We start from the raw sequence: 72,089 nt of genomic DNA, 5'->3' as shown, positions 1-72,089 counted from the left end.
TAACTGCTGTGTCTCTGTGTGTGTGTGTGTGTGTGTGTGTGTGTGTGTGTGCTGTGTATCTCTGTATCGGTGTGTCTGTGTGTCTGCTATGTAACTGTGTGTGTGACTCTGTGACTGTGTGTGTGTCTGTGTGTGACTCTGTGTGTCTGTGTGTGTCTGTGTGTCTGTGACTCTGTGACTGTGTGTCTGTGTGTCTGTGTGCACATGCTCACAGTTGCAGTCCTCTGTGTAGGACAGTGAGCGTTCAGACCTTCATGGCAGTAAGACAGTGACTCTGATCGTCCTTCCCTGTGTCCTCTCCTCCAGGGCAGACCCAGCCAGTCACGCTGCAGTTCATTTCTGTTCAACTGGTCATGGGGGGCGTCTCAATAATGGAGAACACACAGCAGTTTTTAATATTCTGTGAAAGCAATTTACCATGAGAGGAAGGGGGTTGTGGACTCATTTACCACTGGTATAGGGTTGTGAAAACTGGGTCTGAACTGAAGTGAACTGAAGGTTGTTCGGATATTTACCACTGTTGCTAGCCAATCAGAATCCAGTATCCAAGTATTGCCAGTTGATTTTCAGTTCAGCCGATTCAGGAGGTAAATTGCAATTTACAATCCAATGATTGCAAATAGGTGACAGTGTTCCATTTGTTTCATTCTTAAATTCAGTTCTCATCCTGAATTGTCTTTATTGAAATCAAAAGAGTGGAGTTTAACACTTAATCAGCCATGAGGTAAAGAAAAATGTTCTATCTTTGCACTCAATCAAATTTCAGGACGCTCCTTTCATGATTTTTCCTAGATATGTGCGTTCTACCACCCAGTATCCTTACATTTTCAGGATAAGCTAATATAAAGTTATTTTGCCGTTTTCTGTGTAGGAAGCAGGCTAATTTACAAGCGGCCAACTAGTGGTCGTTGTGTGTAAATAGCAGCATAGCATTGTATAGAGGCGGCTCTTTTAGTAGGTAAAAAAGACACGGCTGTTCTAGTGTTAAAGTAGATGTAGATTGGACCTGTGCCTCATGCTAACATCCTGTAATCCTGCGGGACCCACAGACCCTCTGAGGGGTTCAGCTTTGGAAAGTCATCACTTCTTCCAGAACACTTGGGATGTGTGTAACACCTGGCCAGCAGGTCTTTTCTTTGGTTTTATGTTTTCTGCTTCACTTGCAGTTTTTAAAAACGTTTTCAAAAACGCAAATACGGTCGGTATCTCTGCCCAACATGGCGTCTGTGTGAAGCTGAAGTTTGCATCCATGTGTTCATCTTCCTCATCGTGAACCATAGATTATGTTCTATCACCATTGTAAACAATAGATGATGTTCTATCACCATCGTGAACAATAGATGATGTTCTATCACCATCGTGAACAATAGATGATGTTCTATCACCATTGTGAACAATAGATGATGTTCTATTACCATTGTGAACAATAGATGATGTTCTATTACCATTGTAAACAATAGATGGTGTTCTATTACCACCGTGAACAATAGATGATGTTCTATTACCATCGTGAACAATAGATGATGTTCTATTACCATTGTAAACAATAGATGATGTTCTATTACCATTGTAAACAATAGATGATGTTCTATCACCATTGTGAACAATAGATGATGTTCTATCACCATTGTAAACAATAGATGATGTTCTATTACCATTGTATACAATAGATGATGTTCTATCACCATTGTAAACAATAGATGATGTTCTATCACCATTGTAAACAATAGATCAGGGGTCGGCAATAGGCGGCCCGTGGGCCATTGCTGGCCCGTCACCAATAATATTTGGCCCAGCAGATTATTTTGAGAATCCACTTTTTTTTTTTTTTTTTTTTTTACAATATCGGACCAACAGTCCCACACCGCGCCTATAATGTCCGAATAGAGAATCTACCACCACCTGAATAATGCTTATTGTACTTTTATTCATGTTGAGAGTGAATGACACAGGGACAGACAATCAGGCAGCGAGGTGCACCGAAGCGCACTGACGCTGAACCCCTCAGAGTGAATCATAAGTAGGTGGACAAGGCGTGGTGCTGAAATAGCCGACATGCGGTGTGGTTTGAAAAAAATAACATCAGCTCATTAAATCATTCAAACGTAATGTTTACGTATGTGACTGCAACACACATATGAACAGTAACAAAGCAAATTCTGTTTAATTTTCTGAAAAACATTGACAACAAAATCGGCGCAGAAGTGGTGGTAGGCCTATGCTCCTGAAACGAAAGAGCAAACGCGCTATTAGGGATAATAAGTACAATGAGCCATAAGCCATTCATTCAAAATATACAAAATACAATTAGGTTATTAAATACAATAACGACAGGCTTGGTACTCATTTAATGTGAAAAGTGGCATCTCCCATCGGTCACTATTTGCTTGATATCTGGTGATATTGACGTCACTTTAATCCGCAGGCAGTTTATTTTTATTTTTATGCATCTATCGATTCCTCTCGTGCGTCTTTATCACATTCATTGAGGGAAAGGACGACTCGCATGTATAGAAAGGGAACATTGTGAGCAGGGAAGATGTGAGTCTCACACAACGGCTTTGCATTGATGAAACCAGGTAGGATGAACGTATAGTTCGCTGTCCATTCCTCTTTAAATGCCCTGTTTTCACCGTCAACTTTCCTCTTTAGACCTTTGGAGAGTGACATTATGTATCTCTTGCTAGTTAGCAGGTTAAATGTTTAGTTTAACTTCACCCGACACGCAAACAACCAATCCAATAATAAATAATGTGACCTTGTCTGGAGGAGGGGGGAATCATTCAGAATAAAAGTATGTTAAATAATTATTAGAATAAGTTAGGCTGCGATACATCGTCAGTCCACACATTTATTATTCAAAACTATGGAAAAGGGTGAAACTACGTTTCAACGTTGTTGAGAATCACAACACAAACTCACTAGTCAAGCCTAATACTGCAACGAAATGGATTGGACTGCTACCTAGTTAACTATAAGACTACTTTACATTGTTAGCAGGCTCACAAAACAAGCTGTGTTAGTTGACTAGCGATGTGTACATTTCTCGAAAGAAAAGTCAAAGCATTAGAACGTGTCACATTTTTTAACAATCAATTACTTAAATTATCCTTTGATTATGTTCGGGCCCGCCATCTAGTGGCTAATTTTTTTTGGGCCCGAGGCCAAACCTAATTGCCGACCCCTGCAATAGATGATGTTCTATCACCATTGTAAACAATAGATGATGTTCTATTACCATCGTGAACAATAGATGATGTTCTATCACCATTGTGAACAATAGATGATGTTCTATTACGATTGTGAACAATAGATGATGTTCTATTACCATTGTGAACACGGATACATTTTCTCGATAACACTTCACATCAAGTTTGATTTATACCTGAGGTAACACTCTGATTACTAATAACAAAACGGTCGTACCATAGCATTTGTTTTGCTTTGTTATCAGATGCAGTACGTTGACAGGTTTGTTTGTCATTTCACAAGCTGAATAGAGAACGGTTATACATTTACATTTTTGGCATTTAGCAGACGCCTTATTCCAAAGCGACTTACAATCAATACATTTGAATAAGCAAGTGAATCATCAATCAACCAGTCGTAGCAGGAAGAATAATCCAGCTCAGGCCCGGGGCCATTGGCAGTGTCTGTGATAGAAGGAAAAACCTTCTTCTATCACCTTCTTCTAAACTTTTTTTTTATATATATACAGATAGACACTGGAGAAACAGAGAAACAGTACAAGGGGGGCAATAGAAGTCATAGGGGACACAGTAGAGGGGAAAAGCGGGTGTCTTCAGGAGACGCAGTGCTGGGGGGCAGTAGATGTCTCAAGAGGAGCAGAGCAAAACGCAGTATTTTATTTCTATAGAATTCCAAAGCAACATCGTTCAAAGCTGTTAAGAGGAACTCACTGAGTCATACTCTTTATTTTGGTAACCAAGCTCTCGCCTTTAAGTCGTATACATACACACCTCCTGAGTTTACAGAGACCACTTACTTACTGTCGTTGTGGGAGGCTTTACTAAAGTGCATCACAGGGTAGAGATGGACAGATGACTCCAGATCACTCCGACAGATGCAGAGAGCAGAGGAACATCTGCCTGCTCTGAGGGCTTTCCTCTCGCTCTCTTTTTCATTACTCGGAAGAACAACATCTCCACAATAGCAGCACTTAGCACTTAGACACTTAGCACTTAGCTGCTATTGTGTGGTAAAATGTTAGACACGGGCTGTCGGTGTTGACGACACGACGACACAAGCTGTTTCTATTCTGTCACCGTTGCAACATAATAGGTTGTTAGTGTTGTCGGTGTCATTTGAACACGTGGGGGATTCAAATCAAATGCATGGCAGAGGTGGGAGGATGTGATTTCATCTCTATGTCGTTAGCAAAAAGAGAGTGTGATGTCATAATTACAATGTTTGCAATTAGTGAGTTTACGATTATAAGGTTCTATCTCCGTTTAGGGTAATTCAGAGATATTGAGCGTCAACGTTTTTACATTCCCTTATGTTTTGTGAGATGGAACCTTTGTATTTTATTAATTACTAACTAAAACATTTCAACATTTTAAAAATAACACCACACAGGCATTAATAAACACAATGGATCAGATTATTCAATTTTGACCAAAAATGGAGATAGAACCTTGTCATTCTAACGTCACGAATTGTCTAATTGCAATGACCCCACACCTCCCCCTGACATGAAATTATTTGCACGTCCCTGCACCTTTACCATGCCCACTTTACCCTCCCTTACGTCAATGGTTTCCACTCGGCTTGGACTCAGAGGGAACTCTGTGTTGACATAAGACACCCGCGGGCAGTTTTCTCCTCTGGACCGTTATATAAGAGCAGGATGCAACTGCTCAATCATCTGATTAAGCCACGTTCACCCCTCCCCCCACTCCAAACACACACACACACACACACATACACACACACACACATACACACACATACACACACACACATACACACACATACACACATACACACGCACATACACGCACGCACACATACATACACTCACACACACACTCACACACACACTCACACACACACACACACACACACATACACACACATACATGCATGCACACATACACGTACACACATACACACACACACACACATACACACACATACACACACACACACACACACACATACACACACATACACACATACACACGCACATACACGCACGCACACATACATACACTCACACACACACTCACACACACATACACACACATACATGCATGCACACATACACGTACACACATACACACACACACACACACACACACACACACACACACACACACACACATACACACACACACACACACACACACGCACACACACACACAATGAGCCCCTGGGATTTGAGGATTTCAACTTTCATGTCCCTGAAAGAAAAATCAGGGACACAATCCCAGAGCATTAATATGTTCCGTTCGGGAGAGACTATCGTGTCAACTGCCTTTATAGCGGCTTACTGTATTAGTATTAGTAATATTGCGTAGCCATACACATGCCAGATTGAGGATATAGGGACACGGACCAGGTGGAATATGATTGTTTGTTTGGCTTGGAGTGACCTCGGCATTGGCGGTTGACCTTAATCTGCATGTTCAATAAAAATCCCACAGCTGAAATACAGTACACGCAGGATAACACACTCTCATTTCCTAGCTCCTGCCATCCCTCCCTCCCTCCCTCCCTCTCTCACTCACACACACACGCACACCATACACCACACACACACACACACTCTCGCACACACACACACTCACACACACTCTCGCACACACACACACACACACACAAACTCTCGCACACACACACACACACACACACACACACACACACATACACACACTCATGCCTTATTCCTATCTCCCTGGTCCAATCGTTGCACAGCACACTGTCTGTGTAAAACTCCAGTGTCTCCGGTGAATCGGCACACATAGCTCACAGTCCTGGGGTGATACAGCCAGCCAGCCGGCGGAGAGGAGACCTCTACTGAAACAACCTACAGTAGGTACTCCTGCCCTCTCTCTCTCTCTCTCTCCCAACCCCAAACCTCTCTCCCTCTCCTCTCCTCTCCTCGTTTCATGTCCCTGGTTCCTCTTCACTCCGTTCAGATTTATGGTTTGACTGTGCTGGTTGAGGTGACGGTGTACTTGTGGTGTCTAGGATCGTGTTGTGCTGTTAGTTGGAGTCTTTCACAGCTCTTTGGTCCTGATAAAATGAGAGACAGGAGTACACTTTACTGGTACACAATATTGGTTCTGTCTTAGTAATAGCCCAAACAGGTCTACTGCGTCCTTGGGTCTAGAAAGGCGCTATATAAATCCATGATATTATTATTATTATTATTATTACTGTATTTGCTTGTGTTTTTGTCACAACGTTGGAATGCTGCGATTCCAAGCTGTCTTGTGGACAAAGCCGACTGAGGATAGAGTTTGCAGTGCTATTAGAGTGGAGTTTTTTCTTCTTGTTGTTCATTCTACTTTTCTTGTATACTTGCATGCTACAGGAAAGTAGGTTGAGTAATCAAGCTGTCTCAATCAACCTGGGGGGTGTTCCATCGACGTCGCTAAAGGAAAATCCAGGTTTATTTTTGATAAATCTTGTGAGACTAATCAAATATAAACCCAGATTTTTTCAGAAGTCTTGCGAAACTTAAGCCTGGATGTTCCTTTAGCGACGTTGATGGAACACCCCCCAGGTTAGTTGTAATTCACATGGACACTGAAGAAAGTTTTTTGACACTGTTAACAGAGTGAGGTTGGTGCATTTATTTCACAGGCAGGGAAAGGCAAGCCAAATGTATTTGTATAGCCCATATTCATACAAATGAATGTAAACTCATAGGGCCGGTTTCACAGACAAGGCTTGAACCTAATCCTAGACTAAAAAGTGTCTTCAATGGAGATTGTACATTGCTAGTGTGATTTAGTCTAAGACTAGGCTTAAGCCTTGTCTGTGGAACCGGCCCATAGTGTTTTACATAAAACAACAATTGTTAAAATAACAATTCTAAAGTGAAAAATGTAAATGGGTCATCATATAACATTCTATCAATTCAAAGCTGAAACAAAAGTAGTGAGATACAATAACAATAACAACCCTTAAAATCAATGAATACAAACAAATCAATCAGTTAAAAAAACTAGCCTAACTCTAACTTACAATACACTAAATTAACAGCCGAAATGAACATAAATGTCTTCAGCCTATTTTTAAAAACTGATACAGATTGGGGCTGACCTAATATTTTGTTACAGCTTGCTCCAGTGTTTTGCTGCATAGTGAGCGAATGCTGCCTCTCCACTTTTGGTGCTTACTCTAGGAAGTGTTAAAAGGCCAGCCTCATATGATCTTATGGATCTAGTACGTTCATAAGGCACTAAAATGTTCGAGATGTATCTTGACCCTACACCATTCAGGGATTTGCACGATTTTAAAATCTATTCCGTGAGATACCGGTGTAACCAGTGTAATGATCTAAGAATGGGAGAAAAACGTGATCAAACTTACTAGTTCTAGTCAGGAAGTCTCTTGCATACATAGGGGACCAATGACTAGACTAGGCTTTGAGCGTTTCTTCAAAGTCATCACTTTTTTCCGGAAGGTTAGCTTCGCACAATGAACAATGTGCCGTCTCAGGCTACTGTACTGTACAGCAGCATTACAGCCTATATATAGCTCCCATGATAGCTTCAATGAATCAACCGTACAGTAGACAACAGAAGAGAAGAATAGAAGCACTGCTGTGTTCATCGTGTCCTGATCTACCATGAAGACTTAATAATGGTTATGTGATATCACACACAGTCACAGAAGCACCCCCCTGTTTCAACAGGTTAGGTAACACTTACCAATAACAACATAATGGGATGACGACATGATACATTATTCACCAGAGCAAGGGGTTGCGTTTTACGGTTGACCTTTAAATGTTCTGTTCCAAATGGATATGACACATACATGTATCTAGGGCTCAGGGTGCTCACCATTATAAATAAGGACAAAAAAGGTAAACTAGGACAATTATTCGCGCTTAGGGGGAGCAGAACACACTTGTTTTCTCGTTTTGCATTCTCTAAGGTGATGCAATTCAGGGTGAGGGGGGTAAATATGCTGGATGAACTCCACATTCAGAGATTTTGTACACAAATGATATCATTATTGTTCGTCGAGCACAACAGATAGGTAATACACACGTGGAGCTACAATGTTTAAATGTGTTTTCCTCATTGCTTACCATTGTTAACCTCAGAGTTCTTTCTGTTATTTTGGCCTCTGCCTACAGTTTACCAAAAAAAAAGATGAAGAAAAACTGAAAAAGAAAGTAGGGCGCTACCGGGCACTCTAAGTCTTCTTAAAAACGGTCTATTCTCTGAAAAATCTTGGCACTTTAATTAAATATACATATTAAGAGGTTTATGGAGATGTTCTTTATAAGGTTGCTTATAAATTATTCTCCCCAAGTCATAGTTGCAGCCTGGGTTAGCTGTTTCTTCCTGCCATCCCTGTTGGCATCAAGTGTGGTTGCTGCACAACACTTACATCTGATCGTTGATGAGCCTCTGAGTTAAGAAATCAGATACATTCATACATTTATAAACATGATGTTGATGTATTATAGATACGTTATGTTTCCATAAGAGGGTTAATGGGCCTCTTGTATACTGTATGAACTGGATGAACTGTACGAGTGTTTTCATTTCTTTGTGTAGTTACCCGGGGGCGTCACATCTCATCTCCTAGCGTTTCTTTTTTTGTCCAGAGAGATTATTTATTCATTCATTCATTCATTCATCCGGGTTAGTGAAGCCTGGGACACACATGAAGATTTTCTAAATCTTTCTAAAACAGATTTTTTTATCTGAGAGAGTCCCCACACATGAAGATAGAAAAATCACGGATTGAACAGTTTTGATCGTATTGTGTGTGGTGTGCTCCGATATTCCCAATACAGCACACCACACACATAAAGATCTGTCCTACGACAGTCTAGACTCTAGAGTCTCGTCCCCCAAGCCAGAAATCTTGCGGGATCAGGGTAGTAGTACCCTGACTGACCTGTACGTGGCAGCCATGTGCGACAGAGGAAATAAAGTGCCGAAGAACGAAAAGAAGAAGACGCGTCAGTCAGCTCGCTTCTTGATTGGCTACATTCCAAACCATGTCACATTCAGACTCGGGAGTCGCCCTCACACGAGAGGACTTTTGATTGTAAATATTGAACACATTTAATATTTACGATCGTCGGCCCCGACCATTTTCCGAGCAGATTGTTGGGAGAAATGTACTCTTAACACACCTCACACCACAGGATAATCTTGTAGGATAATTTTCAGAGCCGTCCGAGATAATCAGGCGTTTGCTGTCCTTGGTCGGAAGGTGGAAAATCGGGCCAAAATCGGCCAGATTATCTTTATGTGTGTACTTGGCTTTAGATGTTATCACAGACCATACCAGGGGCCGGTTCCTCGAAGCACGATTAGAGCTAAGCTAGACTAATTTTGATAATTTGCGATCATTTCAGCTCCGTTCCATGAATGTGGCTCAAATGATTCGCTGCTTGGTTGCTGTGCAACCAATCCTTCAGAACATGGTAGCGACCAGGTTTACGGTCTGGTTTAAGTAAGATGTGTGTCAAAAATGTCTCACAGGCGGAAACTAAATCCCGAACGACAGTTCCGTCAAGTGTATTTTTGGAAATATGAGTTCCCACCTTTTACGAGATACTGTAGAGAGATAATTTGATATTTTGATAGACAGTTTGATAGTGTGCTAGATAGATAGATAGATAGATAGATAGATAGATAGGGTAGGTATGTGCATCAGTGCGGTCTGTTTGGCACAGGGGTTAAGGCAGCCAGCTTGCAATCAGAAGGTTGCTGGTTCGATCCTTGCCTCAGGTGAGAGGGGTTGATTTTAATTTAATGTTTATTTTCTTGACATTTAACAGACGCCTTCATGCAAATTGATTTACAATAAATACATCTGTCTCAGTAAGTTAATCATCTATCCATCAGTAATCATGAGAAATAATAATCTAGGCCAAATCCAAACGAAAAGGCTATGATCAATACGAGTATCGACAGCTCCTACACAAATGATCCACACTTGACTTACCAGAAACACCGAGGGGGACTATGTATAAAAAGTGTAGTCATTTCTAAATGTATAATCTCAAATAAAAGCTGAGAATCTCTACTTTAAGTAATTGTTTGATTTAAAATCCAAACTTTTGGAGTATAGAGTGTGTGTGTGTGTGTGTGTGCGCATGCGTGTGTGCGTGTGTGCGAGTGTGTATGCATGACTGCATGCATGCACATGTGTGTGTTATGTCCTCACCATGCAAAACAAAACAACAAACAGTATCCTGGGGGGCGTGATGTAATATTTACATAAACATTTACAGTAGGGGCCGTGTCGTGACATCACAGCTCTCTGGTGGTTGGCTGTGGCCAACCCTTATGAACTGAACGTTCCTTCCACGTACTGTGACTCTTTGAACTAAAGCCTCCTATGGTCCAGCCATGCCCATCTGCTGAATGCACCCAGAACTAGGCTCCACACGATGGGGGGCCGTGCCTTTATGCCCACACACCACAACTTCAGAACTCTCTTCCTGACAGTCTAAGGGCTGATAAGACTGTTCTTCTTCTTCTTCTTCTTCTTCTTCTCCTTCTCCTTCTTCTTCTTCTTCTCCTTCTTCTTCTTCTTCTTCTTCGTCTTCTTCTTCTTCTTCTCCTTCTTCTTCTTCTTCTTCTCCTTCTCCTTCTCCTTCTCCTTCTCCTTCTTCTTCTTCTCCTTCTTCTTCTTCTTCTCCTTCTTCTTCGTCTTCTTCTTCTTCTCCTTCTCCTTCTCCTTCTTCTTCTTCTTCTTCTCCTTCTTCTTCGTCTTCTTCTTCTTCTTCTCCTTCTTCTTCTCCTTCTCCTTCTCCTTCTTCTTCTTCTTCTTCTCCTTCTCCTTCTCCTTCTCCTTCTTCTTCTTCTCCTTCTTCTTCGTCTTCTTCTTCTTCTTCTTTTTCTTCTTCTTCTTCTTCAAACATGCAATAAAATAACAATTAAAAAAGTTTAAATAAAAATAGCTGGTCATATAAAATGCAATAAATTAAAAGCAAAAGAAGTGAGGTACAATAACATTTTAAAAGGTTCATGTTTAAAAATAAATAAATAAATAAAAATCTGTCAGTTAAAAACCTAGCCTAAACTGTCAGTATTTCAAATACATTCAGTTAAAAGCCAAGCAGAACATAAAAGCATTCAGCTTATTTTTAAAAATTGATACAGATGGGGCTGATCTAATATTTTGAGACAGCTTGTTCCAATGTTTTGCTGTGTAGTGAGCGAATGCTGCCTCTCCACTTTTGGTGCTCACTCTTTCAACAGTTAAAAGGCCTCAAATGATCTCAAATGAGGTTCATAAGGCACTAATACAGTATGTTTTTGAGATGTACTTAGGCCCTACACCATTCAGAGATTTGTAGACCAGGAGCATGATTTTAAAATTCTATTCTGTGAGACACCGGTGTAACCAGTGTAATGATCTAAGAATGGGAGAAAATGTGATCAAACTTCCTAGTTTTAGTCAGGACGTGAGCTTAGAATGATAAGGTTATATCTCCGTTTAGAATGATAAGGTTCTATCTCCGTTTAGGGCAGTTCAGAGATATTGAGCGCTTTTACATTCCAATATGTTTTGTGAGATGGAACCTTTGTATTTTATGAATTACTAACAAAAACAAATCCACATTTTAAAAATAACACCACACAGGCATTAATAAAACACCTAATGGATCAGATTATGTAAAAAAAACTCAATTTTGACAAAAATGGAGATAGAACCTTATAATTCTAACGTCACGAGGACTCTTACAGCGGTATTCATGACATAATCACAGACACGGTCGGCTTTGCCATGGATCTCCTCTTGCGTTGTGACGCGCGACAGAAGCTTGTCAGTTGCGATCTCCGCTCTGCCCGTGATCGTTTTGCTTTCTTCACTCTCCTTGTTAGAGAGTATAAATGACCGCGGATGACAGCTATCGGTATTGATGAACCTCAAGTTCTTAATCCACCACATCCCTCTGTCTCAATGAGTGGGTTTTTACCCCTCCCCCACCCCCCCTCCAGCGACAAGGCAGTACCCAATGTGCACAAATTACAGTGATCTTCTGCCTCGTTTGCCTCTTTCACTTACCGGGTTTATGTCTGGAAGGACTCCTTTTATAACTTAGAGGCACATCCTAAGCATGTCCCCAATGGGACACAGTAGTTCAGGTTTTAGCAATAGGCTATTGGATTTGTTCATTCCTTATGAGGTGGTCCTAAAGTTGTAATGTACTCAGGAGACGAAGATGGAAATGTGTTTAGTTGTACACCACACATATCAGTGTTGTAAAGGCCTCGGGTCCCCAAAGTGCTATAGTTACACCTCACAGTCCTAATCGGGTGTGGATGACAATGAAATGGTTTTCGAAGTGATTAGGCGTGTGAGTTTCAAACATTTTCTTGTAACGGTGTACTTTCAACTCTGAATTGTCGATAATGTTTTGGACATTTGACATTTTAGCATTCTCCAATCACTTCCTGAGTTAGCTACCAAGTGCAAACAAGAAATAACTGTAGCAAGGACAAGGCTAAGATGAGACTCAACCTTCTTGCCATTGCACAGAGACAGTACAACGAGGAAGCAATTTACCATGAGAAAAAACCCTGAAAACCCTGTACAGTGGTAAATGAGTCCACAACCCTCGCCCTCGAATGGTAAATTGCTTTTCTACAACAGCCACCACATAATATACAAAATAAATACACAGTTTTAACATTAAATTCATGTATTTACAATCATTAATCGTTTCAGAATACATATACCCTCCCGCCACAGAATATAGTCATATAGGCAGCGCCCCTGGAGCAATTAGGGGTTAAATGCCTTGCTCAAGCTCCCTCCTGAGGCGGGGATCGAACAAGCGACCTTCTGATTGATAGCCTGCCTCTCTAACCTCTAGGCTACCTGCCCCCCCCCCCTAAGAAGTCACTGGTCCCTCCTCATGTCAGTTCTTCTCACTGGTAGATGGGAGGGAGTGATTGATGAACACTGACGAATGGACCTATCGCTAAGCCACGCCCCAAAATAGAAATTGTCCAATCATATCACAGTAAAAGTCACTACAGGCAGAAAACTCGGACAAACAACTCGCTAATACCTGATGGTGAAAAGCTTCTAGACGAAATATTCTAGGTCATCTTCAAAAAACATCTAACATCTATCAAGTCTATTACTTGCTGTGGTAAATTAGAACTCTGAAATTTGCCAACTTTGTAAGTCATTGAATGTCATTCAGTCACGGTCGGTCAGTCAGTCAGTCACTGTCAGTGAAGCGTTGTTTGTTTGTCTGAGTTTTCAAAGGGGGCGTGGCTTAGCGATAGGTCCATTGTACCTGTCATCCATTGCACCTGTCATCCATTGCACCTGTCATCCATTGCACCTGTCATCGTGGAGGCTAGAAGGCAATGCGGCATGACAGAGACATGGAACAGCAACATGATTGGTGATCCCAGAATGCTGTTGTGGCGCCTGGCTGGCCAAGCCTAATGCCAGTGTCAGAGTGGTCTGAGACAGCGCTCCCCTCATAATGATGAGCTGTTTTTGTTTCTGCAAGGTGAGGGAAAGGGAGACAAGATGTACTATATGATATATTCATATATATTGAATATATCATATATATTCATATATATGATATATTCATATAGTATTTTGGGGTTGGTTTTAGTAAATACCAAGGGTGCAAACCTCCTTTTAGCTGTTTTAGCCATTTTTACCTCAACATAGGTCAACAATTTTCATAAATGTTCTTTGTTTTCAGGCAAAAGAAAAAGTCACCATGTTGCAGATGTCTCAAAGTTGCGAAGGCATTGAACACACAGATAGAACACCATTGTGTGATAACACTTATTAAAATCAACATTTTACTCAGATTGTGTCCCCCACACACCCCCCAAGCCTTAACTCTTAACTGACCTGCTTATCTCACCTCTCTCTCTCTCTCTCTCTCTCTCTCTCTCTCTCTCTCTCTCTCTCTCTCTCTCTCTCTCTCTCTCTCTCTCTCTCTCTCTCTCTCTCTCTCTCTCTCGCCTCCTTTCCAGCATTTTCCGGCTGTGAGCGGGGCCTTCATGGATTCCCCATACAATGGCAACGCGTCCCTCCAGACCTCCACCTCCAACCTCAATGCCAACTTCTCCCGGCCCAGCGAGGCGGAGGAGGAGGGCAAGTTCTCCAGTGACGCCATCTGGCTGTGGATAGCCGTCATCGCCACCATCGGCAACATAGTGGTGGTAGCGGTGGTATGCGCCTGTGCCTTTTAAAGACCTCTCAGTCCGCAAGCACACAGCCGTTACCCCCCACTTATCCTTCATCCCTTCCCCTCTAGTCAGTCCTACTCCTACGATGATTGTCCTCTTTCTCAGAAAGCCCCCGTTTATGAATAAGTATCTAATGTAATGTTGACCGCCCCCCCCCGCCCTGAGGGTCGATGCAATATGATAGCGAGACGTTTTGCATCGACCCGCATGGCCCTGGGACTAGGAAGTGAAATAGGGATATAGTAATCATCTTTCTCCGTCTAGGAAAACAATGCACTGTAGCTACCTATACTGTACTGTACACCAGAGGTTGTTGAATTGAGAAACATAGAGTATCGTGTGTATAACGAACTCTTAAGTGATCAGTGAGTTACGTTACGCAAGCTAACGTTATGTAAACCCGACAGAGTGTCTCCCCTTCTGCTTTTCAATCTGAAGGAACATTATGTGGTAAAGCCTAAAGGATTAGGAACGATTTCAGCATTATGCTCCTCTGGTTATGACCTCAACTGAACCGAACTGACACCATTCAATCTTATCACCGCGGCTAGCCAGCAGCCAGCTGTGGGCTAACGCTAACCTTTCCGGAGCCAGTGTTGTCAGGCGGCAGGATTAGAGACAGATGGGGGCAGTGGTAGAGGGGACCCAGGGCGGGCTTGGCATTGGCAGGGATGTTCAATACCAACTGGTTGAGTTACAGAAGTGGCTGCACAGCACCTGCACGTACCAAGGCTAACCAAGGCTAACTATGCAACGACTAAGATAGCTACAGCACATGTTTCTGTGTTAGATTAGACACGATTCCTGTTTTATACCAAAAGAGTTCAGAATTGTATAGCTTAATACTATTTTTTTAAAAGACAGATCATTTAGGTTCTCGATGCAGATCATCACACTACACACACATTTTTTCACAGAAACACAAAAGTGTTTGAAAATAATAATAGGAATTTCTTGAAAATGTGTAGTAGGAACCCTGGATAGAATCGGAACCTTCCTCAAGCCTGTCATAGTAAGTTTGCGATCCGTTAATTTCGTCGACTACTCCAAATAAATTCTTTACTCTCCATTGTATTATTTAGTTAGTATAGTTGTATTATTGAGTGCCAGGCTAGAATCTCCCTCTAGAATAGCCCTCTATCTCTCTCTCTCGCAGCAGTGTGTGGGTGGTCGCTAGTAGCTTAGTCACCCACTGTAGGCTACTCAGTGAAGTGGGCTGCAGCAACATAGACATGTGAAACAACACAACTAGAACGAGAGATGTAGCTTAATGCCTTTCTCTCCTACACTAACCCCATTTGTGCTGAAATGATCAGAGCAAATATCGGAAATCAGCACTTTCCTCCAAACACACAGGGGGTTCCTGCGCTGGTCTTAAAAAGCCTTAAAGTCTAAAATCCAGCAATTCGATTTATAAGGCTATAAGGTCCCAAATTTCTGTTATTCTGTCTAAAAATGAGATGCTAGGTCTTAAATGAGATCCTGCAAGGAAATGACTCTGACCACATCTATTTACGTGGAAATTGTGAAAAATTGTGAAATCCCTAATTTCATCACCTCGAGGATGACAAAAAGCTATCGTATGTCGCGAATAGGTCTACAATTCTATTCAAAGAGGTCTAAAAAAGACCCAAAAAGGTCTTGAATTTGACTTGTTGAAACTTGTAGGAACCCTGCAAACATTACAGAGCAGGACTCTCATATAATCTGCCCTCAGAGAGAGAGGAGAGGAGACGGGATGAGAGAAGACAAGGCAGGAGCAGATTTGAGGTGATCTAAAGGGAGGAGAGGAGAAAAGGGAGGAGAGTGGGGAGCCGAGTTGATGTGAGGAGAGGAGGGGAGAACAAGAACAGTAGAGGTGAGGAGGGAGGAGGAGAGGAAAGATTGGAGAATAGATTCATTCATAACAACTTCCGTGCGATCTCTTCAAATCACCATCACCTTAAATTGTAAGGAAACCTCGTTTTATAATTCTTCTAACCACTGAACCGGAATAAAATGTTTTAAGAATGAAAGAAATTAGGATCAAAGGTCTCTCCGCTGACATAATTGCCGTTCATGAAAACGAGAGAGAAACAGATTCATGGTGGCAGCCCTGAATGCTCCTTTTTCACGGTCCCTGAAGAGGTTAGAGAATGCCTCTGGTCTTCATGATGAATTCCCTAAAGAGAGCATTTCATTGCGCAGTATGGGTTCTACAGTACATTGGATTCTGCAGGTCATAAAATAAAGATAACAAATTAGGCTGACTTTCCCTCCACCACCCCAGAATGACTTCAAATCTATTTTAAAATCAAATCCATTGCGAGCTAACGAAATAATCCCAGTTATTCTCCTATGATCTCTACTGTTTCTGTTTTTTTGTTTTTAATTTCATCTTTATTTAGTTTACCTTTTTTGAGATGAGAATACATGTTCTAGTGCTAGTTCTACTACTAGAATATTATTCCTATGAATAAATTATCCCTATTCCTTGTTTTGCTGTGGGTGGCCAACCGTCACTCGTCATCTGTCCACCGATTGGCTCGGTGTGTTTTGTCCTGTATACAGGGTTCCCGCGCTGGTCTTAAAAAGCCTTTAAGTCTAAAATCCAGCAATCCAATGTATAAGGCCTAAAAAGGTCCCAAATTTCAGTTATTTGGTCTAGAAATGAGGTGCTGGGTCTTAAAAATGAGATCCTGCAAGGAAATCAGTCCGATCTATTTACGCAGAAATGAATCAAGCTGGAACCAAAAAAAAAGCCAATTTGCTTCCTTTTTTGCCTGTATGGCAGTGAAATCCCTAATTTCATCACCTCGAGGATGACAAAAAGCTATCATATGGTGTCGCGAATAGGTCTAAAATGATATCCAAAGAGGTCTAAAAAAGGTCTTAAAAAGGTCTTAAAAAGGTCTTACATTTGACTTGTTGAAACTTGTAGGAACCCTGTGTAATATACTCCTACTGCGTCCTACGGCTGTGTGCTTTGATCTGAGATGTGTCCTTTTGTCTGAGGCTCAGGAGCTTACTCCTCTACACTTCAGATTATGTGCCTGAACTTTATTACTACTCATCAACCCTCCTAAGCATGGACTCTGGACCGCCCTACAAGTGACAGGACGTTGTCACTGCCTCTTGCCCCCAGGTACAGTAGAACACTGTGATGTCACTTCCTGTTTAAAGGTGCAGTCCTTGTGATTTTAAAGGATATACGTTTTTTTTTAAGGTTTTTAAGGTTTTCTTTGGCTGACCAGGATGTATGCAATTGCTGAGCTCACAAGCGCTTTGTTTCCTTTTCATGTTGATTTTGTTAAGCCTAACCCTAATGTCTCTGATTATGTTTTTCAGCTTCGTAGTGGCTTCATATTGACAACTCTTGTGTTCTCATGTTGTCAGACACCAATAACAGACTCCAAAGGCAAACGCAAAGCCTAGAATCAAGACTAGACATTGACAGCACTTTTATGCCTGCACAAACGCACACAAATATGTTTCTTAATGGTCAAACCAATATTTATACATATATAAACCCCTCAATTAACTTGAAGTTTATTTCTAAATTAATGTTTATTTGGACTATATAAATATATACTACTAACTCCTTACAAACCAAACAAACAAAACAGAGGATTATGTGGTGTAAAGAGATCAGACGAAGTCCTGTCAGGACCTGTGAAGACGTCTCTTTAATCATGTAGCTCTGAGAGCCCGGCGTAACACTAAATATATACATATCTCCACATTTGCTAATTATAACTAGAGGTTATGGTTCTAACCCAGGTTCTCTGAAGGGGTTGAGGGGTTGAGGGAGACGCCTGGTACAAGCCGTGGCCGTTTGTTGAGCGGTAGCCCCACCCAGTGCCGACGCGTAAGCACTCACAAACTCACAAACACGCTCCACATAATTCGTGTATTTTAATGGAACTATGTTTTATTGTAAATGGTAATTGGACTGCACTGATATAGCGCCCTTTTTTGCTGCTCCAAAGCTGCTCCAAAGCTGCTCCAAAGTGCTGCATAGCACAGAACCGTGTAACCTTCAACAAATCAGGTTAGATTATTTATTTGTACATATTGATATTTTAACATTTTTACCATTTAGCAGACACTTTTATCCAAAGCGACTTACAATAAGAGATTGCAGGGACAGTCTCTCTGGAGGAAGGCTAAGTGCCGTACTCAAGGACACACTAGTGGTGGTGTCTCAGGTGGGATTTGAATTCATAAGCGAAAATTCAAAAGCGAGAGAGCATGATCCCCTGCTCCAAAGCGCTTTACAACGGCCTCTCATCCACCCGTTCACACAAACATTCACACAACAATGGCGGGAAGCTGCCATGCAAGGCGCCGGCCGGCCCGCTCACTGGGAGCAATTTTGGGGTTCAGTGTCTTGCCCAAGGACACTTCGACATGTGGCCAGCCGAGGCTCGTACCGCTGATCTACCAACCTTGTGATCATTAGACGGCAACTCTACCCCCTGCGCCACACAAAAGATTATATTTGCCCCTGGTCCCCCCTACTTCAATGGAGTCATTAGTGTTCAACCCTTGTGCCTCTCAGCACGCGGTGTGAACGAGTTAACTTAATTTAGCTTTGCTTTAGCCCTCATGTTTCTACTCAGCATTTCCTCCCCTTTGATATGCGTGAATGTACATAATAAGAATGGGAGTGTCTACTATTAATAACTTTGGTCGTCCACATAAAAGTTGGTAATATGTATATGTGGCCTTAGGGGACGGAGATTTAATGTGACCAAAACAGCTTTACGATTGTGCCTTGAAATGTCAAAGCTATACTTATGCAATATACGCATACAGTAGCTAGCCAACCCGTGGCTGATCTTTTGAGTGGTCAAGATGTGGCCATAGAGTTTCCTCCCAGTCCCGACACCAGCAGATGCATTTCACTATGTATGACTTCTCGCTTCCACAGGCCTAGAGGGGCCTGGAGTCCTGTTTAATAATAATAATAATAATAATAATAATAATAATAATAATAATACATTAGACTTATATAGCACTTTTCTAGACACTCAAAGACGCTTTAACAAACTGAGAAGATCGAGTAGTAATAATAAAAAGAAACAATAAATAAATAAAAGAAAGTATAAGGGGCCTAATTAAGGTAGTGCTGGGGACACATGGGAAGGGGAGGGGGAGAGGGTTAACCGGTGAACTTTAATCACGGACCACAGGTTTAGAGAGGGGTCTGGAGTCCTGTTTAATCATGGACCACAGGTTCAGAGGGGTCTGGAGTCCTGTTTAATCATGGACCACAGGTTTAGAGAGGGGTCTGGAGTCCTGTTTAATCATGGACCACAGGTTTAGAGAGGGGTCTGGAGTCCTGTTTAATCATGGACCACAGGTTTAGAGAGGGGTCTGGAGTCTGTTTAATCATCCCTTCTCCTCCTCCTCCTCCTCTCCCCTCTGTTCTCTTCCTCACCCTCCTCTAATCTATCCATCTCTCCCTCCATCCATGGAGAGCACCAGACCGTGGCGTCTGCCTTGGCACTCCGCCTCTGACCCGCGGCTAGCGGTTGCTAAGGGATGACGTGGCTTTTATGAGAAGAGCATTAGGATGTCGTTCAATGGGTTATAGGCTTTGAAAAATAGCACAGCCTAGATGCTACTTCATACGAACAATGTGCTCTTAGAAAAAAAGGGTTCTGATGGTTTCTTGAGTTATTCTAGGATTCTTTGAATGCAAGGGAAGTTGATATTGGTCACGTTGTATTAACTTTGCAGTGCTTTGTACCTCTGTATTTGTTTGAATCTAATTATTCCTGAATGACGGGTACATCCCTAGTAAACACACTACTTCCCCGCAAATGAGCCAAATCAAGTGTCAATGTGCGGTGGGGTTGAAAGACACCTTTGCACACGATGGCTGCATTCCTGAGGAAATGTTGAATATACTGTACTTTCTTTAAATGAAATACATTCGGTAATGTTCTTTATGAATGAATGGTCTTTATTGTCATTGCTATAGTACAGGTACCAAACAACGAAATGTAGGAGGGGTGGCTCCCCTGGTGCTAGGAAAAAAACAACAACTAAAAAGACAAGAAGGTTCTAACTATTTCTAACTATTTTAGATTTGAACATTTAAATGAAACATATATAATCCCCCAAAAATATTATAATTTAATTTGTTTGTTTTTTGTTCAAATGTACATAGCCAGGGAGCTGCAAGGTAGTGAGGTGAGGTGAGGAGGGGTTACAAGGAAGCAATTTACCATGAGAGAAAGGGGGTTGTGGACTAATTTACCACTGGTACAGGGTAACCACAACCCCCGCCCCCATTTTCAAATGTTTACCATTTAGCAGACACTTTTATCCAAAGCGACTTACAATAAGAGATTGCAGGGACAGTCTCCATGGAGGAAGGCTAAGTGCCGTACTCAAGGACACACTAGTGGTGGTGTCTCAGGTGGGATTTGAATTCATAAGCGAAAATTCTAAAGCGAGAGAGCGAGAGAGCATGATCCCCTGTTTCCTTCTCAATATCTGCCTCGTAAAATCCTCCAGGCAGGAAACACCACTGTTATTGTTAATTAATAAACGCCGCTGCCTAATGCCTCACAGTCAACCACTTACACTTAAACATGCTAACCCACTCAAGTATAGCCCTAGACATTAGTGGAAATATGTCACCCCACAACCTATCTTGGGAGCTCCATAATTAGTATACATTGTATGGTTATTATTATTAATATTTCAAGAGCTTGGAGTTTAACATCTCACATATCATGGTTAAATATGTACTATATGATTTCAATCAAGCTTTCACTGAATGTGGGCACTGGGGAAGAGTAGCTGATGCTTTGGATCCTAATAAATCAAATCAAATTAAATCAAACTGCCTTTCATTATTCCGGCTATGCTCTCTGTACCATACAATACCATTTTCCCTGGACAATAAACTTGTTAAAAGACTAAACACATTTGGAACTGCAAGACGTTATTTCACAAAGGTGAAACGACTACATTACCCATCAGGCTTCTTCTACTGCATGTTTGTTTCTCAAGAGATATGAGAGAGAACACTTCTGGACTTCAGTGCTGCTGGACACACTCTTTTTTGGTGTCTTCATGTTCCTTCACTGAGACCTTTACCCTTTGGTTGTTTTTGTGTTTCCTTTCCGCAGACTCCCAGGAATACTCGGACCTGACCTACCTGGAAACGCTGATTAAAGTAGTTCTCTTAAAAGCTGGAGTGCTAAGACTATATGGGGGACAAGACAAGAGACTGACTCTGAGAGGAACCATCTCTCCATAAGGACCATATGGGGCTGAGAGGGATGGATGGAAGAGGCCAGGATGTGGGAGGAGTCAAAATATGCATCATTTTATGACTTTGACCAATAATAACAAGGACCCGATCTAGGGTTACTTTTGGTTGGCTTTCTGGGGAAAAAGAGCAGCTCTTTAAAACAAAGAACAATGAACATTAACAACATTTACAACCACGTTCAACACATGGATCGTTCCAACAGCGCTATGCACATTCATCGCTACGAATGGATGGATGGAAACATTTTAAAACGATGACGTGGACCCTCCTTCTCTGTGCACCCAGTAACGATGGTGTAATTGCTCGTACTTTCCTGTAGGTGTCAGTGTGACTGCAGTGACGTTCAATTGGACAGAAAAACGTATCTGGAATTAACACAGAGTACATAATTAATCAACAGGCTTTATAAAAAAATACTGCACAATCATTCACATTACTGCACTTGTCTTTTCCTTTCAACAACACTGTCATTTCCTTTTTGTTGATTTACTATATATGTACAAAAAAACTATTGTTCATGTTTTAGTTTATCTTTGTATTTGATTAGATATATGAGAGTGTGAGAGAGAGATAGAGACAGAGAGACAGAGAGAGAATGGGAATGCCTATGCAATAAGATAATACAGATAGTGAGATTATTTTCAAGAACATTGTCTGCATCACAAGAGCCAGAAGGCCTACTTGTCGATAACTGTTCAAATGTGGCTCTTTTATGGACAGTGGTTCATCTCTTTTATGGACAGTGGTTCAGCTCTGGAATCACATAATTCAATACGATCAAATACTTTGCTGTGCTTGATTGTCTGGCCCAACCAAACTAGAGTCCTATGTGTATACCATCTGACACTCCAGGCAGGCTCAGGCCAATGCTCAAGATTAGATTCTACTATTCTATTACTGATTGTAGTCAGTCAATCCTTAAACACTAGCTCTACCATTTAAACACTGGTCATTTACAGTAGTATCCAAGCTACCATGCAGCCATGCATCCAAGCCATGTTCATTGTGATACATACGATACATGTCTACAATTTGCTTGAGCAAATAGTGCTGAACTGAGCACAATATACTAACAGCTGAGGATACTCTACAGCATGATTGTGATTGTACCTTGTATTGAACAATGTCGTTGAGGAAACTGTGATCATTCAACTAGAGGTTTGTTTAGTCAACAGTCCGAAAACAGAAAATGCAGTGCATCGTGCAAACATGATTTGCAATATTCTAACTAATTGGAAGATGTCTCATTGTGTTTTACGGTAGAAATGGCAGACTTTGCCAATTAGTTTTTAGCTTTTAGCTTCTTTTTTCTTTTTGCAAATTAATTGGAGTGGCCCACAATACTTCAGAGCAATTGGTGAGAGACTATCACAACCGTGATCATTGTATTGTCTTTTGTACTTCTACTGTGGTTTTTTGATTTAGCAATATTAAACTTACTTAGCAAGTTTTGCATGTATGGTATTAACTTCATCCCTTGTTTTTGTAAGCCTAAAATCCTGCAAGCTCCTTTGAGGACCAAATGATGCGATCTTGATTTAATGCGTCACAGCAATGAGCCCGATCTTAAGCTTTAGAGATTACTGTAAGGTTTACAATAGCCCTCCCTCCAACATAGGTTCACAAGAAATGTATCTGTATGTGTCTCATGTAGGATCTACCAATGACTGATACAGCCTACTGCACGTTGCCAAATGACTGGACTAGAACCAATTTTCACTCATACAGGAGGAATATGATTTCGTTATGATGAAACTTTTGATCAATCACCTTCATTTCTCCAATGTTTTAGTGGCTCAGTTGACATCTATTATATTGATGATTGATTTACCATCCTGTATAATCTATTAAACTAATAAGAATGTGAAAATGATGTCCTGTCAGGTATGTCTTGTTCGAATGTGTGTAATTCATTATACTATCAAAAAGCTTTCAAAGTGTTACACACCCATCAGGATTACTTAAAGGGATACTTTACCCTAAATACATTTGTTCATGTCTCAGTTAAACATGAACAGACGACATATCGTTATTCAGAAAGGTTCTCTCTTTAGAATCGGTGTTATCACAGGGATGGCGCCGTTCTGCTGACCTTGTGATCATTAGATGGCGGCTCTACCTCCTGCGCCACAGCTCTTATTCCAGTGGTTCCGAAATCATCTTATTCCAGCGGTCTCCTAGAGATAATGCACTTTGCCAATAGATATGACTAAAAGTAGAATATGATACACATTAAGCTGTGGCTTTTCTATCACTCAAATAAATAAATACAACTCAAATGATCAATTACTGTCAGTACCATGCTTTTATCTATGCTTTTCAGTACCATTATGATAAAGCATAGATACAAAGGACTGGAACAGAGGGTTATAGAGGCATGCTAGAATGCCATTAGATTACAATCTAAAGTGGTATTTTCAACAATAAACTTCAATTACACATTTTAGGGACCCCAGAGAGCTACATCTTCTTGTGGAAAAAAAGCATAATAGGTTTCCTTTAAAATGTGGCCTGTAGCCATTCCACTAATTAGAGTTTTACTACACAATAAAGAGCATATAAATGCAACTTGATTTAAAGCAAGACCCAATAACTTGAAGCTATCACGGAATTGCTATCAGGCTGCTATCAATCAAAGGTTTTATATCCTAGGTTTTCTGCACAGAATACAGAAAGTATTTAGAAAACCCCACAGAATCTCGACATACTAAATGAATTATATGCAAATGATGTACGATTTTCGAAACTCTTTCTGTCTATTTGAATAGTGAACTGTATCTACGTACAGAGTAGAGACTATTTTTCACCAGACATAATGAAGAAATATTGGCATTGTGGCATTGTGCTGGAGATGAAACCCAGTGTCGAAAAGGCATCCTTAGAAGTGGTAAAATAAAGACAAAGCACACACACACACCCAGTCTAAACAAATCACACAACGCCTTTGTTTCTTTATCTTGTTGTTCCTTTTTGCTAATGTGTGTGTGCAAATCAATCGTTCCAATAAGTACAAATCTGTGGCTCCACAGTTCCCTTTGATACAGTTTCAAAGGAGGAACCATGGCCACGTCTCAACTATGCTCTCTCTGAAGATGCTTGGCTCCACATGAAGACTTGTAAAAAGCTTCCCAGGGTCTGCCCATGAACTCACAGTGAGCCATTCTTCACTCAGGCATGACAGCTGCCCTGCTTCAAACAGAAACTGCCTTTAAAAAGGTCTAAAAACACCTGGAGGATGGGAGGACAGGATGTTGGCAGCACAGTCCACACCCCTCTTGTCACTTGTCATGACCACAACAGAGTGACTGTTGTGATGACCCTCTTCTTTTTTGGGAGTGCTTTGGCTCCAAGGAGGCGGATTTGGATTTGGCTGAGTTTTCTGTATCGGAAACGTTTCCGTATAGTAGTCCTTGGATTCCGCAGCCGTGTGGCCTGCGATACAGGAGCGTGTGTTGAAAACGATGACGTAGAGTCACTGGATAAAAGCATCTACTAAATATAAAAAATGTAAACGTACATATCAGTATGATACGTCTCTATGGTGTAAGTCATGGCTAACTATCTCAATGTCCACACTTGTACACAACTTAACACTGTGTGTTATCTGTATGTGTGTGTAACCTGTATGCGTGTGCAAAGAATGCTGATATGAAATATTAAACATGGTTGCCAATAGGATTGTGCAATCTGGCAATTGAATGGTGAATTCAAGCTACCTCTATCAGAATCATCTGTGTGTAAATCTGGCTCTGATAGCCAGTTCCAGTGTTTCGGCTGATAAGAATTTATGCCCTAGAGACGATATTGCCAACACTGTCTGTTGGTTCTGTTGTGTTTTGCACTCCATAGAACAGGCTACATTTTCGCTGTGGGTTCACAATATATATACTGTAATCCTGACTCTGAGTTTTACCAATAGTCAAGGCATTACGGCAGGTGGTTTTGGTCCTCACAGGTTTTCTTGGTGCCTGGTGGCGTCCATCTTAAGGCGAATTTGTTGATCCAGTCCTGCTGTATTCTCGGCACATGTCCTAGCCATCTAGCCGTCCCAAACGTCTGTGTGTGATTTCCTTGGTGATGTTCCGCCAAAACGTCTGGCATGTTTGTCTGAGGCATCTATTATGAAAAACACTCTCCTCATGTCTGTTTTGATCACTCACTCAGCTCTCTTAGCCATACAGCAGAACAGACTTGACATTGCTGTTATACAAGAGCAACTTCGTTTTAACTTTGTGTTGCTTGGACCTCCTTGAACGGAATTGGAAGAAGGTACTCTGAGGTTTTCCCCGCCTTGCTCTGATGTCTTTTTTGCGCTCCGCTGTCCTTACTGATGAGGCTCCCCAGTTAGGTGAAATCTTCCACATACTCAAGTGGTTCCCCATTCACAAGGATGGGTCCTGTGGGGATGGCGTTTACATGCATCCTTTTCATTTTGGAGGTATTGCTGCTGAGTCCAACCTGTCTGGCAAAGTTGTTGAGCCTGTCAGTTTTAGCCTGTAAGTAAGTAAGTAAGTACAATTTATTTATACAGCACCCAGATCAAGGGTCACACAGTGCTTTACATAATAAGGAAGAAACACAATAAAACATAATACAAGAGCGAAAGCCACAGCAGATTAAAACAGGCAAACAAGTGAAAATAAGGACAAGTAACAGACAACAGGTGTACAACAACATCAACAGGACACAGAAAACAGGACACAGGCCCTTGGGGCTATGCAAAAGCCTGTCTATACAAGACAGTCTTTAGCTGTTTTTTAAAAACCTTGGCCGAGACCGCTGATCTAAGATCCCAGGGAAGAGCATTCCAAAGCCTGGGAGCCACAGTTTGGAATGCTCGATCTCCCTTGGTTTTTAATCTGGCACGGGGGACAACCAACAAACCCTGCTCAGAGGACCTGAGAGACCTACTGGGGCTGTAAGGACGCAGTAGGTCACAGATGTAAACAGGTGCCTGGCCGCGTTGGAGTGGTTGGTTGAAAGGAGAGTGAGATCGTCGGCGAAGTCAAGATCTTCCAGCAGGGAGAACTGGGTCCACTGGATGCCTCTAGGTCTGTCTACTGCGATGTTGTTTGTGATCCAGTCTAGAGAAGACCTTTGCACCAGTCTTCAGCTGTTCCAGATGATTTGGAAGCGGTCCGTCAGACTCATGTTGATGTGGGTCGAATGTCAGCCTTCAGCATCTCAGCATGAGGAGCATCTATGCCACATAGTCACAGAGTCAGTCAGGACTGATGTTGATTTCCAAGATATCGTCTGTTGTTAATGTTGCTGGCTGGTTGTTCTGGCTTAAGGAGGGAGGTTGATACTTCCTGGAAGTATTGAACCCATCTGGCTGCTTGCTCTCTCTCTCTCTGATGTACAGATGTTGATGGGTACTTTGGCTTGTCCATTTGCCGCAGTGTGGCTTGGTGATCTTGTACACTCTGCCCAGATGTCCATAGAGACATGGATATGGACTTCTCGGCTTCGCTTGCCAGGTTTTCAACAATGACCGTCTAACAAAAAGTACAACGTAAGGTAAAACACATTGATACTGGAAATGCGGTCTGAATTGTGGGTTGTTGGGGTATTTACCACTGTTGCTAGCCAATCAGAATCCAGTATCCAAACATGCTGTTGTAGAAAATAATATTTGGTATAATAACACCAAACCACGGAACTGGAGGTCGACACTCCACCCCACCACCGCTGATCAAGCCTCAGACATTTTCCGTCGTCTGCTGTTAGTTAGTTAGTTAGTCCTCTTCACCCCATTGAGGGGCATAGGGCGTCCACCAGAGCTCTCCATCTCACTCTCTTTTGGGCCTGGGCCTTTGTTTCTTGCCAGCTCACCCCGATGTTCTTCAGGTCTTGGAGTGTGGAACGTCTCGGAGTCGTCTGCTGTGCAAACAAACAAACAAACAAACAAACAAACAAACCAGGTGGTCCCCAGCTGCATTTGGGAGGCTTTTTTATGAATGAAATTTCACATGCAGCTGATGGTCGTCACCTGCTGTGACCTCTTGCCTCCCTGGATGAACTAACTAGAAGCACTGAGCCAATCGGCAAGTCAGATCTTTTGGTTGGAATTGGCCCAAGGTGTACATGCAGGTGAGGTTAGAAAACCCAACATGAAAACAGAGGCCATCCTATTCGGATCGAAGTACAAGCTAGTAAAGGCCCCTTTCATGAAGGTAAAGGCGGGTAACACTGTTATTGTGGCTAAGGACTCTGTGAGCTTCCTTGGTTGGATACTAGACACACACCTCTCAGGTGAAGCCATGGCCACCAAAGCCCACTCACAATGTTTACAAAAACAACAACATTTCTGGCTAGAAAAGTAACTAAATGGACTGTTCTTACATAGCGCCGTTATCCAAATCGCTTTACAACGGCCTCTCATTCACCCATTCACACACACATTCACACACCAATGGCGGCAAGCTACCATGCAAGGCGCCGGCCCGCTCACTGGGAGCAATTTGGGGTTCAGTGTCTTGCCCAAAAACACTTCGACAAGTGGCCAGCTGGGGCTCGAACCGCTGATCTGCCAACCTTGCGATCATTAGACAGCGGCTCTACTTCCTAGACCAGGCAACACTCAAGATCCTAGCTGGAGCGTTGGTTCAATGACATGTTGACTACGCTGCCCTCTCCTGGTATAGTACTCTAATAAACTTCAGACTTCTCAAGTTAATCAGGGTTATATTAAAGCTACCCCCCCCCCCGCACCCACATCAGCTCCAATGGACTTCGGCAAATAAATTCTCTCCCGGTCGAGAGAAGAGTCATTCAACTTAAATTACTCATAAAATTGTGAGTAAGTCCCAATTAGCAATTGTGCTAGTGTTTATTGGATTGTTTTGTGTGTTTCAGAAACGTTCATGGCTATGCAACCAGAGCTAGCTGCACAGACTTGGTGGTCCCTAAATGTAGAACAGTCATGGGCAAAAAACACATTTCTATTCACTGCCACCATAGAATGGAACAAACTTCCTATCTCCTTTAAAGCTCCTCGAATCAGAGAGCAGTTTTTAAAAAGCAGTAAAGAAACAGCTTACGACCACTATTTTAGAATAGAGTAGGGACCTCGCATCATGTGATTAGTTTGCTGCCAAAATGTTATTGAATGATATAGAATGTTATTGTATTGTATGATATTGATATTAGAATGATACAGAATGTTATTGTATTGTATGATATTCATATTAGAATGATACAGAATGATATTGTATTGTATGATATTGATATTAGAATGATATAGAATGATATTGTATTGTATGATATTGATATTAGAATGATATAGAATTATATTGTATTGATGCGCCTGTAAACCCTGCATGACCTGCCATCCTGCCCCTCCTCCCCCCTTCCTACCCTCCAACTCCCTACCCTCCTTTCCTACCCTCAACCCCCTCCTCCCCCCTTCCTACCCTACCCTCCTTTCCTACCCTCAACGCCCCCCCCCCCCCACACACACACACACACAAGCACACACACAAGCACACACATACAACTCCAGAGGATCACCATGGAAGTGAATCCTAGGGTTTTATTGTGTGCTGCTCATTCCTCGACAGCCCATGTAAGTGTATGACATATGCCATTGGTAATACCTTTTTATGTACATGTCATGATTCTCAATTAAAAACTAACTAACTAACATGGGTTTATAAAACTACCTCTATCCAAAATATTAATTCTCAAAACTGTAACAATGCATTTACAGTATGGTTTACAGTATGTTGTTAGCAGACAAAGTAAGATGCAGTCTAGCTAATGAGTCAGATTCAAGATAAGCATGCGTTGTCTCAGGCGGCTCTCTTCATGGGGGAGGTCCAAATGGGAGACAGATGTCAATGGCATTTGTGTACCATCTGGGAGACAGACCCTTCGGGACCAGTCTGGGAGACAGACTGCTCATTGCTTACATAGGCCCCAGTTCAGTTGATTGTGATATTCCTCAGTCATGCTTTTGCAATAACCCTATCGCTAAGCCACGCCCCAGAATAGAAATTGTCCAATCATATCACAGTAATAGTCACTACAGGCAGAAAAGTCGGACAAACAACTCGCTAATATCTGATGGTGAAAAGCTTCTAGACAAAATATTCTTGTCGTCTTTAAAAAAAAACATGTCGATTACTTGCTGTGGTAAATCAGAAATCAGAAATGTGCCAACTCCCGCCATTGTAAGTCATTGAATGTCATTCAGTCACGGTCGGTCAGTCAGTCACTGTCAATGAAGCGTTGTTTGTTCTGCCCACACATTTTCAATAGGATTGAGGTCAGGGCTTTGTGATGCCCACTCAAATACCATGACTTAAGCCATGTTGCCACAACTTTGGAAACATGCTTGGGGTCATTGTCCATTTGGAAGACCCACTTGCGACCAAGCTTTAACTTCCTGGCTGATGTCTTGAGATGTTGCTTCAATATATCCACATTGTTTTCCTTCCTCATGATGCCATTTATTTTGTGAAGGGCACCAGTCTCTCCTGCAGCAAAGCCCCCCCACAACATGATGCTGCCACCCCTGTGCTTCACCGTAGGGATGGTGTTCTTTGGCTTGCAAGCCTCCCCCTTTTTCCTCCAAAAAGTATGAACCTTCTCCCCATTTGCAGTTGCAAACCGTCCTCTGGCTTTTTTATGGTGGTTATACCATATGGAACAGTGGCTTCTTGCTTGCTGAGCGGCCTTTCACGTTATGTTGATGTCGACAATTCAATTAAACTTTATTCGCCATGTGCAGTGCACTAGGAACATGACTTGGTATTCTACCATGCTGAACAAGCTACAGTACATACAACAGCAAGACGACAACACAACAATACTCAAGACAAAAAATACAAAACATACAGTACCAATATGAGTGAATAAATATACTGTACAACTTAGTGCAAGAACATGTTAAGTGCAAGGTGCAATGATCAGCAGTTATTGAGGAGGGCTGTGGCTTTGGGGAAGAAACTGTTCAAGTGACGTGATGTTTTTGACCTGGTGGCCCTGTACCGCTGACCAGAAGGGAGGATACAGGACTTGTTTTTCTGTGGGTATGGATTGGTTTGTACCTGTTTCCTCCAGCATCTTCACACGGTCCTTTGCTGTTGTTTCTGTTGTCCTGATGTGCACTTTTCGCACCAAAGTACCATAATCTTTAGACAGAGCAACTTCCTGAGCGGTATGAAGTCTGTGTGGTTGGTGGTTATATTTTCATACTATTGTTTTACAGATGAATGTGGTACCTTCAGGCATTTCGAAAATTGCTCCCATTTACATTTTTGGCAGACGCCTTTATCCAAAGCGACTTACAACAAATACATTTGACTAAGTAAGTGTATCATCTATCCCTCCAGTCATAGCAGGAAGAACTAATCTATGCTCTGACCTGGAGGCATTGGCAGTCGTCGTGCTATGCTATGCTTTTTTGACACTGGGGAAACAGTACAGTACAGGCTCCCAAGGATGAATCAGACTTTGTGGAGGTCCACAATTTTGTTTCTGAGGTCTTAGCTGATTTCGCTTGATTTTCCACATGAAGTCAAGCAAAGAGGCCCTGAGTTTGAAGGTAGGCCTTAAACTACATCCACAGGTACACCTCCTCCAATTTAATCAGAAGCTTCTAAAGCCAGGACATAATTTTCTGGATTTTTCTGAGCTGTTTAAAAGATGCACAGTCAACTTAGTGTATGTAAACTTCTGACCCACTGGAATTGTGATCTAGTGAATTGTAAGTGAAATAATATAGCTGTAAACAATTGTTGGAAAAAATACTTGTGTGTCATGCACAACGATGTCCTAACCGACCTACCAAAACTATAGTTTGTTAACATGAAAACCTGTGGAGTGGTTAAAAAATGTGTTTGAATGACTTCAACATAAGTGTATGTAAACTTCAACTGTATGAAACAAGCCGGGAATCCATTGCACTCCTTTTCCAGCTCACGTCTTGACTCATTTGACCACACACCTCTCTGTCTGACTAGACTCGAGTAGAGGTGAGTGGGAAAAAGAGGGAGAAAAGGAGCTGGAGAATATAGAGGGGGGGAGGGTAAGCCTTGCTAGCTACCAGCAGTGTGATATAGACAGGCTGCAATGTGAAGGAATGCATGTGTCTGTATGTGGGGAGGACAGAGGGAGAGTAAGGGGGAGGAGGGTGCAGAGGGAGAGAGAGAGAGAGAGGGAGAGGGAGAGGGAGAGGGAGGGAGTAGAGCTGGAACTTATTTGGAAAGCAGCGTGGCCGAGTTGTCTTTTTCACTCCACATTGCAGCACGTATGGTTTTTTGTTGTGCTGCCCAGCAAAGCACATGTCCAGAGCAAACACAGGAACGCTCTCTCTCTCTCTCTGGATCTAGGGGGGCCGGCCGGCCAGGGTTCCTGGGGACAGAATCACCACCACATAACCACACAGACAGACAGACCCTTTTTGGACATCTGAATCTGACTCCTAGAGGAACCCTAGAGGTGGTGGGGGTGAGCTACAAGTGCAATGAGCAGGGATCTATCTGTCTATTTGGGACTAAGTCTGGAGGTGATGCAGTTGCCGGCCGGCCGATGGTTCGGGTTGGCCCTGCTGGCCCTCCTCAAGCTCCTCCAGGGGGACTCCCATCCGCAGTGTCTGGACTACAAGCCCCCTTTCCAGCCCCGGGAGCCACTGGTGTTCTGTAAGGAGTACGCCAAGTTCGGCTGCTGCGACCTGGAGCAGGACGAGAAGATCTCCCAGCACTTCTACGGCATCATGGACTACTTTGACTACTCGGGTTACGTCACCTGCGGGAAGTACATCCGCAGCATCCTGTGTCAGGTAAACTGGGGTTTGGTGTCGTAGTCGGTCGCTTGAGATCGTCTGGTTGGCGGCTGTCATCTACACTGCAAAAAGACAGCTCTCAAAAACAAGAAAAAAAAGCAGTAAAATGGGGGAAATATTACTTAAAATAAGCAACATTATCTGCCGACAGAACAGGAAAATGTAACTTCTTTTCATCTCTTAAAATAAGTTAAAAAATGTCTTAAAACTAGTGCAGTCAGACAAAAAACAAGCATATATTGCCTTGATTTAAGATATTTTATCTTACTTAGATTTACTTTTTGCAGTGATAGGTACTGTGTCTGAGACATGTCGCAAAGGTTGTTGCAGCCCCTCCTTTCCAACAAGGTACAGATCTGAACCGGTAACTTGTGATAAAGTTAGTGTCTGAGAGGATTTACACAAGGTTTATTGTATAAGTGCATGTATTCCCATGTTTTCAATACCTTAAAGTATTTCCGATATATTTCTAAATGTTTTACAAATGTTTACTTTATCCACGTTTTTATGGAAGTATTGATATCACTCGAGGTCAACACATCTTAATATTGATTATGAACCGAAACTGCTGCTCTACGGTGTAGATATACCGTTTTATACAAAGTTGACCTTGTCAACACACAGTGACAACCCACTTCATCACAGATCTTTTTCGTCAACTATCAATTATCGTCATGTGAACTTCAAGATAATTACATCCTTTCAAGATAATTTCATCCTTACTGTCCTTGCGAGACATGCAATGCATGTTGCAGACTGGAACAAATTACACTTCATGCATCATTCTACCAATGGTGGATTTGGCAAGTCCAGGCCACAATACCGCAACATCGCTACCATGCTGTCATGCCCCTCCGATGATGAGAATCGCAGACCATGCGAGGACCGGTCCGTGCATGTGTCCTCAGCTCTGTTTGGTTATGAATTCACGGGCCCATCTCTTCAGGTTACACCTTAACTGCTCCTCCTGAGACATCTAATGCCCCCCCAGCACTGTGTCTCCTGAGACACCCGCTTTTCCCCTTTACTGTGTCCCCTAAAACTTCTATTGCCCCCCCTTGTACTGTTTCTCTGTTTCTCCAATGTCTATATTAAAAAAAAACTTTTAGAAGAAGGTGATAGAAGAAGGTTTTTCCTTCTATCAATGGCCCCGGGCCTGAGCTGGATTACTCTTCCTGCTACGACTGGTGGATCGATGATTCACTTGCTTAGTCAAATGTATTGATTGTAAGTCGCTTTGGAATAAGGCGTCTGCTAACAACGCTTCACTGACAGTGACTGACTGACATTCAATGACTTACAATGGCGGGTTAGGGTTAAAAAAAATGCCAAAAAAGTAAAAGTAAATTCACTGGAAGGTAACTGCGGTGCCTGGCTCCTCTGTCAGCCATGTTGAGGTAGAGAGGTCCTTGGCGTGCGGTCCATGATGCCCGAGGCCACTTAGCCAGGGTAAACTCACAGACAATGACCGTCTTTGTTGGGACAGTTATCATAGATACAAGGGAGCTGCTTATGATCTGTCATAGGGGCCCACTGACTAACCTGCGCCAAGCATTGATTTCCCCTCTGGCCACCGAAACAGGATATATCAGATTTCTCCGAGGAGGCAGAGAGAAAGGGAGGAGAGAGGGGAGGGGAAAAGAGAGAGAGAGAGAGAGAGAGAGAGAGAGAGAGAGAGAGAGAGAGATGATCCGAGCCGGGACGCTCCATATTTACAGTGATAGTGGCAACGTGGAACTCAGAAGGGCTGTCCTTCCTAGATGCGGTGGACACGCTCTCACTCTCTCATTTTACCGCCCACCCCTTCTGGACCAAGGTTCGTTTTAGAGGTCTCTTTGAGGGTATTTATGTTGACTTTATTGAGTCACGGCGGAAACCAAGAAACACACAGATTTAACCCTACGTGTACCACTTCACCCTACTCTTTGGGGCTTGTTTTAGTTTGGCTTTTCTTTCATTTGTGTGTGTGTGTGTGTGCATTTCGGAAGGCTGGTCTTCAGCTGTTTCCATGCTAAAAGTATAGGTAAGCATTTTGTAACATCTTACATCTGGTAGCCATCCCCGTTAACCAAAGCCATGCGAGGAGTAAACTTGACAGATTGCAGCGGTCGCAGACTCTCCATGTGCAATCTAAACAAATCTTGATAGTTGGCCCTAGGTGAAGGCATTATCAGGAGACAAAAAGAACAAACTTATTTCTATTCCCTCAAATTAGAGGGGATGAATTGGCTGCACAGAACAATGACTTGTGTTTTTGAGATGTGGATTAGAAAAGAAAGTATATCATTTGAGATGCTTATACAGAGGAGGAGGAATCATTTTCAGACACCAAGAAACATTTGTAGAAGTACTGTCTGTGAGAAGTAAGTGTCACATACTGTACAGTTCAAAGGCATATCCAAGTTACAATACATTCTGAGATTGATATCCTTTCCTATGCTGTTTATTGCATACATTACATACTGAAGCATAGTCTTCTTTTACATCATACTTGAACCAAATAAGGTGATTGACATACATCAATCCTATATTGCTTCAGTGAACACTTGGGTGCATGCACAATAAAAAATAATAATAATGTATTTAACCAGGCAGGCCAATAAGAACTAATTCTGGCGGCCTGGCAAAAGACAAAAGCCTCTTGGGGGGAGGGTGGGAGGGGCTGAAAATAAATCAGGTTACATCTTAAAAACAAAGAGCACACACGACAGACAGCGGCACACATCCAAGCATTTCCAGCACAGTTAAACGCTAGAAACATACAGACATCTCCAACACCTCCTCCATTTACAGTCACAGCATCAAGTTAAAGGACAGCGTCACACATCCACATAAACCCGCCCAACAGAGAAAGTGGAGACTAGCATGACTGGGTTTGTTTGTGTGTAGTGACTTAAAAGGATGCTGGCTATCTGCTAGGACCTAGCTGGGGAATCATTCTAGATGTGCAGTATGCAGGGTTCCTACAAGTAAAATCTAAGACTTTTTTAGACCTCTTTGAATATAATTGTTGACCTATTCGCGACACCATAGCTTTTTGTCACCCTGCTGTAGCTAGCACCTAATTTTTTAGACCTAATAACTGAAACTTAAGACCTTTTTAGGTCTTGTGAGTCGGATTGCTGGGTTTTAGACTTAAAGGCTTTTTAAGACCAGCGCAGGAACCCTGAGTATGGAACGAATGCACACCCTCAATATGATCCAAATCTTGATAATCCTAAAGGAAGACATCACTCTCCCAAGGTGAACCATCTGCTGGTTATTTGCTGTTGTGATTCAGATTATTTTTAAATTCAGAGCCAGCAAGTTTAGTTAGTGCTTGTGCAGCAAACATTTCTGATTCTGAGCCATGCATCGCGATTCACTGAAATCGAATGATTCATACCCCCTAAGGTCGGGTTTGAGTAGTCATTCCAGGCTCATGTCCAGTGTGCAATACCCTGGGGATGTGGCTAGCAAGTTTGTAACTCTTTTGCTTACTCACAGAAAAAGAGTCTTGCAAATAAACTTGCTTAAAACAGCCATGTGTATCTTCTTACCTCTCCCAGTTTTATTCCCTCAGACATATGCCGCTACTGTGCATGAGCATACCACCTCAAGATTGCCCTGTTCCCATTGACGTCAGTGGTAATCATGTGATTACATAATCCCACACAGCAATTTACGGTTTTTGAACTCAAAGTTAGCCACTGATGTTCCCTTTGAGGTAAAGTTTTTAAACAGTGTTTGACAGCACCTCTGAGAAAGCGTACCCTGGCTTTGGATGGCAAGAAGTGAAACATTAGTCAGCAGAAACCTAATTCGCCTCAGCCTGCTGCCAATACCACAAGTCCCTTGGCTTCGGCTCCGTGGGATTCCATATCTACATGTCATTACATACAGTTTTTGGCCTTTAGCAGACGCCTTACAAAAAACACAATTGTCAGGCAACTTACCAAAAACACAATTCTCTAATTGAGTGAATCAGCTATTATCCATCAGTCATCATAAGAACAAGTAATCTATGCTAGGACCAGGGTCATTGGCAGTCACAGTGCTAGAAGAAGGAAGAATTATTATTATTATTATTATTATTATTATTATTATTATTATTATTATTATTTGAAATGATTATTATTTGTATTATTATTGTTATGGTTGTTGTTGTTGTTCTTTTTATTATTATTATAATCATTATTATTGTTATTATTATGATTATGATGATGATGATGATTATTATGATTGTTATTATTGTTATTATTATGATGATGATTATTATTATTATTATTATTATGATTGTTATTATTTACAGTAGAGAAACTGTACAGGGGGGTAGTGGGGACGAATAGATGGTTAGGAGGGACAGTTAAGATGTAGCTTGAAGAGATGGAGGTCTTCAATCCACGGCGGAATATAGGTAGTGACTGCAGTCCTGACAGCAGTGACGTTAGAGTTATAAGGTTCTATCTCAATTTTTGTCAAAATTGAGTTTTTTACATAATCTGATCCATTAGGTGTTTATTAATGCCTGTGTGGTGTTATTTTTAAAATGTTGACATTTTTGAGTTAGTAATTCATAAAATACAAAGGTTCCATCTCACAAAACATAATGGAATGTAAAAACTCTGACGCTCAATATCTCTGAACTGCCCTAAACGGAGATAGAACCTTATCATTCTAAACGGAGATAGAACCTTATCATTCTAAACGGAGATAGAACCTTATCATTCTAAACGGAGATAGAACATTATCATTCTAAGCTCACGAGCAGTGGGCAGCTCGTTCTACCAGGACAGTCAAAAGTCCTGACTGAGTAGCGCGACTGATGCAGGCTTTGGAATGCTCTGCCCTTGGATCTTAGATCAGCTGGCTCGCTCGAGGCTTTTAAAAAACAGCTAAAGACTGTGTTGTATAGACAGGCTTTTGGATAGCCCCAAGGGCTTGTCTTTCTGTGTCCTGTTGATGCTGTTGTACACCTGCTGTCTGTTACTTGTTTTTATTTTCACTTGTTTTGCCTGTTTTAACCTGCTGTGGTTTTCGCTCTTGTATTATGTTTTATTGTGTTTCTTCTTTGTTATGTCTGGGAAGGGTGCTGTATGAATACATTTTACTTACTTACTTACTTGCATCCACGTAGAGGGACTGCGGTGCCAGGCGGCCAGCCGAGGTGGAGGAATGGAGTGATCAGACAGGGCTTTGGGGGCTGACCATTGCTTGCAAGTAGGGAGGGGCTATCCCCTTTGCACACCGGTAGGCAACCACCATGGTCTTGAATCTGATGCGTGCTGCTACCGGGAGCCAGTAAAGGGAGGAAAGGAGGTGGGTGGCATGGGAGAATTTGGGGAGATTGAACACCAGGCGGGTGGAACATTCTGGATGAGCTGCAGAGGTCTGATGGTGGAGGCAGGGAGCCTGGACAGGAGTGCGCTGCAGTAGTCAAGGCGTGTCGAGTGTCTGGACCAATCAATCAATGTTCGCTACACAGGATAAGTGCTTGTCAAGGATATAACCCCAAGGTTCTTGGCTGTCTGGGAGGCTTTCCCAGCGTGGAAGAGCAGCTCAGTTTTGTTAAGGTTGAGCTTGAGGTTGTGGACTGACACCCAAGCCAAAATGTTGGCAAGACACACAGAGACACATGTTGCCACTTGTGAGTCAGAGGGGGGGGGCAAGAGAGATAGAGTTGAGTGTCATCTGTATAGCAGTGTAGGCGAAACCATGTGAGGAAATTACCGAGCCAAGAGATTTGGTATACAGGGAGAACAATAAGGGCCTTAGGACACAGCCCTGGGGGACCCCAGTTGTGATCGATCTTCCATCCACGTCACCTGGTAAGAGGGATCGGCCCAGGTAGGATGCAAACCAGGAGAGATGCCCAGTTCTGAGAGGGTGGAGAGAAGGAGGATCGGGTGGTTTACTGTGTCGCATGCAGCAGACAGGTCCAGGAGAATGAGAACAGAGGAGACGGAGGAAGCTCGGTCAGAATGGAGGGCCTCCGTCACAGCAAAGAGAGCAGTCTCAGTAGAGTGTCCAGCCTTAAATGCCGGATTGGTGAGGGTCAAGTAAGTTGTCTTGAGGTAGTCAGAAAGGCAGCTGGGACAGATCCTGAGGATAGAGAGGAATTGATTATGGTGGTAAGGGAAAGGAAGGAGGTGTTGTGGTTTTATATCATTTTATACTGAGAAATTGAAGTCTCTCTACAGTTTGGTGAATCTAGCAGCACTCAAGGAAGGCCCATTTCCTTCCTGTAAGGGATCGGCCAAGATCTGTGGCGCAGTGAATAATTCTGACTATGGACAGGGCCCATAACTTGTGTAATCACAGATTTGTATAATTGAATGATTGGTTCCCAAGAATAGTGACCTCATGACCAGGGACAGGTCTATAAATCGCACCCATCTTTGGAGGCTTCCTGCTTGCTTCTTGCTTTTGGGATATTGCTTCTTGCTTATTGGTCAGCTCATTACTCTCTGCGCTCATGTAACTTGGCTTAATAAAAGGCCTCTTTGGAGACAATTGATCTAAGCACTTTGTGCTTTATAAGTTCTACTAAATCTATTAAGAATCAATTATATCCACGACAGAGGTCTTTGGAAATGGATTGGAGAAGTGGGGAGGGGAGGGGAATAGGATTGAGAGGGCAGGTGGCTGCCTGCCTGGACGTAACCAGTGAGACAGTGAGGTCGTAATCAGTTGAGCATGGCAGGTAGCTTAGACTGGAATGTTTGTGACTTGAGGTTTAGCGTCGATGTGTCCTCCTGAGGGATCAAATAACAGGGAGAAAGCACATTGGGATAGTTGCAGGTATAAAGATAGAGGGTTTGTGGGCAATACAAGATGTAGGTAGAGCTCAGTACAATCAGAGTAGAGACAAAATAATCAAATAGAATGACAAATATTCTTCCTCGATGGACTCCACAGATTGACTCCTTCGTCTTCATGGCAAGAGGCTGTCAGAGATATAGAGTTGAGTGTCATCTGTATAGCAGTGGTAGGAGAAACCATGTGAGGAAATTACAGAGCCTCGTTGACCGTCCAGATAGAAATGCAGATTCTGTAATTGCTGATGACTAGCGGGGTTTGCGGCCCCTCCCATCTAACGATCAGTTAACAACCAGGCAGGTTTCCCTCACTCACTCCAGATGTATTCAGCCTTGTCCGAGGTGAACAGGGACAAAATACCTAGCAGGAAGGTTTCAGGCCCTCCCACTGACCGCAATTGGCTTCAAACAGATAGCTTTCAATTGAAACTATGTCCCAAGAGTGCAGGCAAGACAGACACAACATCCTCTACCAACAACAACTACAAATCAAATCAAATCAAATCAAATTTTATTTGTATAGCGCATTTCTTACAAGATGCAACTCAATGCGCTTCACACAATGAAAATGTTCAGTCAATCAGTCAATCAATCAATCAATACTGACAGAGCCGCAAGCAGGCAAAAGTAAAAACCTGTGCACTATGTAGCCAGGAAAAATTCCCTTGCAGCCCTCTACCAATAGAGCGACTACTAGCCAGTTTGCCTACCAGTACCCAGCGGTCCCCAAGGGTACAAATACCACCAACAACAAGATTAAATTCACTTACTCAGGCTAGAAACAGACTTCACTAACTCACTCCAAATGTATTCTTACAGACCAGAGAAACACACTAGTCTGTGCAACCTCTACCACATTCATAATCTGCTCTCCTTTTCTCCTGCAGGAGTGCTCTCCCTATTCTGCCCACCTGTATGACGCCGAGGACGCCAACACGCCCATGCGGGAGCTACCGGGCCTGTGTGGCGACTACTGCTCCGAGTTCTGGCACCACTGCCGCTACACCCTCAGTCTAATGATCGACAACAACGCCACCGCGGGACTAGAGGAGGACCGCGATCAATTCTGTGCCTTTCTGGAGCTCAAAGACCAGGAATACTGCTACCCCAACGTGTTATCGAACACCGAGCTCAACGCTAATCTAGGAGACGTCCGGGCGGACCCCGAGGGATGTCTCCATCTGTGTCTGGAGGAGGTGGCCAACGGCCTCCGGAACCCGGTCGCCATGGTCCACGCCGACGACGGGACCCATCGCTTCTTCGTGGCGGAGCAGCTGGGCTACGTGTGGACGTACCTAGCCAACGGTTCCCGCATAGACCGGCCGTTCCTCAACCTGACCCGGGCGGTGCTGACGTCACCGTGGGCGGGCGACGAGCGCGGCTTCCTGTGCATCGCGCTCCACCCGCGCTTCACCACGGTGCGGAAGGCGTACGTCTACTACTCTGTCAGGGTGAAGAAGGAGGAGAGGATCCGTGTGAGCGAGTTTACGCTGTCCCATGATGACATGAACCAGCTAGACCACACCTCTGAAAGGTATAGTTTCTTTTTTTTACATTTACATTTTTGGCATTTAGCAGACGCCTTATTCCAAAGCGACTTACAATTAGTACATTTGACTAAGCAAGTGAATCATCAATCCACCAGTCGTAGCAGGAAGAGTAATCTAGCTCAGGCCCGCGGCCATTGGCAGTCTCTGTGATCGAAAGAATATTATTATTATACTTTTTTTATATAGACACTGGGGATACAGAGAAACAGTACAAGGGGGGCAGTAGAAGTCTTAGGGGACGCAGTAAAGGGGAAAAGCGGGTGTCTCAGGAGACGCCTATATTTAAGGTTACCAGGGTTAGGACTTCATTTTCATTTACATCAATAGCGGAAGTGAATTTAATTAGACAGATTACAAAATCTGGGTATCTGAGTATAATGTTTAAAACAGTCAGGAACTCAACTGTGTGTTCTTAAATTACATTTGAATTTGAATTGGAGCTTCAAAACACTTCGTGAATTGATGGAACTGAAGGGGAATTATGGGTAACAGTTCTGGTGCAATGCTGCACTGTAGCACATACTGCAGTATTGTCAAACCAGTTGACATAGAGCGAATGTAGCAGCATCCACCATCAGGGGCATATTTAGATAAATGTTTGCTATGTACAACATCAGCTTATTTTGCTAAAGCCTATTGTCCTAAAACTACGAATGTCTAATTTAATTGGTTGATCTATATCATAGCAGTATGATTACCATACAGTTTTAGTTCAGTTATTCTGTAATGAACCAGCATATTTGAATACAATGTAAATCAACATGAGCTAGTGGAACTTTGCTTAGTGGACGATGTTAGGTCATCATTATTTGTCTTCTTTCAGAACTATTTTGGAAGTCGTGGAACCAGCGTCCAACCACAACGGCGGTCAGCTTCTCTTTGGGCACGACGGCTATCTCTACATCTTTATTGGTGACGGGGGAAGAGCAGGGGACCCATTTGGCAAATTTGGAAACTCCCAGAATAAGTAAGTAAATCTACACATTCCTGTAGTGAACTGTATTACTCTGCCCTCACAGCGTCTGACCTTGGATCTTAGATCAGCTGGCTCGGTCAAGGTTTTTAAAAAACAGCTTAAGACTGTCTTGTATAGTCAAGCTTTTGGATAGCCCCAGGGGCCTGTCTTTCTGTGTCCTGTTGATGTTGTTGTACACCTGTTGTCTGTTACTTGTTCTTATTTTCACTTATTTTGCCTGTTTTAACCTGCTGTGGCTTTCGCTCTTGTATTATGTTTTATTGTGTCTTTTTCCTTCCTTTTTCCTTTTTCCTTTAAAGCACTTTGTGACCCTTGGTCTGGGAAAGGTGCTCTATAAATACATTTTACTTACTTTCAATTAATATATTTTTTTCCTTACTACCAAAAGGAAAATCCCTGTTTGGCTGGGGAATATCTAATATAATACTGATACATCATTAATATTAATAAAAGATCTGAGTGGCTGTCACTTACAATATCTTAAAAGTGGTTAATGCTCCAGAAGATTAATTTGCACAGCAGGGTCCAGGGATCCTGACTAGAAACTAGAGTTTACCAAACAAGGGGGTGACGAATTGTAGTTTTCCTACATAGGTATCCACTATCCAGTAGTAACCATTTGTTCCAGTTGTTAACATTTGTTTGAATGAGTAAATAATTCATGAAATAAGTGCAACAGTCAATTATTGAAAGTAATTATTGAAAAACGATACCAAAATCAATAACCACTAATCCGTCTACAGACAAATTCAAATGCAACACAGAGAAGGAAATACAACTAGCACCCAAGAGCTATTCCTGACAAAACAGGGTTTTTTCAGACCATGACCTTTCTAACCAATGGCGTATATAACACTTTGTGGACGAATCGCCATGTATGACTTCAGCCCTTGAGCATTCGAGCTAGCACACAGCATGACAAACATTCAGCTCCACGCTATGTGTACATTCATGCAGACAGAGACTGTACAGTTGCTCAAAATATTAGCCTTGGCACTAGAGAGCTTCTTCTAGCTTTCTCTCTCCTGGCAGGGCAGGGGTTGGCAGTGCCCAGAATCGACAGAGAGTGGCACATGCAGGGCCATTCAGAAACAGCTCAGAGGGGACCAAAATATTTTGGTGAAAATGACGTGCTGTTACAGATTAATGTAGGTGGAATGGAAGCAGCATTGTAGACACAGTGATATTGTGAAATAATAAGTCCTTATTTGGGAAACACATCTCGTATCTTTGGCATCTTTGGGGATAAGAACGTATTGTTGTTTTTTCGCCACGGCCTGAGTGCCCATACGGTGCCAGTGAGGTTGTAAGTGCCACCCCCACAGCATGCTGGTCAGTGTCCAGGTTGGACCTGAGGTGACAGGCCAAGTGTAATATTTATGGAGAATGTTTGTCTGGCACTTTCTTACCATGTGATAAAATCCACAGGCTTGTGCAGTGTCGAAGTTGAAAGGGACATTTTTCTTTCCTAACATGAGCAGAGGTAGAATATCTGCCAATGAATATCGGTTTAGAATGCTCTTAAAGTTTTCTATTCATTGCTCCCATTGCACCATTATATGGCGCTTCTCCATTGACCAGACCGGGACGGTACAGGTTGGCATTTGTGTCTTACCCGTACCGTATTTTCAGAAACGCAACAGGTATACACAACAGACCTGGAGCGAGTCGGAAAAGTAGGAGGAGTAAAGTGTCATGAGAGCACGCCATGGTGGTGATTTTCATGCTTCAGTTTTTCCACTTTATCAAACAAACAACGGTCGCTCAAATTCTTCACTGACAGTGACTGACTGACCGACCGTGACTGAATGACATTCAATGACTTACAATGGCGGGAATTAACATTTCTGATTCACAAGTAAATAATAGACATGTTTTTTAAAGATGACAAGAATATTTAGTCTAGAAGCTTTTCACCGTCAGATATTAGCGAGTTGTTTGTCCGAGTTTTCTGCCTGTAGTGACTTTTGCTGTGATATGATTGGACAATTTCTATTTTGGGGGCGTGGCTTAGCGATAGGTCCATTGAGTTGTATTAGGTGGAAACTTCTCTCTTTGAGCTCATCCCAGGGGGAGAGAGATCAGCAAAGGGTTCCTTGAAGGCCAATGACAGGTAGGCCAGAGATGTGAGGCGGCTCTGGGCCTTGCCAAGGCTAATATTTACACAAGACACTGTGGGTCACATGCTGGTATGTGTGTAAGAGCTGGGGCGGCCGTGACGCAGGAGGTAGAGCCGGTGTCTAATGATCGCAAGGTTGGCAGATCGGGGGTTCGAACCCCGGCTGGCCACATGTCGAGGTGTCCTTGGGCAAGACACTGAACCCCAAATTGCTTCCAATGAGCGGGCCCGGCGCCGTGCATGGTAGCTTGCCGCCATTGGCGTGTGAATGTACGGGTGAATGAGAGGCCGTTGTAAAGCGCTTTGTAATAAGGCGCTATATAAGTCAGTCCGTTTACCATTTAGAGGGGAGGGGAGGGGAGACTGAAATACATTTTCCCATGCTTACCTACTCGGATAGGAAATCATTGCAATCAAACAACAGACTATTATTTTCTTCCTAGTAAAAAAGTAAGTAAGTAAAATGCATTTGTACAGCACCTTTCCCAGACCAAGGGTCACAAAGTGCTTTACATATAGAGAACATAACAAAGAAGAAACATAATAAAACATAATAAAAGAGCGAAAGCCACAGCAGGTTAAAACAGGCAAACAAGCGAAAATAAGAACAAGTAACAGACAACAGGTGTACAACAACATCAACAGGACACAGAAAGACAGGCCCCGAGACTTAGGGCTATCCAAAAGCCTGACTACACAAGACAGTCTTAAGCTGTTTTTTAAAAGCCTCGACCGAGACCGCTGATCTAAGATCCGAGGGCAGAGCATTCCAAAGCCTGGGAGCCACGGAATTTGGACTGCTCTATCACCCTTGGTCTTCAATCTTCCTCCTGTCATGGATATAATTGATTCTTAATAGATTTAGAACTTTCAAAGCACAAAGAGCTTAGATCAATTGTCTCCAAAGAGGCCTTTTATTAAGCCAAGTTATGAGCAATGAAATGAGCAGACCAATAAGCAATAAGCAATAGCCCAAAAGCAAGAAGCAAGTAGGAAGCCCCCAAAGATGGGTGCGACTCATATTTATAGACCTGTCCTTGGTCATGAGGTCACTATTCTTGGGAACCAATCATATTATACAAATCTGTGATTACACAAGTTATGGGCCCTGTCCATAGTCAGAATTATTCACTGCGCCACAGATCTTGGCTCATCCCTAGGAAGGAAATGGGCCTTCCTTGAGTGCTGCTAGATTCACCAAACTGTAGAGAGAATTCAATTTCTCAGTATAACATGATATAAAACCACTACACTCCTCCTCTATCCCATGTCTGTAGGTCGACTCTGCTGGGCAAGGTGCTGCGCCTTGATATCGACTACAACGATGACAGCTCCCCCTACAGCATCCCGTCAGATAACCCCTTCCTGGGGGAGAAGGGGTCCCTGCCGGAGATCTACGCCTACGGGGTGCGTAACATGTGGCGCTGCTCGATCGACCGGGGGGACCCCATCACGAGGCAGGGGCGCGGTCGTATGTTTTGCGGGGACGTGGGGCAGAACAAGTTCGAAGAGGTGGACATCATCGAGAAGGGGGGCAACTTCGGGTGGAGAGCCAAGGAAGGATTCTCTTGCTACGACAACAAGCTGTGCCGTAACTCCTCTCTCGGTGAGTGAGTGCACGTTCTGGTCGTGACGTAAGATGTTTGAATAATTGTTTAAGTCGGGCGTCACGTTGCCGCGAACAGTATTGCTTTCTTGCATTCCGAGTCTCACCCGAGTCTCAAAACCTGTATTGCCAACACATGTGATCGTCACCAAACTATTGTACCATACCTAACCACCAACCACCACGCCACTAAAATGCTAGCAATTTGATGGAGCAAGTGGGGGTGTTTCAACTTGTGGAGTGACTCAAGTCTCCACTCAGTAACATCAACATGAGTTGACTTCAATTGTTTTGCATTTATGCCAATTGCAGATTCTCCCCCATCTTTTCTGCCACTACTCCCCCCATGTATACAACCATCACAATCCACACCACAATGATCTATCCTTTATGAGCACATGGGTTCTACGTTTGTTTGTCTTCTCTTCCTAATCCCTCCCTTCTATTGCCTTATATTGTGTTAAACTCTTGCCAGCTTAGTGTCCGATGTACAATGGATGTGAAGAAAAACATGTTGCGTTTTGTCTCCTCAGATGACATTCTGCCTATTTTTGCCTACCCCCACAAACTGGGCAAGTCAGTCACTGGAGGCTACATATACCGTGGCTGCCAAATGCCAAATCTGAACGGACTCTACATATTTGGAGACTTCATGAGTGGGTGCGTGTTTTTATACAACATATTTACTGTATCAAACATAAATGCGTCAATCTGATTATACATACTAATGTGCATACTGTATTACAAAATACAAAATGTGTTCTGTTGAGTTATCAGGGTTCCTAGAAGTTTCAACAAGTCAAATCTTTAGACCTGTTTTGGACCTCTTTTTGTCATCCTCGAGGTGATGAAATTAGGGATTTCACTGCAATACAGACAAAAAAGGAAGCGAATTGGCATTTTTTTCCATTACATCTCTTCTCAAAAATATACAAGTACAAGAACTGAATGTCATTACAAGTTGCTACCCTGAAAAACCGACCTTCAGACACTTAGAAAGATCTTTTTCTAAGTGACTCTGTGTTTACCCAGACGCCTGATGTCACTCAAAGAGAACGAAAGCACAGGCAAGTGGGAGTACAAGGAGATCTGCATGGGAAGAGACCAGACGTGTCGATTCCCCAAACTCATCAACAGCTATTACAAGTACATCATCTCCTTCGCTGAAGACGAGGCAGGTAACCTTGACAACTATTTCAGCATGTCTCTCGTCTCTTGGGTGTTTTCTTTTCTTTGGGGGGGGGCCGGGAAAGATCCTTGCATGAAGATGCCGTTAGGGTATACCATTAACCATGAACTCACTCACCAAAATGGCTTGCCTGCATTTAGATGTAACAGTTTTGTTTTAAAGCCTCAAGCCTTAAAGGCTCAAAGGCTCGAGGCTGTACAACTAAATTCATGATTTACCGTACGACCGTACGTCTCAAAAGCAAACTGCTATGCCTGACTTCAAAGATGATTCGGTTCAAAAGAAACATGTGTCTTCATTTCACTGTGGAAGTGGTGTTGCGTATCGCAGCTTTGAACCGGCCTTACTGTAGATCTCGTCTCTGGTTTCTAGGAGAGCTGTTCTTTCTGGCCACGGGGGCTGCCAGCGCCACAGCCAGAGCAGGGGTCGTCTATAAGATAGTGGATCCGTCCAGGTAGGAAATAAGATGGGGGGACGGGGGGGCGATAATAGGAATGAGTCATTACCAGTTAACCCTCTCCCCCTCCCCTTCCCATGTGTCCCCAGCACTACCTCAATTAGGCCCCTATACTTTCTTCTATTTACCTTTTGTTTCTTTTTATTATTACTACGTACTCGATCTTTTCCGTTTGTAAAGCGTCTTTGAGTGTTTAGAAAAGCGCTATATAAGTCTAATGTATTATTGTTATTATTATTACTTTAGATTAAAGTCTGATTCCAAGGATGGAATGATGTGCTTATAATGTGCTTATTAGTGAAGTATTTGCTCCCATTTTGAACAAATTAGGATTTATGAAGTATGTGTCAAAGAAGCAGCTCTGGAATGTTTCATGAATTTCGACCACCATCTAGGAGAGCTCGTCCAGGAAAATGCAGCTTCAAGCCCACTCTTGTGAAGATAAAGGGCAAGCTGATTCACTTCCACCCCAAGGAGGGTAAGTGACACCGCAACCAAAAACACATAGTTTTATGCTTGCAGGCATTTCGAGTCATAGCACCGATAATGCAGGCACATCTTGGGTCAATTACAAGGATATTCTGACTCACTTCACTCCCCTTCCTCTCTACAGAATTTGTGATCGACAAGAAACCGACCACCACCACTGCTGTGCCGACCACGGCAAGGACAACTACAGTCACCCCAATCCGCACGACTCTGAGAACAGCGCACGCTACGACGACACGACCGCCTCGCAGATCTCCGAGGCCAACCGCGAGGGCCACTGCTAGACCTGCGACAACAACGACGTCTTTCAATCCCACCTCGATCCGATCGCCACGGAAGCCGGTCGGTACCACCGCTAAACCCGCCCTGACGACTTCGTGGAGGCAGGCTACGACAGACAGGCCGGCTTACGCTGCCACCACTCCCCGGCGTCGTGAATCCTCCTCCCCAGCCTCCACCAGGCCCACTGTGACCCCAAAACCCAGAGTCCTCTACACAACAGGAGGCAGGAGGAGGCCCTCTCCTTCCACTGTGCCACCCATGACCCGACCCCCTCCCCGCCGCACCACAGTCAAACCCTCACTGGGTACGGGGGGGGTGGCGACCACCAGACGGACTCAGACCACACCCAGGCCCATGTCCTACTGGACACCAGCGCCGCCGAAGCCCACGTCGAAGACACAGAAGCCATACTTCACCCTGCCCAAGGCCCAGGAGAAGCTCCAGAACGGTCAGGGCGGCGGTGACACGATGGACGCGTCGACGGGGAACCAGGTCCACAAGGGGGGGAGGGGGAGGGGCCGGGGCTCCAAGCCACGGAAGCAACGCCGCCGGAAGACTCGGGCCGGCTCGGTGCGGCTCGTCAGCTCGGAGCAGCTGTCGGACCGCGGGCGGGTGGAGATCTTCGTGCGAGGGGAGTGGGGCACCGTGTGCGACGACCTGTTTAACAGTAAAGCGGCGGCCGTGGTGTGCCGTCAGCTAGGTTTCCCGGTCGTCCTGCTGGTGGCGAAGCGGGCGGAGCTAGGGGCAGGAAGCGGCCTCAGTATCATGCTGGATGACGTGGAGTGCGAGGGCACGGAGAGGACGTTACTGGAGTGCAAACGAGCGAAGGTGGGCAAGCACAACTGCTCCCACCAGGAGGACGTGGGCGTGGTGTGTGGCTACCACGAGGAGGAGTGAGCCAATGTTGTCAGACTGACTGGGGGAACACCTTGGCACCTTCGTGTAATTGCTTCCTTTTCTGCAGCGGAGTTGTTCACAAGCGCCGGCCGGCGAGGTCGGCGGAAATAAGCAGGCTTCTAAATCACTTTTTTGGCTGACTACCTTTTTCAACTTCATTAACTATTTTTTTTTTTAATCACGCATTTCACATCCGCTGCATTTGCATGTAAAAAAATATGGTTTGTTGATGTGCTGTCTGTCCTGCTACCCGTGGTGCTGATGCAAATGTGTTTTTCTTTCACTGGAGAGAAAGAGAGCAGTGTTTGTTGTCCACTAAACCTGCTTGAAGCCGACGTGAATTTAAACAACTACTATTTACTGTAACAGTCTAGAAGTGTGGTCACGATGAAACGAAATCCAGGTTATCATTACGTTACGTTGCGTTCATCATTCGCCCCCAAAACATAACATTGATAAGTGTGTGAGTTTATACATCTACCCAACCCTGGGGATGCTGTGCATTGATGACAAGACAACATAATGTGCATAACATGGTGCTTCATGAGTGAATAACATGGTGCTTAATGGACTGGATCACATCGATATCTATGAGCTTCATGCAAGTTACATGACCATTTCATCGCGTACTGTAGTAGCCTAAACTGAAGTTACGGGGGTGTGATCAACAGAACAGAGTGGTTGAAGCCTACTGATCATGGTTCTGAAATACACCATTATTAAATTGTATTAAGTGAAAGGACCAACATTTAATCTATCTATTGTGATACTGAGATTAAAGTCATAGGCCCCTAGGTCAATTTCGGTTCCGCACGCAACAGCAGCAGCAGAGCTAGTAGAGAAGCGGTATTTTAATTTTGAATAGGAACAGGACATCACATGCTATAAAAACGCACGCTATGGATTACAGAATATATACAGTGAGGAATTTTCATTAAGACAGGAGTCTGGATTTTAGGTTATAACGGGATTGGGGCAGGATAGGAAATAGGCGATTATCAAGGACTGGAGAACATATAATTTCCCCTCCCGTACCATCCTCTCTGAATGGTAAATGGACTGACTTATATAGAGCCTTATTCCAAAGCGCTTTACAACGGCCTCCCGTTCACACATTCACACACACATTCACACACCAATGGCGGCAAGCTACAATGCAAGGCGCCGGCCGGCCCGCTCACTGGGAGCAATTTGGGGTTCAGTGTCTTGCCCAAGGACACTTCGACATGTGGCTAGTCAGGGACTCGAACCGCAGATCTGCCAACCTTGCGATCATTAGACACCGGCTCTACCTCCTGCACCACAGCCACCCCAGATGATATAGGAGCCACAATTTACAGGAGCCACAATTTGCTCCCTGGCTGGGCTACATAAAGAGGTTTCCTCTTGGAATGTCTAACATGGCTATGGTGTCTCTGTGACAGAGAAAGACAGGCCTATGCAGTGCATCGGCTTCTGTTTTCATTTCCTACTCAGCTACTAGCTACCAAGAGGAAACCTCTTCATGTAGTCCAGCCAGGGTGTGAAGTGAAGTGAAACTTTATTTATATAGCGCCTTTCGTACACGGATGCAACTCAAAGTGCTTGAGTTGTTGAGGGTGCTGTGGCTCCTGCAAATTGTGGCTCCTACATATTTTAAAGATGTAACTTTTTTCCCTCACCACCTTGCAAGTTTTTCTTGACCTCATTTGAAAACGTCAGAACAAGTCGCAAGGAAAGAGCAGCTCTAAAATGAATATGGATAGTCATATTAATTTTAGAGGTGCTCTTTCCTTGCGACTTGTTCTCCTATCCATAGGCTACCTTGAACTTGGTGACGTTTTCAAATGAGGTCAAGAAAAACTCGCAAGGTGAGGGGGAAAAAGGTACATCTTTAAAATATGTAGGAGCCACAATTTGCAGGAGCTGCAATTTGTTCACTTTTTAATGGATTAGTAATTCACCAAACATTAACCGTCACCTAACCCTAACCACAACACAGTGATGGTACAGCGGGCATACAATTGGGTTAATAAACAATTAACAGAACATAACAAAAGTATTTTTAACCTGTCAACATCTCATTATCAGAGCAATCATTGTGTGGTGAAATTTCCCCCCAAAGCCTCTGCAAATGTTACATCCATGCAGCCTCGGCTAAAAGGTGGTATGAAAAGATGTTTGAAGCGTCTTTCCTTCACGCTTTTTTACATTTCGAAGTTTCTTTATTAGGGCTGCCAGTCAGAACGTCCCGGGTCAACTAGCATCATTGGCGGACTCAGGGGGGGGGGGGGGGGGCAGGGGGGCGACTGCACTCCTGGTGCCCCCACGGTTGAAAAACGTCTCTCTTAAGTGCCCTTTTGAGTGGCAAAAATGAGAGGACGTGCCCTATTAGTGCCCCTGCAATGGTCTAAACTTGATCATGTGCCCCCATAGTTGAAAAACGTCACACTAAAGTGCCCTTTTGAGTGGCAAAAATGAGAGGACGTGCCCTATTGGCTGCCCTTCCAATGGTCTAAACATGACCATGTGCACTGATGGGGTCCCATGTTGTGCAGTAGGTGCCCTTTTTTTCTTTTCGCCCCCCCCTGCCCTTCAAACAGCCTGAGTCCACCACTGACTAGCATGCAGGAAGATACCTTCAGGAATCCAGTAAGATCTCTACAGTCATGCTGTCTGACACTGTAAGATACGCAGGTCAAACCAAAACATTTGCCTCTTGAGTGAATTGATTTCAGTGTAACTCATTTCAATATTGCTGAGTGCAGATGGGTAGATTCTGTGTTTCTGTGTCCTCCCATTGAACTGACAGACAGCGACTCAACTCAAAATGAACTGAAGATAGAAAATAGAAAGCCTAGCTACTGCCCTCTGCTGGATAAAAAGAGTTTCACACAAGACAGACATAATAACTTTGTGTTGAGTTGTTATGATCATCAGCAATTCTGGTTTCTAGAACAACTTTTATTTTTATTAACAGGACAACTACATCTAGAGAGTACTTTATTTTTCACGAACCACAAAACACCCTCAATCAAAAACGGTGCTTTTAAGGGTGTGAAAGCATCCTTAATCAAAACCTAGATGTGAAGATTAAGTGATCAGTCAACTTTATTGTAATGAATAACAAAAATGCTGGACATTCTGTGCTTAATTGTAAAACGTGTCAGATGTATATGTAAATGTTTTTTTAAGGTACAGGGTGCCTGATGAATAAACTGATATTTGAAATGTCATTACGTGTAATTATTTAGCCTGTGGCCTACTGCTACGGCATGATACACTACACTGCCTTAGTGAGGTGTCATCAAAACAATGCAATTTAGAAGCTTTGTACAGTTCAAAAAATAATAATAATTGACTTACAATTGACGTACAGTCAAACATTGTATACTCACATTTGTTTTTATTATTATTATAGTTTTTTTAAAATGTGCCCTTAAAATGAACATCCTTGCTGAGTGACATTATTATTATATATTTTTTTTTACGATTATTATTATTATTATTAGTATTATTATTATTACTATTAGTATAATAATAATTATTATTATTACTATTATTATTATTATTACTATGATTATGATTATGATTATGATTATGATTATGATTATGATTATGATTTGTAATCTTACTAGTCTAAAGATGACGGAGTCAGACAAGGACTTGGCAGGAAACAAACCCCACCCGACACACACGCGCAACACTCCCGGAGAGTATTCCAACAACGCCCCTAAAAGAAAATCCAGTCTCGCGAGATCTACCAAAATATGACTGGATTTATTTTTGGAAATCTCGCGGGATTTACCAAAAATAAGCCTGAATTGCCCTTTCGCGACGTTGATGGAATACCCCCCCTCCCCGTGGTTCCTATTGGTGGAGAGTCTACCTGGAACGCCCTCTCTCATTTTCCTCAAGCTCTGATTGGCCAGATGTCACAAACGCTTGACTGGACACTTTCTCTAACAAGGCTACAACTTGAATGATTTTCTGTTCCTGGACCCTTTGTATATAGTTAAACACTCCCGCGTTAGTTAGATAATTATACGTTTGTTCACATGGATTACACAGCGGGCCAAGGTGGCTTCAGACAGCGTAAGTTACGTACGTCAAATTGATACAGAAATGATGTCCATATTTCCATGTAGCTAACGGACGCTAGCTGGCATGCTAACCCCCTATCTAGGCTGTCTGAACCGGTCAAAACATGAAGCAGAAGTCCTGTAACTGGTTATGATTCTCTCTTCTTTCCTAACTAGTTGCTGAAGGGTGACATATGGGTCATATGTGTGGTTAGTTAGTTAATGAAAGAAGGGTTCAGCCAGGAGGTTTGGTGTGTTAGCTGCCTAGCTTCATTCAATCAGTCCAGCCTCCCCCTGGGATCATTTCACCAAAACAACATCAGGATCCTTCATGTTAAGTGTGTTTTTATTGTTGTTTTTGAATAATATCATCATAATGACAGTTTGGTGTAGATCTGATAATAGGTGATGTGTCAAACTGTAGTCTAGACTGGGGCTGCGTTCGTAAACACGCTCTGGAAATCAGGTCAGCACTCATGGACTGCCTCAGATTACATTTACATAACATTTACATGTTTGGCATTTATCAGATGCCTGTCTTATTCCAAAGCGATTGCCAAAGTGAATCATCAGTTCCTCAGTTGTAGCAGGAAGAGTCATCTAGTGATCTGTTGGAAGGGGAGGAGAGATGGGATACCTGTAGTTATATCTGTAGTTGTGGACAGAGGGTCAAGGGTTGGTTTCTTGAGGAGAGGCTTGACTCTGGCTGTCTTGAAATTACTTGGACTCTTGGTGACGTTGAACCCAGTGTGTGTCCCGGCACTCTCAGAGCGAATCTACGAACGCAGCCTCAGATTATTTTGAGCTCCCCCTCCCCACTGCCACCCCCCCCCCCCCCCTCCCTCCCCACTGCCACCCTAACCCATCCTTACACCAGTGAAAGCGGAGACACTTGTGGCCTTCTATATAGAAATAGAATTCATATTCCCCTATGACAAGCTTCACAATGGCAGGGATGCAATCAGATGGCCTACATATGGTTTCTCAGTGCTGCGTTTTGCAGTAAACTACATTTAAATCCTAGTGGTGTTTCCTGGCCTCAGCTACTTTTTTTTTGCCATGTAACAGTGTGGTAAACTATTGTTCTACTCTATATTTTTCAAAAAGTAAAACACTTTTGTCTTTTTCCAGTGATTTCAGAGCATTTCTGTCACGTGGACTGTCTGGTCATCTTTCACTTGGCCTAACTGACTGTCCTGTGTTGGATGAAGTGGTTTAAACTTTAGATGCAGGCCTAGTAAACACAATTTTCAAAGTAGCTTTTGACAAACTATATTTCTTTCAACGGTAGCTTTAATGTTGTTCAACTTATTTTCCTTCTCAGGGAAACAGACTAGGGTGGTAGTGTTGTGGTTGTATATCATTTTATACTGAGAAATGTCAGTCTCTCTACAGTTTGGCGAATCTAGAGGAAGCTCAAGGCCCATTTCCTTCCTGTAAGGGATGGGCCAAGATCTGTGGCGCAGTGAATAATTCTGACTATGGACAGGGCCCATAACTTGTGTAATCACATATTTGTATAATATGATTGGTTGATTTGGTTCCCAAGAATACCCCCAAGAAGACCTCATGACCAAGGACAGTTCTATAAATATGAGTCCCGCCCATCGTTGGGGGCTTTTGGCTTTTTGGCTTTCGCTTCTTGCTTATCGGTCTGCTCGTTTCCCTCTGCGCTCATGTGACTTTGCTTAATAAAAGGCCTCTTTGGAGACAAGTGATTTAAGCTCTTTGTGCTTTATAAGTTTTACTCAATTCTATTAAGAATGAATTAAATCCACGACAGTAGTTATCAAGCTTCTCATAGTAGGAAACAGCTCACACATGCTGGAAAATGTTGAGTGACGCACATTTGGTCCTACTTTTACGCATTTGAATAATAGCTAGTCATCAAGATACTTAAGACATACAATTTCTCTTAACTCAGTGAGTAGCCTGCTTAGGAAAACTCAAGAGGTGGTCCTATTCCCAATAATGGCCTACAGTTAGAGTATGTCAACTTCGCCATGTTATTTTCCATTTCATTGTTAAGACTGCAACTGTTCATTGGAATAGATGGCATGCTACTTTTTTGGATATGGGGGTTGCTGAGTTCCATTGGTTGCCCGAGTTCAATCTGAAGCCTGTTTAACTAGCTTGCATCGAAGTCAAACGACGGTTAGATTAGCCTCATTTCACGCGCCTCTGCTTTATGTAGGCCTAAAGCACTTTGAATTGCCCCTGTTGTATGAAATGTGCTATACAAATAAACTTGCCTTGCCTTGCCTTGCCTCGCTAACCACACTGAAGTGCTTTTTTTCCACGGCGCTTTGCAGCACAGTCTTTGTCCCTCTCACTCTTCTAAGTAACCACTGACTGTCCTCTCACTGACTCACTGTCCTCTTCCCCCTCGAATGACCCCAGAGCCCAAAATGAGGATGAGGAACACGCCTGGGGAGGGGACAGACCCCGGCCAGCTGTTTGAGGACACCAGCGCGGGGGGGCAGGCACCGCCTGCTGGGTTCAGGGGGCAGGACGCCAGGACGCCCGCGGGCTACCCCAACCCCCAGGCGCTCCTGTCAGACCCCATGTCCAACCTGGCCATGGCCTACGGCAGCAGCCTGGCCAGCCAGAGCAAAGATCTGGTGGAGAAAAACGTAAGACTCCTCCTCGGATGTGGTGATGTTGTAAAAAACAAAAGTATAAGAATTAGAATGATTAGGATTAGAATGATTAGGATTAGAATGATTAGAATTAGAATGATTAGTGCCAGTTTCGTTGTCAGTGGGTGTACAGATGTGTCAGTGGGACAGCCAACTCTTGTCGTAATGTGTCAGACAAGGTTTCTCATCACGCAACCGTGGTCGCTTAGCCACCTCTGTGACGTACGGTGTCTGTAGATAAATGTTGTTACTTTAGGTACAAATTATAATGGCCAAATACATACATACATGGGGAAGAATGTCCATATCACAATTGCATTCAATTGAAAAACCTGTTGTATTGTTGAATCTCCCCCCCACCCCCCCTTCGATGTTTGATTTAGAGATTGGTTTGGGAAAGCATGCATTAATGATTGGGATATAAGAGAGTTCCAGTAGTGTATCTACCGTAGGACTAAACCTAGACAAATGTTACTTAGTGAATTAAGCAACTTTACAAAGAATATGAGAAAGGCCTGTTTGGGTGGCTGCATTTAATTAACTTTCTTCTTTTTGTTCCTTAATGTTTTACATGTTGAATCTCCAGTTGGATCGCTTCCTCCCCATCTCCAAGCTGAAGTATTACTTTGCGGTGGACACTGTCTACGTGGGGAAGAAACTGGGCCTGCTAGTGTTCCCCTACATGCACGAGGTACCACCGCCGGGTCCTGTCATCATAATATCATAATATAATAAGAATATATGCCATTAAACTGACGCTTTTATCCAAAGCGACTTGCATTGCAGTGAGCAGGGTTCCCACGGGTCCTTGAAATCATTGAAAGTGCTTGAATTCCCCCCTCTCTCTCTCTCCAAAAAAATTAAAGATCAAAAATGTTTTACTTAGCTCGTCAACTAGTTCTGTCTCAAACTATGCCGTGTAGGGTCCTTGAATTTGAGGGAATTGAGTCTTGAAAGTCCTTGAAAGTTGCTTGAATCTGATGTTTCAGAAGGTGTGGGAACCCTGTGTTATCTATTATTATGCCTGAGGAAATATAGACTATAGACTCTTCTTTTTCTTGTTGCTTTTGTTCAGAGCTGGGAGGTGAGCTATCAGCAGGACACGCCGGTGGCTCCACGCTTTGACATCAACGCCCCTGACTTGTACATTCCAGGTAAGGTTTTGGTTTCATGATTGTTAAACATCTAGTTTCACAAAAAAAAAAAAATATCTGACCAACTGTCATTGTCCTTGAGTAACGATCAACTGTATCCATATCTGAACAGTCTCCCTTCTGCTTTCCCCTGACAGCAATGGGTTTCATCACCTACGTCCTGGTGGCGGGGTTAGCGCTGGGAACACAGAACAGGTGAAGCTCACCGATGCGTTCATCTCTGCCCAGAGGTTCTACTGTACATCTACAGAGTAGATACTGTATATGAATGAATGAATGAATGGTTTAATGACCACACGACCAAGGTCGGTGGAATTTGTTGTCGGTACAGATGGAAAAGCTCAATACAGCAGTCAGTGTCAATTACATCAAACATACACACATAACACATGACTATCACAGTCACATATTTCGGAATCTGTCTCCATGCCTAACCCCTGCCTCTCTCTCGCTCTCTCTCTCTCCCTTTCTGTCTCTCTCTCTCTCTCTCCCCTCCCCCTCAGGTTCTCCCCTGAGATCTTGGGCATGCAGGCCAGCTCTGCCCTGGTGTGGCTCATCATGGAGGTGCTGGCCGTCCTCCTCAGCCTCTACCTGGTCACCGTTAACACAGACCTCACCACCATAGACCTGGTCGCCTTCTCCGGATACAAATACGTCGGGTAAAGACGAGATATCTCTCTTGGTATTGGATTTACACACACACACACACACACACACACACACACACACACACACACAGTTTTAGATTTTCCTTCCTTTCCCAATGGCGTTAAAACAATCTGGAATTGGTGAAGCAGAGAAGTGGGCCACCCGCCACTCTGAAGAGAATATGGCGTTTCGCGCTTCGGTAAAAGTAACCACAGAGACAGTTTAGCCACGCGGCTGCCCTCGAAAGGTCCGTTTGATGACCAAACCCCCAAGTGGCGACAAGCCAATTTGACGTCTCACCAATCCTGGGATTGTGGCTTTAAGTAATAATGCCCTCTGAGACGGGGGAATAAAGAAGAGTGATTTCTCCAGAAGCACAGGGTTTCTCTTCTCCTCTAGTGAACTGTCATTGATTGTCTTCTGTGTTTTGTAGGATGATTGTGGGGGTCGTGGCGGGGTTACTCTTTGGCCGGACAGGATATTACCTATCGTTGCTGTGGTGCTGCGTGTCTATCTTTGTCTTCATGGTGAGTAGCAGGCGTGGCTGAATCCAGACGGATTGGCCTAATGTCGATTTTGTCTAGTATCCATGGAAACAATCGATGGGGTACTAGGACTGGGCGATATGCAGCCCAACAATGTTTTCATGAGATATGCTTTTTTATATTGGTCGATAAACATTATCATGATGGAGCATTAGCTAATAATAATAATAATAATAATAATACGTTAGACTTGTATAGCGCTTTTCTAGACACTCAAAGACGCTTTACAAACTGAAAAGATCGAGTAGTCATAATAAAAAGAAGCAAAAAAGTAATAAAGGAATGTATAGGCGCCTAATTAAAGGTAGTGCTGGGGACACATGGGAAGGGGCGGGGCTTACTGTGTATTAGACATGTTATGTTAATGTTTGAAGGGCGCTTTATTCTTAGGCCTGAACCCTAATGAAACCCAGAGGGTTCAACATGTCTCAAGGCGATGCCAGACCAGCAGAACTAGGCGTGATAGACAGTAGGGGTGTGCTGAAGGGTCACTGTCTGACTGGATCTGTTATTCTGGATGCATGCAATTAAAAAAAGAAAGACCCTCTTAGAAAACGGTCACATAAATCAATAGGCAGACATCTGTGCAAGACAGGCCTACCAATTAAAGAATGTGTTGCTTATCAATCAATTTTCTTTGGCTATAAAGCCATAGTAGCTGTTCATGTATCAGGGTTCCCGTGCTGGTCTTAAAAAGCCTTAAAGTCTAAAAAGATCTCAAATCCCAGATATTTGTTCTAAAAATGAGGTGCTAGGTCTTAAAAATGAGATCCTGCAAGGAAATCTAAAATCTATTTACGCGGAAATTAATCAAGCTGGAACTCAAAAAATGCCAATTTGCTTCCTTTTTTGTCTGTATGGCAGTGAAATCCCTAATTTCATCACCTCGAGGATGACAAAAAGCTATCATATGGTGTCGCGAATAGGTCTAAAATTATATTCAAATAGGTCTTAAAAAGGCCCCAAAAGGACTTAAATTTGACTTGTAGGAACCCTGTAATGAGCTTTGACCTTCGACCCCTCCGGCCTGTTCTCTCTGTCCCTCCTCAGATCCGCACGTTGAGACTGAAGCTGCTGTCCGAGGCGGCGGCCGAGGGCGTGTTGGTCCGCGGGGCGAGGAACCAGCTGAGGATGTACCTGACCATGTCCATCGCCGCCGCCCAGCCCGTCTTCATGTACTGGCTCACCTATCACCTCGTCAGATAAGACCAGCGGACATCCAGGGGTTGCATCGTACAAGACACTACCTCTCACGGGGGGAAAAAACGACTGTCCACTTCCATCTGACTCCCCTCTCCTTCTTTCCCCAACTGAGCTGGGGCGCACTCGCACGGAGAAAAACCAATAAAAAGGCATCGTAGGACAAAGCATTGCCAAGTCGCACATCGTTAACAGTAACAGCAGTGTTGACCGTGTCTTTTTGTATCGTTGTGTTTTTTTTAAATGTTAAAATGCCTAGAAAATGATAATCATGTTTTGTATTCTGTGTAATTGTTTTTGTTAATTATGCTTTTCTACCATTTGTGAACGATTTCTGTGAATGTTTTGTCCTTGAAACTTGCAAAAGCATCGACTGAGCCAAGGATAGAAGCACAGCTATTGTTTGCCTGTACCGTCCAGTCAACAAGTCTTTATAGATGTGTGTTATCGTCTACCTGTGATTTTAACTAAAATGCTTCTTTTTTTTGTACATAGTCGTTAAAAAGTATGTCTCGCAAACTGAAGTCTACACGTATATAATTAAACAATATCGTTGCCATTCTGAATTATTAAATGAACTGAACATAAGGGTTAGAGCCACATAAACAAGATTGAAATTAGTAAAAGGGAAGAAATGTAACGGTTAAGGTTGTTTTAAACATTACATATTTTTCCTTTTGAGACTTAGATACATGTAGAGTAGAAAAAAGAGGGTCCCGCACACTGTCTCTGCTTGCAGGTGTAATATGTTTTAAATTTAGTTGCGATGTTTTGGTCAGAGACCATCGACAGGCCAGTGACTTAGATACATGAAATATGACAGAAATTGCCATGCATAAACTACTTTTTATGAGTATTTACGATCTACATTTTCAAATCGACATAATCGAGGGAAGAACATATTTATAACTTGGAAGGTAAGGAACATTTTGTCTTAATATAATACAGATAAAATAATTTGTCTGAAAGTGTATGCTTTCCAGTGCTATACTCGATAGATTGGAATATGGAGATGATTTGTCACTGATCCTGTAGACAAACTCTCAACAAACTAATAAATAAACAATTTGGGTGTACAGATTTCTTGTGGTGTGCTTTCAGTCATGACTTGGCCTATTCATTACCAAGGGATCAAGGCCATAATGACTATTATGTTATTATTAAAATGTTAATGTTGAAACATTTGGGATGCACTTGTTTCAGACGCATTTATGCCCATTGAAAATGAACACATTTTAGTACAATGCAAATACATTAAAGAACCATATATGTGTACTACTGAGCATTAACATGTGAACACGGAAGATATGATGACTAGTTGCCTAAGTATTGTAATGGTGCAAAAAGTCAAACGTCAAAAGTCAATAGCCTTTATTGGAACTGTGAGGGCAAAACCATACAAACCATAACAAAGTAGTGATTCAATATTTCCTGAAAAAACACACACATACACACAATCATGCATAAAGTAGACTAGGACTACGTTTAATGTAAGGTGCCATTGGCAGTAACAATGCTAGAAGAAGGAAGGAAGATTTTTTTTTTTTTATGATGTTAATTATGACAAGTATTATATTAGATTTAGATTATATTAGCATACAAAACCGCGAGGACACTGAGCTGTGGAATCGGTGGCAGTCATGAACGGTCATTCTAATTGTTTACCAATCATTATTGATATCCAATCAGGACGGTCGTTTAATAAGGTGTCAACCTATAGGATTCATCGACCACACCTACATAAGAGACTAATTAACTCACTAATTAGAGGCAGGTGCGTCGCTCGCTTCCCACCGTGTGTCTCAGACCTCACTCCACAGTTATTCTGTCTGTCATGAACAACTCAACCTTTCAACAACATTCAGCCTTCAGTAAATAGACTATGGGGCTACTTCTGTTTGTCAGACACGTGGGACACTACGAGAGGCTTGGCGGGAAAGAGGGAAAGTTGAGGAGTTAGCAGGTCTGCTGGCAGGTGTGCTGACCGAAGGTAAGGGCATCATTAGCGCGTTTAGTTGAAGCCAACGGCCGTTTTATTTCTCTGTTTGACTGTTATTGTGTATTGTTGGTGTTATATTCACTGCTCTGTTATTAGGCTACTTGATAATATATTGTGTATTGTTGGTGTTATATTGACTGCTCTGTTATTTGGCTATTTGATAATAAACCCCTCAAATATCAAATATCTTTGGGCCGCTACCCACAAGTTTAGCTGTGTTGCTCATTCCACGAATGCATGATCCTTACAAGTTGTACCCCGTTGTAAAGGTGACTAATCAGGCTTTCCAACGATATAAAATACAATACCAATTGGTATTATTAAAGGGGAGGAATAATCAACCGAAATAACGTTTCCAAACTTTTTGAGTAGTTTAGTTTCATCCAGTAGGCCTATGCTGTTTTTTTAAAAAAAAGTATTTGTTCAAATAGTGTCTAGTTTACAAGATCGAGCGTTAACTTTATTTAGGGCCATATTTATTTAGCCTAGATCATGAAATTGTTTACATTTCGTCGGAATCCATCGTGGCTGACACTGAACCTAACTAATCCTATTTTAACCGTTGTTTAAAGAGGTTTAACTAACCCAGGGTTAAAATTAAGATGTGCACACAACGTCTCTGATTAATTATAAACCAGTTTAAACCTAGATTTACTAACCCTATCTTAAGTCTAAAACAGCATTCATTTAATCTGTGTTGGTGCAACCCAGCCTAAATGTAATAAACTACTGCAGTGTTTAATTGTGTCCTATAGTTTAATGTTGTCTCTTTCCCTCAGGTCTGCAGCATCTCAGCGCTCCTGTTCTGGTTCAGAGAATCCCAGTCCTGGTGGAGACCTTTATGGTAGGTGTCAGTTTACCACTACACTGGACACATGTTTGTTTTAAAACCCCAAAATGGAACACTGAACTGTTTGTCTGTAAACTGCTGTCTTGACTATTTGTCGATAGAATGTAGTAAGAGCAAAACATTGTAATACATTTTATATATAGCTTCAATTCACGTCACCTTCAAATCATGAGAACAAGAATAGATGGATAAATAAAAAGTAAAACAAAAGCACAGATAGTAAAAACATCAATACATATAGTTAAATATTAAAATCTGCTAAAAAAAAAAGATCAGTGAGAGCTGAGAATTGTAACACATGCCAACAAATCACCCTGAGGAAGTAATTGAACCTGTATTTTGTTGTTTCCAGGTCTTCAAATAATGACATATCGTAGACTGGGAAGCATCACCAGGTAGGACCATTGGCTTCAACCATGCATCCATGGATTGAACCTTTCTACCTAAAGCTGTGAGAGTAGAATGAGTAGGTTTTTTATTTTTTTTCTTATTTTTCTTATTGTGTATTTGGGAGTGACAGGGTACATCAAAGAATGCACCAGAATGTTTCATCCATAGTCCTGTAGTTTTGGTTTACTCTCTCTGCATCATTTCAGCACACTCTTTCATCCATAGTTCCATAGTTTCATCCATAGTCCCGTAGTTTTGGTTTACTCTCTCTGCATCATTTCAGCAAGAAAAGGTAGGCAGGGTAGGCATTTCAACAAGATGTTAGGGTAGCCATTTCAGCAATATGTTAGGATAGTAATTTCAGCAAGACGTTAGGGTAGTTATTTCAGCCAGATATTAGGGTAGTAATTTCAGCAAGACGTTAGGGTAGTTATTTCAGCCAGATATTAGGGTAGTCATTTCAGAAAGATGTTAGGGTTACCCTAGGGTAGATACTACCCGGTAGTAATTTCAGCAAGGCCTTGGGTAGATAGGCATTTCAGCAAGGCCTTGGGTAGGCATTTCGGCATGGGTTTGGGTAGGCATTTAGCAAGGCCTTGGGTAAGCATTTTAGCAAGGCCTTGGTTAGGCATTTCAGCAAGGCATAACGTTTGCCACTGTGTTTCCAGACTCTTTCACGTCTGTCACATGTGCTCAGCGTGAAGCTGTTCTCTTCTGTGAAGAGAACGGGGCGCCAATGGCGAACATGCCAATTCTGCTGTTCTCTGGCAAATGACAATCGAGCTGCACCACTGTCCTAGGGGTCTTACTGTTCTCCCTCTGTGCCAAGTCTCTTGGCTCGGTAATCTCCTCACATGGGTTCTTCTACCATCGCAGCAGCAACAGTACGCTCAATGCAGCAACAGTACGCTCATCGCAGCAACAGTACGCTCATCGCAGCAACAGTACGCTCCTGCAGATTCATCCTCTACAACATCAGAAGGATACGACCATTCCTCACCAGAGAAGCAGCTCAACTCTTGGTCCAGTCACTGGTCATCTCTCACCTTGACTACTGCAACGCACTCCTGGCCGGAGTCTCCACCTCCGTCATCAGACCTCTGCAACTCATCCAGAATTCTTCTGCCCGTCTGGTTTTCAACCTCCTCAAATTCTCTCATATTTCCCACCTTCACACCCTTCACTGGCTCCCGTTGGTTAGTTGTTGTTCTTCCTTGTTAATGTTTGTTCATTCGGCCGGCCCTGGGACTTTTGTGGCTCTAAGCAAGATTTTTTTATAAAAGCAACAAACTTGCACATAACAAGGTCTATAAATAAACACAATGACAAAAGAACACAAGTAAATAAAAATATTCAAAATAAATAAAGTGAACACAAATTGTTCTCTTAACTACAAAACAAACAACAGTGATAGACTACTGTAGAAGCTAAATTATTAATTAAAACTATTCAAAATAATGAAGTCAAAATGTAAATATTAAAAGCAACAACCTTGCACATATCAAGGTCTAAGTAAAGACAATGACAAATGTACACCAATAAAAACCAAAATATTTTTGACAAATAAATAGCAATGAACAATCAATTTAAGAGTGCAACATATTCCAAATAAATAAAGTGAACCCTACAAAATTGTTCTGTTAACTACAAAACAGCTATAGGCTACTGAAACTAAATAACAATTTACAACAGCAAATTATTCAAAATAATAGTCAACATTTAAACTATAAAAACAACAAACTTGCACATAACAAGGTCTATAACTAAAGACAATGACAAATGAACACAAATAAACACCAACATATTTTTGACATTAATAGCAGTGAACAATCAATTTAAGAGTGCAAAATATTCCCCCCAAAATAAAGTGAACCCTACAAAATAGTTAACTATGTTAACAACAAAACAACAGGCTACATGTCTTGGGCCGGCCCTGGTTTGTTCTTACATTCTTTTCTTCTTCATTTCTTATATTCTTTCCTCTGTTAATTATTTTGTTCTTCCATCCCTCTGTTCGTCCATACTTGCTTCAGTGTTTTTGTCCATCTGTCCCTTCATTAGTTATTCCTTTAAACATTTTTCTGTTAATCAATTTCACCTGCTTTCGTGCAAATAAAAGCAACAACAGGTGGACAGGAGAGGCAACAGCAAGACAACCCCCAAAAAGGAAATGGTCATGCAGGTGGTGGCCACAGACCATTCAGCTTGCACAGGTAGTACAGCTCCCCCAGGATGGCACATCCATATGTGCCGGCGCAAGGTTTGCTGTGACAGTAGAGACAGTAGAGGCAGTCTAGAGACAGTAGAGACAGTCTAGAGACAGAGGCAGTCTAGAGACAGAGGCAGTCTAGAGACACTATGGACAGATGTTTGGAATCGCTGGGTTCATCCTTTTCTTCTGGGATCTGCCAGGATGTTGGTCTGGCACCAGACAGGACAGCACAGCACGTGGAAGGACAGTGGATTTTGTTTATCCGGTTGGTTTCACTGTACTGGACCCAGAAGCGCCCTGCTTGAGGCTACGGTCCTGAAACTCATTCGGTTTTTTTAACGACGAAGAAGCGCTTTGACCCTGTTCCGTCCGCGGCTTCACCATGTTTTGCTCCTTGGTTGGAGGCCATCTTGGTTGGAGGCTGTGTCTCCCAGCACAGTCTCAACATGGTAGAGGAGATACCGGGAGACGGGCCATCACGCGAGGAGCACTGCCAGAGCCCTACAGAACGACCTCCAGAGGCTTACTTGTGTGCATATTTCTGACCAAACTGACTCCATGAGGGCCCGACGTCCTCTAGTGGGACTTGTGTCTTGTTGTCTCAGGTGTAGAATGATTACTGAACTGGTCTCTATTGTCTCAGGTTTAGAATGATTATGAACTGGTCTCCATTGTCTCAGGTGTAATGATTACTGAACTGGTCTCCATTGTCTCAGGTGTGGAATGATTACTTATGAACTAGTCTCAGGTGTAGAATGATTTCTTATGAACTGGTCTCCATTGTCTCAGGTGTAGAATGAACTGGTCTCCATTGTCTCAGGTGGAGAATGAACTGGTCTCCATTGTCTCAGGTGGAGAATGAACTGGTCTCCGTTGTCTCAGGTGTAGAATGATTACTTATGCTGATTTGCTCAGACAGACCCCTCCTTCCAGTTCCTGTGCCTCAAAGGTAATTTCAATATATATATACAATATTAACACAATTAAACCTTAACAATGTATATTTGATCCCCCACAGGGATATCCACCATACTCACAGCCCAGCACTGCATTTACATTTTTGGCATTTAGCAGACACCTTATTCCAAAGCAACTTACAATCATACGTTTGACTAAGTAAGTGAATCATCTATCCAACAGTCATAGCAGTATAGTAGTATAATAGTGGTATAACAGTGGTATAATAGTAGTATAACAGTGGTATAACAGTGTATAATAGTCGTATAATAGTGGTATAACAGTGGTATCGGATCGGTACTCGGTATCGGCAAGTACTGCACGGTCAGGTATCGGTATCGGGATCAAAAAATGGTATCGGAACAACACTAATGATTACTTATGAACTGGCCTCCCTTGTCTCAAGTGTAGAATGATTATGAACTGGTCTCAGGTGTAGAATGAACTGGTCTCTATTGTCTAAAGTGTAGAATGAACTGGTCTCCATTGTCTCAGGTGTAGAATGAACTGGTCTCCATTGTCTCAGGTGTAGAATGAACTGGTCTCCATTGTCTCAGGTGTAGAATGAACTGGTCTCCAATCATACATTTGACTAAGTAAGTGAATCATCTATCCAACAGTCATAGCAGGAAAAGTAATCTATGCATAGGCTAGGGGCCATTGGCAGTCGTCATGCTAGAAGAACGAAGATTTATAGACATTGGTGAAATCGTACAAGGGGTTAGTAGATGTCTCAGGAGAAACAGTATGGGGGGGGGGGGGATGCAGGTGTCTCAGGAGAAACAGTATGGGGGGGGGGGATGCAGGTGTCTCAGGAGACACAGTGCTGGGGGGTAGTAGATGTCTCAGGAGGAGCGGTATAGGTGCATCCTGAAGAGATGAGTTTTCATTCTCTGACAGATGATGGGGTGTGACTCTGCAGTTCTGACAGCCATGGGAAGCTCATTCCACCAGCAGGGAGCGAGAGTAGTGAAGAGATGTGACTGAGCAGCGTCACTGCCGCATTGGCGTAGAGGTGGTGGGGCCAGTTGGCCAGCAGAGGTGAAGAGTGGAGTGGATGGGCTGAAGTTACCCCCCCAAACTTAAGCCTGTTTACTCCACTCCTCCACCTCTGCTGGGGGACTGGTCCCACCACCTCTACGCCAACGCGGCAGTCACGCTGCCCGGTCACGTCTCTTCACTACACTCGCTCCCCGCTGGTGGAATGAGCTTCCCACTGGTTTTTAGAACTGCAGAGTCACTCCCCATCTTCCATCGGAGACTGAAGACCTCCATCTCTTCAGGTTACATCTTAACTACTCCTCCTGAGACATCTACTACCCCCCCAGCACTGTGTCTACTGAGACCTGCTTTCTCCTCTACTGTGTCTCCTAAGATGTCTACTTTCCACTGTCTCAGGTGTAGAATGATTACTTATGAACTGTTCTGCATGGTCTCAGGTGTAGAATGATAATATGAACTGGTCTCCATTGTCCCAGGTGTAGAATGATTATGAACTGGTCTCAGGTGTAGAATGATTAATAGTGGTATAATAGTGTATAACAGTGTATAAATAGTGGTATAACAGTGTATAAATAGTGGTATAATAGTGGTATAACAGTGTATAAATAGTGGTATAACAGTGGTATAAATAGTGGTATAATAGTAGTATAACAGTACTAAAACAGTGGTATAATAGTATATAAACAGTGGTATAATAGTGTATAAATAGTGGTATAACAGTGGTATCGGATCGGTACTCGGTATCGGCAAGTACTGCACGGTCAGGTATCTGTATCGGTATCGGGATCAAAAAATGGTATCGGAACAACACTAATGATTACTTATGAACTGGCCTCCCTTGTCTCAGGTGTAGAATGATTATGAACTGGTCTCAGGTGTAGAATGATTACTTATTAACTGGTCTCTATTGTCTAAAGTGTAGAATGAACTGGTCTCCATTGTCTCAGGTGTAGAATGAACTGGTCTCCATTGTCTCAGGTGTAGAATGATTACTTATTAACTGGTCTCTATTGTCTAAAGTGTAGAATGAACTGGTCTCTATTGTCTAAAGTGTAGAATGAACTGGTCTCTATTGTCTAAAGTGTAGAATGAACTGGTCTCCATTGTCTCAGGTATAGAATGAACTGGTCTCCATTGTCTCAGGTGTAGAATGATTACTTGTGCTGATTTTCTCAGACAGACCCCTCCCCCAGTTCCTGTGCCTCAAAGGTAATTTCAATATATACAATATTAACACAATTAAACCTTTACAATGTATATTTGATCCCCCACAGTAATATCCACCATACTCACAGCCCAGCACTGCATTTACATGTTTGGCATTTAGCAGACACCTCATTCCAAAGCAAATTACAACCATACATTTGACTAAGTAAGTGAATAATCTTTCCAACAGTCATAGCAGGAAAAGTAATCTATGCATAGGCCAGGGTCCATTGGCAGTCGTCGTGCTAGAAGAACGAAGATTTATAGACATTGGTGAAATCGTACAATGGGGTAGTAGATGTCTCTCGAGAAACAGTATGGGGGGGGGGGATGCAGGTGTCTCAGGAGACACAGTGCTTGGGGGGTAGTAGATGTCTCAGGAGGAGCAGGTAAGGTGTATCCTAAAGAGATGAGTCTTCATTCTCTGACAGATGATGGGGTGTGACTCTGCAGTTCTGACAGCCATGGGAGGTTCATTCCACCAGGGGGCAGTAGTGAGCATAGTGAAGACATGTGACTGAGCAGCGTCACTGCCGCATTGGCGTAGAGGTGGTGGGGCCAGTCGGCCAGCAGAGGTGGAGAGCGGGGTGGATGGGCTGAAGTTACCCCCCCAAACTTAAGCCTGTTTACTCCACTCCTCCACCTCTGCTGGGGGACTGGTCCCACCACCTCTACGCCAACGCGGCAGTCACGCTGCCCGGTCACGTCTCTTCACTACACTCGCTCCCCGCTGGTGGAATGAGCTTCCCACTGGTTTTTAGAACTGCAGAGTCACTCCCCATCTTCCATCGGAGACTGAAGACCTCCATCTCTTCAGGTTACATCTTAACTACTCCTCCTGAGACATCTACTACCCCCCCAGCACTGTGTCTACTGAGACCTGCTTTCTCCTCTACTGTGTCTCCTAAGATGTCTACTTTCCACTGTCTCAGGTGTAGAATGATTACTTATGAACTGTTCTGCATGGTCTCAGGTAAAGAATGAACTGGTCTCCATCGTCTCAGGTAAAGAATGAACTGGTCTCCATTGTCTCAGGTGTAGAATGAACTGGTCTCCACTCTCCATTGTCTCAGGTGTAGAATGATTACTTATTCTGATTTGCTCAGACAGACCCCTCCTTCCAGTTCCTGTGCCTCAAAGGTAATTACAATATATACAATATTAACACAATTAAACCTTTACAATGTATATTTGATCCCCCACAGGGATATCCACCATACTCACAGCCCAGCACTGCATTTAAATGTTTGGCATATAGCAGACGCCTTATTCCAAAGCAAATTACAACCATACATTTGACTAAGTGAATCATCTATCCAACAGTCGTAGCAGGAAAAGTAGTCTATGCATAGGCCAGGGGCCATTGGCAGTCGTCGTGCTAGAAGAAGGAAGATTTATAGACATTGGTGAAATCGTACAAGGGGGTAGTAGATGTCTCGAGAAACAGTATGGGGGGGGGGGGGGGGGGGGAGAGAGGAGGTGTCTCAGGAGACACAGTGCTTGGGGGGTAGTAGATGTCTCAGGAGGAGCAGTATAGGTGTAGCCTGAAGAGATGAGTGTTTATTCTCTGACAGAAGAAGAAGGGAGTGACTGCAGTTCTGACAGCTGTGGGAAGCTCATTCCATCAGCGGGGAGCGAGTATAGTGAAGAGACATGACTGCCGCGTTGGCGTAGAGGTGGTGGGGCCAGTCGGCCAGCAGAGGTGGAGGAGCGGAGTGAACGGGCTGAAGTTTGGACTCACTGAGCAGTAATTCTACCTTTTGAGCTGCTTCTTTTCATTCCACCGATATCTGTCGCGATCCCCTGTAGCATGGTCTTGAAGTTAGCTAGCTCCGCACCTGTGTCAAACTTGGCCTCCTCAGTCGTTGCCTTCTCTTTTCCTTCTTTCTTTTTCCCTGCACGTATACTGTCACCTGGCATGTTCTCAAGTTGTTTATAGCACTATTACGTTTTTAATCATCTGGTACTTATAAATATATTATATTGTTTTTTAGAGGGGTATTCTGTTCACCTCTGAGGAGCTCTTTAGCTACACAGCTTCTCTGGTGAGGGATGGACGTATTCTTCTGATGTTGTAGAGGAAGAATCTGCAGGTGCGTGTTGTCGCTGCGATGTTGTCCGCACAGGATGGGCAGTTGTCCGGGATCACTCCAAGGTTCTTGGCTCTCTGGGAGGAGGTTGCAGTAGAGTTCTCAACTGTGATGGAGAGGTTTTGGAGAGGGCAGGCTTTCCCAAGGAGGAAGAGTAGATCAGTCTTGTTTAAGGTTGAGCTTGAGGTGGTGGGCTGACATGCATGCAGAGATGTCAGCAAGAAACGCAGAGACACGTGTTGCCACATGTAGGTCGGGGGGGGGGGGGGGGGAGAGAGAGACAGGAAAAGTTGAGTGCCACCTGCCTAGCTGTGGTAGGAGAACCCATGTGAGTTGATTACCGAGCCAAAACACTTGGCATAGAGGGAGAACAGTAAGGACCCTAGGACATTTGTGCAGCTCAATTGGCATTTGCCAGAGAACACCGGGATTTGCAGGTTCGTCATTCGCGCCCCGTTCTCTTCACAGATGAGAACAGGTTCACGCTGAGCTCATGTGACCGACGTGACAGAGTCTGGAGACGCAGTGGCGAACGTTATGCTGCCTGCAACATCATCCAGCATGACCGGTTTGGCTATATGGCGCGATTCCGACTTGTTGTAATGTTGTTGAAAAATGTATGTAATTGTATGTTTTTGATGTATGCCTAATAAAGTTGCCTCCTAAAATCCAACCCCTCGTCCACGTCGTAGGAGGCGGAAACGGATAAGTTACAGGTGACATTTAGCTCACTAGTAGCAGCACCTGTGATTTACCTGGCTAACGGGGCACTGGTGTTGTATGTTTACATTTTTAAGAAGTAAATACAGTTGAAGACTAAAAGGATAAATGTTATATTTTCTCACCAACCTGTGAGGTTTAATATCAAGTCTTAAATATGTTAATAAAGCCAAGTCTTAAATATTTTCGAGGCAAGTGAAGTCTTAAATATTGTCAAGGCAAGGGACTCAGGGGTACAAAGTCCTTCAGCATTATTATTATTATTATTTTTTTAATACTTTATTGCAGGGTTGTACATTACATTTCACAAGTTCATTTCATACACTTTACAAGTTTTCTTCACTTGTTTAAGTTCATCCTGCATATTTTTTTTTTTTTTTTTTTAAAGAGAACAAAAAATAAAAAAAATAAGAATAAAGAATAGAGAGAAAATACAGAAAAAGAAGAGAGAAATTATAGGGATAGAGATAGAAAAGTAAGAGATAAAAGGAGGGGGGTGGGAGGGGTGGGATCGGGGGGGGGGGGGGTTCTTCCTACTCATTCATTCGGTCCATTTACTTCAGTTCATAGTGAATTGCTCTTCACGGTTTCCCACTTTATAAGTAATTCTTTCCATTTCTTTTATCTCTTCAACTGTTTTTTTCCAATTATTAACAGATGGTGGGTTTAAGTCCAACCCTTTACGTGTAATTTGCTTTAAAGCCGCGATACGTAATATGGTGTACAAATATTTATCTCCCTCCCTGTGTATATCTAATGGAATAAGACCGAGTATAATATTGACTGGATGTATAGGATTTTGTAAGGTAAATGTATGTTTTATTTTTACTTGAACTGCCTCCCAAAACCTTTTCAATTTAGGGCATGTATAAAAAATGTGTGTGTGATTGGCTTCTCGTTCCGTACATTTCCTCCAGCATTCTGCATTGCCTGTTGGCCTATATTTTGACAACATTTTCGGTGTTAGGAAGATCTTCATATTTATTTTCCAAGCAAATTCTTTCCAGAATTTTGATTGTGTTGTCTTAAATATTCTTTTGCATGCTTCTTTCCAATCTTCATCCGTAATTGTTATTGCTAATTCGTTTTCCCATTTCTCTTTAGTGTTATCTTCTTGTATCTTGATTTCTTGCATGATTTTGTAAAGTTTTGAGATTTTTATCTTTTCGCTGTTTCTATTTTTGCTCAGATATTCCATCAGTATATGTGATCTTTGTTCCTGTCTCCTCTGCTGTGTTATAAGGTAGCTTCTAATTTGTAAGTACTTAAATAAATGGCTATTACTTATATTAAATTTATTAACTAAGGTTTCAAATGAGTATCATGTCATTTGTAACCATCTGTGAGTACACCTGTAGTCCCTTCCTAGCCCATTCTTCTAATATTTTGTCTGTTTTATTAGGTAAAAAGTCTGGATCACTGGCTATCTCTCTCAAATAAATACATTTGTCATCACATGTATACATTTTACGAATAGTTTTCCAATTTATGAGGGTATTTTCTATGCATCTGTTATTTCCACTATTTTTGAATATCCTTTAGACTCAGAAAAGGTAGTGTTCCTATTGATATTGGTATTAC

The 72,089-nt window shown here is 42.8% G+C and overlaps 2 protein-coding genes across 3 annotated transcripts; both read left to right on the top strand.

Annotated features, from left to right (window-relative positions):
• Positions 1–32,200: 32,200 nt before the first annotated feature.
• Positions 32,201–48,835, top strand: LOC308170030 (HHIP-like protein 1; the record flags this gene model as incomplete). The annotated part of the gene is made up of 9 exons (XM_080544761.1): positions 32,201–32,470; positions 40,158–40,804; positions 41,644–41,787; positions 45,193–45,521; positions 46,055–46,181; positions 46,554–46,699; positions 47,083–47,164; positions 47,563–47,645; positions 47,781–48,835. The coding sequence occupies 9 exons, from the start codon at positions 32,201–32,203 to the stop codon at positions 48,833–48,835; spliced, it is 2,883 nt and encodes a 960-aa protein (XP_080400887.1).
• Positions 48,836–52,791: 3,956 nt separating this feature from the next.
• yif1b (Yip1 interacting factor homolog B) lies at positions 52,792–60,118 on the top strand. 2 transcript variants are annotated; one of them, XM_080545274.1, is made up of 8 exons: positions 52,792–52,909; positions 55,297–55,529; positions 56,122–56,226; positions 56,611–56,689; positions 56,827–56,884; positions 57,193–57,348; positions 57,771–57,864; positions 58,933–60,118. In XM_080545274.1, exons 1-8 carry the CDS (start codon positions 52,873–52,875, stop codon positions 59,086–59,088), a joined length of 918 nt encoding a protein of 305 aa, XP_080401400.1. In that variant the 5' UTR covers positions 52,792–52,872; the 3' UTR covers positions 59,089–60,118. The 2 variants fall into 2 exon arrangements, with proteins under 2 accessions (XP_080401400.1, XP_080401399.1); XM_080545273.1 differs by having other exon boundaries at positions 52,831–52,918.
• The last annotated feature ends 11,971 nt before the right edge of the window (positions 60,119–72,089 follow it).

Source organism: Nansenia antarctica, assembly GCF_963989245.1.
Source record: "Nansenia antarctica genome assembly, chromosome: 14".
Lineage (NCBI taxonomy): Eukaryota > Metazoa > Chordata > Actinopteri > Argentiniformes > Microstomatidae > Nansenia > Nansenia antarctica.
This window is presented reverse-complemented; position numbering and strand designations above follow the sequence as displayed.

Bases quoted from the DNA above. Each gene is read 5' to 3' on its own strand.
- yif1b (XM_080545273.1), top strand. From the start codon at position 52,873: ATGGATTACACAGCGGGCCAAGGTGGCTTCAGACAGCGTAAGTTAC. The intron at 56,227-56,610 runs GTACCACCGCCG...GCTTTTGTTCAG, and splicing joins TGTTCCCCTACATGCACGAG to AGCTGGGAGGTGAGCTATCA. The intron at 56,690-56,826 runs GTAAGGTTTTGG...TTCCCCTGACAG, and splicing joins CCCTGACTTGTACATTCCAG to CAATGGGTTTCATCACCTAC.